This window comes from Schistocerca nitens, chromosome 1 (genome assembly GCF_023898315.1).
Source record: "Schistocerca nitens isolate TAMUIC-IGC-003100 chromosome 1, iqSchNite1.1, whole genome shotgun sequence".
Taxonomy (NCBI): Eukaryota; Metazoa; Arthropoda; class Insecta; order Orthoptera; family Acrididae; genus Schistocerca; species Schistocerca nitens.
In genome coordinates, this window is record NC_064614.1 from 978807015 (window position 1) to 978879103 (window position 72089).

Here is a 72089-nt window from a genome sequence, read left to right on the forward strand (position 1 = left end):
TTACCTGTACCAAACCACCACAGAAAGGCAACGTACAGGCGTTCATATGAAGAGTCAACTCTTTGACGACATAGCCGACATTCAAGTCAAAGGGAAGCGCCCGTTGAACAACATCCCAAAGAAGGAGTTTTTTGACGGTTTCATATGGCCTTATGAACATACTGTGCGTTGTGCTTAAGTGAGGGAAGACTACGTAGAATACCTGAAGCATTAAAACCATCATCTTAACGTTTCTCTATTTTTATTAACTTTTTAGACAGATGGGATTTGCTTTTAAACGCTATAGTTTTCTGAACTGCAGTTTCTTGGACGTTGTGCTAAAGCGATGTACTGTTCACTGGTGTAAACTAGTTATTATTACTGCTCTAAAATCAAATTCATTTCTGGAACGTTAAAAGTAGGGGTGACTGCAACTTATACTTGTGTGGTGGGTGTGGTGGAGAGGGGGGGGGGGAGGGCGGGGAGAGAACGAGACAGGGAAACAGTAACATACTCTGACGGCCCCACCCCTCTCCTCTCAGAATTCAACGCTGGATCCAGGCCTGGAGAGAAATATGAATGCGATAAGAATTCTAGTGCACTGTCTCTTCACTCAGCTCAGAAGAAGTGTATGTAGGACGTTATAAGAGAAAACGTTTTACAAGGAGCAGGGCAGCTCATTTAACAAGAGCTAAAACATAGTTTCAAAACCATATTTTACGCATTAAAAAGAATTGGGTGAAACCAGTTTGCATTTGGGTAACTGCTGATTAATATGGGGCACGCCATACTAAGTAGTGAACCGTAAGATCAGGTCACCATTTGTTCACTCATTGTTAGATGCTGTTAGACATGCATCAGTCGAGCAACTATTGCGATTACCATAGCCAGTTGACAACTAGAAGACGCCGGTTATCACGATACGTTGACGGAGCAACCAACTCAGTGTTACAAGAACGAGTTGGGCTGTTAATCCAGCTGATGATCAAGAGGTCACAGAGTGTTTAAGCTATTCAACACACACACAAATAATAAGGTTCAAATGGCTCTAAGCACTATGGGACTTAACATCTGAGGTCATCAGTCCACTAGACTTAGAACTACTTAAACCTAACTAATCTAAGGACAACACACACATCCATGCCCGAGGCAGGATTCGAACCTGCGACCGTAGTAGCAGCGCGGTTCCGGACTGATGGGCCTAGAACCGCTCGCCCACAGCGGCCGGCTTAAATAATAAGGCAGGAATTGCAAATGTTCTTCCCACTTCGCTGCTAACTAAGGACTAGCTACTGATTCCGCTTTAAGCTGGTTGCTTAATGAATACTTTGCCAAAGGAAAATTTCAAACTACTTGGAAAACTACTTTGTGAAGGATAGAGATTATATCCGGTTAAAATCTCATATGGCCATCTGCCTTCCAAGTGTTCTTCGAAAGATATTTGAAGATGGATTAAACAAGATGTTTCTTGTAAAGCAAAAGTGGAGCGAGTAACGCTCGATATGGCTTAAGAAAGGGAAATCTACATCTACGCGTATGTGATTACTCTGCAATTCACACTAACGTGTTTGGTGGACGGTACATAGAAATATTTTAAGACTATTTCTACTGTTCGACTCTGCAACAGCCCGTGGGAAAAATTAACTCTACAATATTTCCGTGCGAATCCTGATTTCTCTTATTTTATGACGATGATCAGTTCTTGCGATGCAGGCGGGACTGAAAAAAATATTTTCACATTCGGAAGAAAAAATTGGTAACTAAAATTTCGTGAAACTATTTCGTCGCAACGAAAAACTACTTTACTTTGTTGCAGTGTTTGCCACCACTAATCACTTCTCATATCCGTCACACTATTTCCTATTTCGCGATACACAAAGTGGCTGCCCTTCTTTGAACTTTTTTGATGCCCATCTCGTAAGCATCACATATTGCGCAACAGTACTCTAGAAGTGAACAGCCTTCAATGTCATTGGCTGGAGTAGAATTGTCTCCAGTTGTGAGTCCCGCTTCGAACTGAGCACCGATGACGAGTGAACATGTGTGTGGAGGCGCCCCGGACAGCAGTGATTTGCCAACCCGACCTTGCGCGCCATGCGGCCCGACAACTGGGGGTGATGGTCTGCGGTGCCATTTATTTTTATAGCGAGACCCATTTGTCTTCATCGGCGGCACTCTTACATCACAGCGGTACGTCGACGATATTCCAGGCTCCGTTTTGTAGTCCTACGCAGCAAGCGATCCTGGGCCTACACTACAGCAAGATGATGCCCCCGTGCGCACGCAGAAACTTTCTACTGGTTGTCTTCGTGCTTTTCAAACCCTACCCTGGTCAGCCAGGTCACCGGAACTCACTCCAATCGAGAACGTATGGAGCATTATGGGCAGCGTCCTCCACCCACCTCCCGATTTTGGCGACCTGACGCACCAGTTGGACAAACTTTTGCACGATACCCCTGAGGAGGACATCCAGACTCTGTCAATCAATGCCAAGCTCAATAACTGCTTATATAAGGGCCAAAGATGGACCAACGCATTATTGATTTGCTCGTTGTGAAGCTATTTCTCTTGAATAAATCACTCAATACTTCTGAAATTATAATCACTTGTTTTTCTGTACATGTATATCGAATCTACTGATTTCAGTCCCATTCGGATAGTTCCTTCGTGGTGCGTATAGGCTGGTACAAACGGCTCAGAGCACAATGGGACTCAACTACTTAGGTCATTAGTCCCCTAGAACTTAGAACTAGTTAAATCTAACTTACCTGAGTACATCACACACATCCATGCCCGAGGCAGGATTCGAACCTGCGACCGTAGCGGTCTCGCGGGTCCAGACTGCAGCGCCTAGAACCGCACGGCCACTTCGGCCGGCGTGGTGCGTAATTTTTTTTCCCCTTAAGAACGTAGCTGCATGTGCTGATAATCTACTACTAGCCAAACGTAATAGCAAACTGCACCTAGAAACGAACTCGGAAAGTTCCCATCGCCACAGTTAAGGAGCAGTGTAATCTAAATAGAATTTTCACTGCATATCAGGAGTCAACTTTTTCTTTTTGGGTCATGAGTCTTGTCATCAGTAGTTTGATGCGGCCAGCCACGATTTCCTCTCTTGAGCCAATCTGCTCATCTCTGATAAGATTTTTTCCACAATTCGTGATTCGCATTCATACAACACTATAATCGAGTCGCACATTCGCAAAACTTTCCTTTTCAAAGTGAAAGCATATTTTTGATTCCAGCACATTTGTTCTCGTGTGGCGCGATCATTTTCTTTTATTAGACTCCTTCGTATATCTTCTTTGTTGCCCGGAAATAGCAGAATTTCTTCTCTTTGCCTACAACATGATGCCCAGTTTTGATATTACGTTTGTCGACAATCTCTTCCTGCTGCGATTTAATAGTTTCCTCTTTCTTCGGTTTTTTCTCAATCCATATTTTGCGCCCAGTAAATGGTTCATCCCATTCAGCAAGCCCTGCAAATCGTCCTCTGTTTCTCAGAGGGCAGTGCTAGTAAACGCTACGTTTAAAACTTTTGAGTTATGTAAATTGGCCCTGTTAGTTTTACATAAATAAATGGTAGTCCCTCCAAAATGATGAACAGGGAATTACTTAGTTACAAAATTATACAAGCGTAATAATTAATTCAATTTATTGAATTAAAGTGAACATTAAATAATCTGACGAACGATGAGAAAATCAAACTCCCACCTTGACAAATCTGGGTGAAGGATGTGGGCTCTGAATCTTTGGTAATCGCATCTCCATATAAAACAATAATATTTGTGAAGTCATACCGTGCAATGCTAGTATTGAAATTCAGATAGTGCTGTAAACAGTTTGCTGTGGATCTGTAGCCAGAGTTGAGAGCGTATTGATCCTAAAAATCTGGAAGCAAATCTTTAGAGTGAAGTCTGAAAACTATTAAGCTCAGCAGAAATTACACTCCTGGAAATGGAAAAAAGAACACATTGACACCGGTGTGTCAGACCCACCATACTTGCTCCGGACACTGCGAGAGGGCTGTACAAGCAATGATCACACGCACGGCACAGCGGACACACCAGGAACCGCGGTGTTGGCCGTCGAATGGCGCTAGCTGCGCAGCATTTGTGCACCGCCGCCGTCAGTGTCAGCCAGTTTGCCGTGGCATACGGAGCTCCATCGCAGTCTTTAACACTGGTAGCATGCCGCGACAGCGTGGACGTGAACCGTATGTGCAGTTGACGGACTTTGAGCGAGGGCGTATAGTGGGCATGCGGGAGGCCGGGTGGACGTACCGCCGAATTGCTCAACACGTGGGGCGTGAGGTCTCCACAGTACATCGATGTTGTCGCCAGTGGTCGGCGGAAGGTGCACGTGCCCGTCGACCTGGGACCGGACCGCAGCGACGCACGGATGCACGCCAAGACCGTAGGATCCTACGCAGTGCCGTAGGGGACCGCACCGCCACTTCCCAGCAAATTAGGGACACTGTTGCTCCTGGGGTATCGGCGAGGACCATTCGCAACCGTCTCCATGAAGCTGGGCTACGGTCCCGCACACCGTTAGGCCGTCTTCCGCTCACGCCCCAACATCGTGCAGCCCGCCTCCAGTGGTGTCGCGACAGGCGTGAATGGAGGGACGAATGGAGACGTGTCGTCTTCAGCGATGAGAGTCGCTTCTGCCTTGGTGCCAATGATGGTCGTATGCGTGTTTGGCGCCGTGCAGGTGAGCGCCACAATCAGGACTGCATACGACCGAGGCACACAGGGCCAACACCCGGCATCATGGTGTGGGGAGCGATCTCCTACACTGGCCGTACACCACTGGTGATCGTCGAGGGGACACTGAATAGTGCACGGTACATCCAAACCGTCATCGAACCCATCGTTCTACCATTCCTAGACCGACAAGGGAACTTGCTGTTCCAACAGGACAATGCACGTCCGCATGTATCCCCTGCCACCCAACGTGCTCTAGAAGGTGTAAGTCAACTACCCTGGCCAGCAAGATCTCCGGATCTGTCCCCCATTGAGCATGTTTGGGACTGGATGAAGCGTCGTCTCACGCGGTCTGCACGTCCAGCACGAACGCTGGTCCAACTGAGGCGCCAGGTGGAAATGGCATGGCAAGCCGTTCCACAGGACTACATCCAGCATCTCTACGATCGTCTCCATGGGAGAATAGCAGCCTGCATTGCTGCGAAAGGTGGATATACACTGTACTAGTGCCGACATTGTGCATGCTCTGTTGCCTGTGTCTATGTGCCTGTGGTTCTGTCAGTGTGATCATGTGATGTATCTGACCCCAGGAATGTGTCAATAAAGTTTCCCCTTCCTGGGACAATGAATTCACGGTGTTATTATTTCAATTTCCAGGAGTGTATTTGACTGACCATACTGGCCGCCTACTGCCGTAGCTAGATCGCACCAAGTTAATGTACAGTTGGAGGCTGAAGTGGCTGTGAAAATCAGTCACTGTTTTTGCAGCAACAACTTGCATCAGAGGCTAGGTTCAACTAAGCTCATCTGCTCCAAGATCGGCTCCTAGCGGTGGTGAAGGCTGGCGATACAGAAATCTGGCAGAGAAGAAGTCTGGCGGAGGACAAGTGTGTGCAGCTTTTCGCATTTCGTTCCTTACATTATGTTGAGTGGCTGAGCTATGGATATTCTAAGTGCAGATTAGTAGAAAGATGCGTTAAAAGAAGCTGGTCCCCTCCCTGACTCTGATTTCAGGCGGTTAATCAGTAAAACGTTCCCTAACAATTGGTGCTGCAAAACAGTTTCCTGGTCTCTCTCTATCTTCTTTAATGGCTAATGAGGTGGATCATCAACAGCAGAATCGTGTTCCTCTTGCTAACTCCTAATTTATTTACGTTAGCCAGTCCTGGCAGCTCGTACATTGTGTTAAACATTCCTCCAAGAAACCTGACACAAGTTTTTCACTCCGCGTTTCGACCTTGCCTCCTGCGTGCAGTGCGTTTCGAAGTAAGCCATGTGATCTGCGTTTTGCTCACGAAAGCGTACTTGGGACCTCGCCAAAAACGATATTTCTGCTCTTTCCACCTTCAGTTGTAAAACAGACTCTGCTAGTGGCCCTACACTGCAGAAGACTGTATCCGTATTGTGACTTCAGTGATTGACACCCAGCGGTACCTCCTCGAAGAAAGGCCAGATGACCTGGTGACGATGACCTTAGCAGCTGCTGGCTAGCGTTTTCTGGAAGTCTCCCAGGAGGTGGGCCCCTCCTTGTCAGCATACGTGACCTGATGCTGGATCGCTTACTTGCAGCTCAACTTCGTATGTTTTCAAAGTGGCCCCTCATTTAGATGAACCATGCACTTCTGTATAAAAACGTTAACTACGTTCATTAGGTGCTGTCAGCCATACTAATATACATCTCGTTAGTCAGCTGGGATTAATTATTCCAATATGATTGGTCTTTTTAACTATGGTTTTGTTTTATGTTATTTACGGGATAGTTTTGTGAAAAATGGTCGCATAACAGTGCCAGGAACCAGTACCATCAGCGGATTTTATCATTGCCATTCTTTCACTCTGAATTTCAATCTCACTTCTGAATTTTCCGTTTTCATTTAACCTCAGCACTTCACTCCGGGGTTCCGTTCATCTTAGTTCTCGCACATAATGCATATTGCCCGCCTTACTCTATACTGTAAACCTGGTTTTCGAGGATTTCAAACGTTTTGCACCACACAGCAAGCCGCTTTCTCTTCGACAGATATTATAATAATGTCATGCTTCCATTACAAACTGTAATGTCATAACTCTCTCTGTTATCTTTATTCTTACTAAATCCCAACATATTGTCATTTAAGACATCCTTAGTTTCGTTTTCCATTCTTCTGTGTATTACTCTGGCGAGCAGTTCGTGTGCATGAGCTATCGAGCTCAGTGTGTAATAGTCGAATTTAACTGCCCTTTCTAACTTCAAGATAATGTGGATGATATTCTTTCGGAAGTCCGATAGATGCCTCCAGTCTCACATATTCTAAAAATTAACTTATATAATCTTAGAAATTACTATTATACGGTGTCAGTCCATTCTGTCTTGTTTGATAGCTTGTCTTCCAAAGATGTGTCAAACTCTAACATCGAATCCTCGGTGTCCTCCAAACTGACACCCATGTTACCACGTGGTACTTTCAGTTCGTAGGGGCCCAAATTGTGCTCTTTATTCATTTTATTTGTTTATGAGTTCCGTGGAATCAGGCAAGCCAAAACTACTTGATCGTGGAACGAGTCTGTACGTATTTTACAGAATACTGAGTAGAAAATTTATAAACAACGAATTAATAAAACACGAAAACACAGAGAACAAAAATAAATAACTCATTACAGAAATAAAGTCCTCGTGTACTACAAGGAATTGCAGTACAGAATAACAGGCATGAACCACAAGGAAACCTTTCAAATTGGATTTGATAACTTGGGGTTTATTACTCAATTTTTTTCAGCTCCACTGTAAACCTATGCAAAATGACGCCTGCTGTGTACTGCACACCTTTCTCTACTATGCCGGAGGAAGTGTTTTCCAAATATCACCTATCTGCTCTCTTCTCTGCGTTTAAGCTGAATTCCTTTTGCATACTTGTCGCCTTGACTGTTAAGTTCTCCCAAAGCTATATGACTTTTCTCTGTACTGGGTCTGTCCTTCCAATGACCATTTATTTTTACTTTATTATATTAAATTTCAGCCTCCAGTTGCATAAGCAAAGAAACTTTACCTAGGTTTCGGCTATAATAATGTAGAATGAATTGAGACTTAAGCAAATGGGTCGCTATCAACTGTGTCATGTACAATCATTTTACGAGACATTGAGCAGGGAGTCGCAGTGTATCCTCGGACATTGATAAATGTTGCGATGAATCGTGATAGGAACCGTTGACGGTTCTCCGTTCTAGTCCAGTTCGAACTTTTGCCCGGTCTCTAACAGTTTTGTCGTTGTGAAATCTAAAATGTCCTTCTTTAGGACGTTGAAAAAGTAATAACGGAGGTTAACTTACTACTTCTCCTACCGTTTCCTGCAATTTATGATGAACATTTCTCTTCCGCCATATTTCGAGCAGGCTACTTCTTGATGGAGAACATACAAGCATTAAAGACCTACGCTGCGGAGAAGGGTACAGGACACATATGGGCTATTTTTGAGTGACATTATCTACATAACGGCGCGTTGCTTTGTGCCCCTCGAAACAGATTTCTTTTGTCCGTGTCTTCTCGAACCATGTTACGGGTAGCGTATGCTACTGAAATATTCCATCCAGCAACTAATCATAGGAACGAGCAATTTAATGACATGTATTACAGTAGATACAGTTTTAGATAGCCGCATGAACATTAAAATGTCGTCACCACGTTTCCACGCAAAAATAAAGCCACTTACCGGGAAACTGTCATTAATTCAGCTGCAGGAAGGCAGCGAACAGGTCAGCAACAGCCTTAAAATCTGTTCGCTACAAAATGCAGCGGCCGAAAGCGCAGCTCACACTCAAGCTTCTTGTTCATAACACGATATAAGCGCTTCGCATTTTAACTCTTAAATGTTGTCATGAGGAATTAACCAGCAGTAAAAGTGTATTCTTATGTTTCTGAGCTAAAACAGTCTTTATGCCGCTAATGTTTTCAGAATCTGAAAATTCCCCATCAATGGCGAAGAGAAACACCGGCATATGTGCTCCTTTCTGTTGTGATGGTAATCGAAATGAGCGTTTGGCGTCATTGGCCGGGAGGCCCCTTACGGGTCAGATTGTGACGGTTTAGCTGCCATAATGATTCCGCTTCCGAGATTACTGCTAACATTTCGAGTGCTAAAAACAAAATAACGTACGTACATCACACCTTTAATTAAAATTTAGAACGTAAGAGCATTTCTCTAACTACAGTTCCAATAATACGCATAACGAACTTGAAACCTGAAGCCAGGTAAAATTTAATTATATTTTTCAATTAGCTTCGTTGCGTAATATCTCATCAACAAATTATGTCTTTGAGTGTTGTGTTTCTCCGATAAATACCAAGCCAAGATCTAGCTGTAACGTTAAAATTTCATCTAAAGCATCGTACTCAGTTAATTATTCCGTAAGTCATTTTCATTGCAAACGTTATTATGTCGATAAAATAATTTGAATAACGTGGATGCCGTTTACACATACTATAAGCCATTTTTTGTACATACAGAAAGCGTTATCAAGGAGGAGTTTCTCCTATCTTTACTTAACCACAGTTTTGCTGTTTAACAAATCTGATAAACATTTTATTTCCGTGGATAGTTTGTCAGACAGATAAATAACATATAATTTCATTCGGTTGTGCTGAACATATAAACTCCCATAAGAATAGTGTTGTTTATTTTGCTTTCTAGTGTAATGCTTCTTATGCCCAAATAGGAACAGATAGAAAACCAAAGATTTCATCGGGATACTAAACGTTTTATATCAAATGTCGATACCATTTTCAGCTGTGTAAATAAGTAACTACAGGATGCACTGGTCTGAAGCCCAAACGTAATTATAATTATTTCCTTTCACGGAAACATTAGTTTATGCCTAAGTGAAATATTTCACCGAAGCATAATCCCGTCGGTAGTGAAGAAATAAAATATGGATAATCCGTTAAGATATAGATTTTTATATCAATAATGGTTCAAATGGTTCTAAGTACTATGGGACTTAACATCTGAGGTCATCAGTCCCCTAGAACTTAGAACTACTTAAACCTAACTAACCTGAGGACATCACACACATCCATGTCCGAGGCAGGATGCGAACCTGCGACCGTTGCAGCAGCGCGGTTCCGGACTGAGACGCCTAGAACCGCTCGGCCACAGCGGCCGGCTATATCAATAACGATCTTATGCCAAAGGAAGAGGAGTAGCAGTTTTTCGAAATTCACAGTATGACTTCACTGGTTTACGTTTTCATTAACATTTTTACCCATAAAAGTTAGAACTGTCTCCCATGCTTTCTTTTGGACCACGCAGGCTCTTTCATACTAATTTTCGATTAATCTGTGTTTCCTGTTTACTCCATTTGCAATGCATTTCGTATGTTTTTGTAACTTCATTTACTGTCTTTACGATGACGCGTCTGGTTTCATTAAATTAATATGTAATTCTTCAGGCTTTCCCGGAGATCTGTTGACATCGCGAGATGTCGGATATTCTGCCGGATATCAGAGTCGTTCATGCACAATATTTCGATAACGTGATTCGTTATGTTCATCAGGTACTACCTGAGACAATCTCAGGCAGATGTCGTGCAGAATACCAGACACTTTAAGATGCATAATAATATCTTTGGTGTTCGTCATCTCACTGAAAAACTTCTAGAGGAAACAAGTCCATTCAACATTCTCTGTCTAGATTTGGAGAATGTCATTCATCACACTCCACAGGAATTAATCTGTTACTCTTTGCTTGACAACAACACTGTGCTCGAACATTTTGTCAATTAGGTCAGACTACGATATAGCAACATTAAAAGATGCAAGTGTTCTCCCAGTGTTATATACAACATTTTCCTGTGATCGGGTTCAACAGAACTCAATTTTCAATGTTGTCATCTTGCACTGGATATGAGCACATTAGACCTTGAGAGGTTGCTAGCCATTCCGGCGCCGGCCGAAGTGGCCGTGCGGTTCTAGGCGCTTCAGTCTGGAGCTGAGCGACCGCTACGGTCGCAGGTTCGAATCCTGCCTCGGGCATGGATGTGTGTGATGTCCTTAGGTTAGTTAGGTTTAAGTAGTTCTAAGTTCTAGGGGACTGATGACCTCAGAAGTTATGTCTCATAGTGCTCAGAGCCCAGCCATTCCGGCTAGCCACATGACATGCAAGTTAGCAGTGATAGATTGGATCAGTATGTTAGTAAGAATTAAACACTCCAGTTGCACTTGCAGTTTTAATTAGGAATAGAACGGTGATTGCAGTGGCGTTTCTGACTCTCTGTACTCTTTATGTTGTGCTGGGATTTCGTGCATGCTGAATAATCATGTGTTTAGGCAGACCAGGTGCCATCAGGGAGAGAGCGAGCGCTAGTAATACTGAGGACTACAACGGGGATCATCCCTTGGGACGTAGGAGACGGTGTCCCTACAAGCTGGACAGTGAACCCACAACTATGGGAGAGCAGAGGAAAGGAGCTTTATGCGGACAGCCGAGCAGTCGCCGGGTGGGCATTGGGTTGCAGCTAGCCACGGCCGAGGGCAATACGCAGGGATACAGCCATGGTGTTAAATGAGACTCCACTGTTCTCCAGTCCAACCTAAAGGCCGCACAATATGTCCTCAGGTTAAAGATAAAACCTTGCCCGGCGATGTGAGAGATTTCAGATAAATACTGTCAGCTTTTCTGGGACTGTAAAAGCTTAGGTTTCGAACGCAGATAAAATCCTTAGAAAGTGTACCAAAAGCACTACTTGCTGTGAATTTATTGCATTGCTGGTGGCCCGCCAAACTGATGCCGGGAGAGTGAAACGCGCTTAGAACTTTTTTTTCCTCCTTGTTTTCGCACAGTGGTGGAAACTTGCCAGCGGAAAAAGCAAGGTCTGTGATTTAAGACAAGTCATGGTTCTCACATTTTAGACTGAGACAGGCGGTAAAGAAGTGGATTAGGACTATAGTTTTATGAAGCTGCTGGAGGGACAATGAAAAACATTATAAAATTATACCACTAATCAGCGTTGGCAGTAAATCTGGTGATTGGCTTGAAAGCTCGGGTGCATGAAAGACAGCAACCTGGGCGGGAAGAGTGCATTTCGAGAATAATTCGGACACAGAGATTCAGGGACGGACAGTCGGATCAGGGATTCGGAGATGAGGACTCGAAGGAAGACTTTCGGAGATGGATGGTCTAGGGGAGATGGAAAGATTCAGAGAAGAATTCACTCGACTAATGGATATGGTATTACTGTTAGATGCCGACCGTCGCTGCTTACGTTAGGAGCACACTGCAGCAATAGCATCATAGGGTCAGAAAGGTGCAATAACTTGTTAACTCTTTTGGAAGTGGCAAACTATCCCTCGGTCCCTCTCCCGCGTTAATGTATGTGCTCGGCTTTAATTTCTGTCATCCTCACGCCTTGCGGCCACTGTATATGCATCACCTAACTTCGCTATATACGCACATCAAAAACAGTTTTGCATCACCCCTGTTCCCAGAACTCCTGAAGATAGACATTGACTGTGGATATTTATATCACAGACACAGTCCATTTGACTGTTCAGAGATGTCACTGAACCCGCCCAAAGATGTAAACAACCATTCATGAGCAGCGCCTGTTACACGGAAGGAGTCCGACAGCCGATCAGTTCCAGTCATTCCACCAGGAAGGAGGTACACGGCTCGTGCTGTCTGTAGTTCAATCAGGCCTAGACGATCAATACCGCGGCTCGATCGCGTCCGCACTGTTACTTTGTGTCAAGAAGAGCTCTTAACAAGGGAAGTGCCCAGGCGTCTCGGAGTGAACCAAAGCGATGTTGTTCGGACATGGAGGAGATACAGAGAGACAGGAACTGTCGATGACATGCTTCGCTCAAGCCGCCCAAGGGCTACTATTGCAGTGGATGACGGCTACATACGGATTATGCCTCAGAGGAACCCTCACAGCAACGCCACATTGTTGAATAATGCTTTTCGTGCAGTCTCAGGACATCGCGTTACGACTCAAACTGTGCGCAATAGGCTGCATGATGCGCAACTTCACTCCCGACGTCCATGGCGAGGTCCATCTTTGCAACCACGACACCATGCAGCGCGATACAGACGGGCTCGACAACATTCCGAATGGACCGCTCAGGACTGGCATCACGTTCTCTTCACCAAGGAGTGTCGCATATGTTTTCAACCAGACAATCGTCAGAGATGTCTTTGGGGATAATCCGATCAAGCTGAACACCTTAGACACACTGACCAGCGAGTGCAGGCTCCCTGCTGTTTTGGGGTGTCATTATGTGGGGCCGACATACGCCGCTGGTGGTCATGGAAGGCGCCGTAACGGCTGTACGATACGTGAATGCCAGCCTCCGATCGATAGTCAACCATATCGGCAGCATATACGCGAAGCATTCGTCTTCATGGACGACAGTTCGCGCCCGCATCGTGCACATCTTGTGAATTACTTCCTACACGATAACGACATCGCTCGACTAGAGTGGCCAGCATGTTCTCCAGGATAACGACATCGCTCGACTAGAGTGGCCAGCATGTTCTCCAGACACGAACCCTATCGACATGCCTGGGATAGATTGAAAAGGGTTGTTTATGGACGACGCGTCCCACCAACGAATCTGAGGGATCCACGCCGAATCTCCGATGAGGAGTGAGACAATCTGGACCAGGAGTGCTTTAAAGAACTTGTGGATAGTATGCCACGACGACTACAGGCATGCATCAATGCAAGAAGACGTGCTACTGGGTATTAGAGGTACCGGAGTGTACAGCAATCTGGACAACCACCTCTAAACATCTCGCTGTATGGTGGTACAACAGGCAATGTGTGGTTTTCATGAGCAGTAAAAAGGGAGGAAATGATGTTTATGTTAATCTCTATTCCAATTTTCTGTATGGGTCCGGAACTCTCGGAACCGACGTGATACAAAACGTTTTTTGATGTGAGTAATAACAATGATAATGAATCAGCATCACCAAACTGCTACATTCGCCCAACCATTAGTATCCGTCTTTAACGTGACGTCTGTGTACTGCGTGATTCGAAAATGTTTGTAGTGAATACTTAACCCCTTCAATTTTTTATGTGATAAATATGGAATAAATTACAAATGTATTTTACTCGTTGATTTTACTTCCGTAGTTAGTGAAGTTCTGTCCATAGGTAGGAGTAATAGAAAGTTAATTGAGACCCACTCAATATACAGTGCCAAGGGCCCGTTAACTGATCACACTTGATTAAATTCCGTTTGTAACTCTAACGTTCCTGCGGAATGGTGTGTTTCCGTAATTGTAACCGTCAGATCAGTCACGTGCAAAACCCAGGAGACTCGTGAGTTCTCGGATAGCGCAGCAGAACTCAAATTGGGGAATTATTCTATACTGATGATGATATGATTGCTGCTTCCACAAAGAACGAATTGCAGTCTCACTTCTATTCATATTACGACCGCCATATCAATGTGATCGGTATTCTTCAGCCTCCGAGCTGTCGTGAAATTAAAAGTGCAGTGAAAAGCCGATGAACCTTTGCATATATGTGTTGCGCATTGCCTCTAGTATGCCCGTCGACCTAGTCACGTCGCATTTTACAATTCTGAGCGCACAGTAAGCGTGTAAGGATGCTATGAACAATAGAGCCTCCCGCCAAGTGTGAAGTGCCTGCTGAGGACTTCCGCCTGTTGTCGTGCAGCCCACATAATGTAACTGTCATGCTTTTCCTTCTTCATTATAATACTTGGTCGCACGCTACAGGTGCAACAACGACGCTACTGTAGAGTTTTCTATGAAAAGTGTCTCATCAACCACCATACTGCCTGAACTTGGTTCCCTATGATTTTCATCTCCTCGCTCACAAGAGCCGCTGGCCGCTGGCTATGAAGACAACATTTTCGCGCAGACTGCGAGCTGCAGACCAGTGTAGCGAATTAGCGGAAAGCACAGGACGCTGCCTGCTATTGGAAAGTTGGTACCACGCTACGACAAAAGTCAAATCGTCGACTACGTAGAGAAGTAAATGTAGGGTGTAGCTAAATGTTCCGAATAAAATGTTTTTGATTGTAAATGTGATTTCCATTTCGCGACAGATCGAGGTTGAAAAATAATAGCCCTCGTATATTAATATTAGTTCTTTGACACGGCTCCTGTTTCTGGAACGAATGCTCCAAATCAACAGAAAACTGTTTGTTGTTTCAAAAATAATCACCGTAACTGTTAATACATTTATCCCATTGTGAGACAAGACAGTCATTGCCTTCATGGAAAAATGTTTGGGCTTGCCTACGGAACCATGGATATACCCAAATTTGCATCTCTTCGTCCGAAGCAAATCGACGGCCACGAATGTCTTTGTCTTTGTTCAGGGTTTCAAAAATATGGAAGTCGCATGAGAAGAGATCGCGACTGCGTGGACGATGTGTACCGGCTTCCCAGCGAATATCTGCACCGTTGTTGAAACAACATTGGCAACATGTGGGCGGGTTGGCGGGCCTACATGCTTATGTTTTTTTATGCACGTTTCACTGTCGCACTCTCCCGTGATCACAGTACAGGAGAGCTCGAAACAGGAGGGCTAAAACAGCGTAGACACTCTTTGGTGCTTCGGATCACGTTCAGATTTCGTCAAATGGTTTTCAATGCGCCCTGGTGTGTCCACGCTGTATAGCAGAGCAAAAACTGCTGTCGCCCCACAACCCAAAGGCGTCAGATCCCGTTAAATCTGGCTGCAGACCCTCAGTGGCCTTAGAGAAGGATTGAATTATCCGGTGGGTGGTTCAAAATGGTTCAAATGGCTCTGAGCACTATGGGACTTAACAGTTGTGGTCATTAGTCCCTTAGAACTTAGAACTACTTAAACCTAACTAACCTAAGGACATCACACACATCCATGCCCGAGGCAGGATTTGAACCTGCGACCGTAGCAGTCGCACGGTTCCGGACTGCGCGCCTAGAACCGCGAGACCACCGCGGCCGGCTATCCGGTGGGTGCAAACACTGTTAAGGACGTCGTTCTATTGCACATCGCATTGCAAACTTATATCATTTTCGACAGCGAATGTGTGTAAATGAACGTCCCAAGGGAGCGGTTGGTTTCATTGACGCCTTTTATCCAATCTCCTGAGGTCGTCTCGGATCGATAAAGAGCCGCGGTTTGTCTGAAACCTGTTTCCTCAGCCAACCATAAGAAAAACACGTGATTTTAATGCTGAGCGTCGCGGTTCTGCCCTCCATCGCAGAGGTGTCAAGAAAATGAATGAGATGTGGTTAGGGCGGGGGAGGGTGGGGGGGTGGGGGGGGAAGGACCTTGAGTGACGACCTTTCCATCGTGTGATGTGTTTACGGTGACGGCGGGCACAAGTATAGAGAAATTTGATGACAAATGATGTGATCTCATTACCCTACCTTACGCCCTATATCGACCTCTGATCGCCAGCCATTTTTTTTTTTTTTTTCAGATGTGCCGACACCTTGCAGTTCGGAGCATTGCCGAGCCCGACAGTGACGCCGCAGGGCCGCACGCTTTTGCACCATCACAGTTGTAGACACTTTTGTGCCAAATTTCCTACTTCTCCGTCGCAGTGGGAGGAACTGACGGCTTTTTAAAAAACTGATTCTTTAATTCTTTCGCTCACTGTGTATTCGAAGACATCGGAACAAAAATCTGTTCGATTAACAACTATCACCGCTAGCCATAGCTAATTCTTCACTCCATACATATTCAAAAATGGTTCAAATGGCTCTGAGCACTATGGGACTTAACATCTGTGGTCATAAGTCCCCTAGAATTTACAGCTACTTAAACCTATCTAACCTAAGGACATCACACACATCCATGCCCGAGGCAGGATTCGAACCTGCGACCGTAGCGGTCTCGCGGTTCCAGACTGAAGCCGAGAACCGCTCGGCCACATCGGCCGGCCGTTCATCTTCAGCCGAACACGCGCTGCTCCTTGTATGTATTTTATGACGATTTCTTTATTTTATACTGATATTGCCAGTTTCCCGTTTGTCCTTTAAGAAGCACGTAGAACCATTAATCTTAGTTTTTTTCTTCTTACTTTCTGGAAACTTCTTTATCCTTTCTCCTAGCGTTATCTTAATGCTTTTTCGTACTCTTTTCCCATGAGGTTTTTGGACATGAACTTGGGAGAGCCTATATCCTGATTGTACGTTTCCCCATGTAGTCTACATCCAAATCCACTTGATTACGCTACAATTCTCAATTAAGTGACTGGCAGAGGGTTCATCGTACCACATTCAAGCTATTTCTCTGCCGCCCTACTCTCATACGGCGCGCGGGAAAAGCGGGCGCTAAAATCTTTCTGCGCAAACTCTGATTTCTCTTATTCTATTATGATGACCGTTTCTCCCTTTGTAGATGGGCGCGAACAAAAATTTTCACAATCAGAGGAGAAAGTGATTCAAATTTCACAAGACGATCCTGCCGCAACTAGAAACGCCTTTGTTTTAAAGACTGCCACCCCAATTCGTGTATCATATCCGTGACATTCTCTCACCTATTTCTGGCGATACCGGCCATGACCTTCTTCTTCCGTGCGGATGCACACATATTCCCCGAACTCTTACGGGACTTGGAAGAATGTCTTCCACGAGTAATGAGTGTGTTGGGGTGGGACACTACGAATGTAGTGTGTTGACATACAAGGTGAGAATGTGAGTCTCGCGGGAGGCGTGCGCGAGATAGTCCGTGCGGTCGCACTCTCATCTGTGTCCTCGGTGGCTCAGATGAGGCCAATTTCCTAGTAACGGTTTTTGCGGACCCGCCATATACGTGGGGTATGCCGGGTGCGCAAAGATGAGCGGCGGTGCTGTCGTTGTGAAACCGACCAAGTAAAGTGATCAGCTAAGGACACTATGCGAGTATGCGACCTAGGAAATACTAAGGCTTGCACAGTTAGCAAATGGATGTAATTCAAATTTGGTTTTAATATCTATAAATACTTTTCTTTAGGGTGCCGGAGGTGGCCCCACATTAATTTTGTTGTTATTTCATGCTGCTTGGTAGGACGGCAGCGAAGTTCCTTCCAGGACAATTATCATGTGTCAGGACGTACTATGTTCATTTTGTGAATAATAAAGGTTTCTGTTTCTCCAAGGAAAAAAAAAAGATGGATAGAGCGTCTGCCATGTAAGCAGGAGATTCAGGGTTTGAGTCCCGGTCGGGGCACACATTTTCACCTGTCCCCGTTGATCTATATCAACGCCCGTGCGCAGCTGAGGGTATTAATATAATTCTAATTTCGTTCTAGACGGCTGCAGTTTTTCAATTAGTTTTGATCTTTGATTACTTTGCACGACACCAAAATGACAGCATCATCTGAAAACAATCTAAGAGGGCTGCTCAGATTATCTCCAACGACATTTATGTAGATCAGCAACGGCAGAGGGCCTATAACGTTTACTTGGGGAACGCCAGATGTTACTTCTGTTTTACACGATGACTTTCAGTCAGTTGCTGCGCAGTGTGACCTTTCTGAAAGGAACTCACGAATCCATTCGCACATCTGACGCGATACTGCACAGGCTCGTGAGGAAGGAGCGCTGCCAAACGCCGTCTGAGAATCTAAAAATGTGGAATTAGTTTGACATCCCCTGTAGATAGCATTAATTCCGGAGACTAAAGAGGTAGTTGTATTTGACATGATCGGTATTTTATAAATTCGTGCTGACGATTTGTCAGTAATTGTAGTTCATAATGTTCGAACATAACACATGTCCCAAAATCCTACTGCTGATCAACGTTAGTGATATGGGTTGTAATTCAGTGGATTACACCTGTTTCTTTCCGTGAGCAGTGTTGTGGCTTGTGCAACTTTCCAGTCTTTAGGTACGGCTCTTTCGACGAGAGAGCGTTGTATATGACTGTTAAGTATAGAGCTACTGTATAAGTATGCTTTGAAAGGAACCTAACAATCTGTACAATCTGTATTACAGGCCTTGCCGTTATTAAATGAATTAAGCTAGTTCGCTACCTCCGAGGATATCTACTTCTAAGTTACTCATGTTGGCAGTTGCTCTAGATGAGAATTCAGGAATGTTTACTTCGTCTTCTTTGGTGAAGTAATTTAGGAAAACCGTGTAGTAACTCTACTTTAGTGACACTGTCATCTGTGACATCATCATTGCTATCGTGCAGTTAAGATACTTATTTGCTTCTTGGCGCTTATGTTCGTCACATATGACCAGAATCTCTTTGGGTTTGTGCTAGATTTCGAGACAGAGTTTTGGTATGGAAACTATTAGAAGTGTTTAGCGTTAAATTTCTCCCAAAATTTCGAGCAACTGAAAAATGTAGCCAATCTTGGGGATTTTACGTTTTTAAATTTGGCATGCTTTTTTCGCTGCTTGTGAAACAGTGTTCTGACCCATTTTGTGTACCATGTTGGAACAATACCATCTCTCATTAACTTATTTGGTATATATTTCTCAACTGCCGTCGACTCTATTTCTTTGAATTCAAACAACATCTGGTCTGCGCTTACATAGTCTGACCGAAAGGACTGGCCACTGTCTCTTAGAAGGCCGTCAAGGGAATTTTTATCTGCCTTTTTTTAAATAGATGTACTTTGCGTTTAGTTTTGGTGGGTTTGGATGTTACGGGATTCAGTCTCGTTACAAGAACATTGTGGTCACTAATCCCTGTATCCGTCATGATGGTCCTTATTTGCTCAGGATTGTTTGTTGCTAAGAGGACGAGTATGTTTTCGCAATCATTTACACTTCGAGCGGGCTCCTGAACTAATTGTTCAAAATAATTTTCTGAGAAAACATTCAATATACTTTCGGACTACCTTTCACGCCTACTGCTCCCTTTAAACTTGTAGTATTGTGAGGACATCGAGGGTAGATTGACATCACCACCAACTATAATTGTATGAGTGGGGCACCTATCTGAAATCAGACTCAAGTTCTTATTTGAAATCAGACTCAAGTTCTCTTTGAACTGCTCAGCAACTGCATCATCTCTGTCAGTGGGTCGGTAAAAGGAACCAATTATTAATTTATTCCGGTTGTCAAGTATAACATCTGCCCATACAGTAATTATCTACTTTAATTTGACTAGAAGATAAGCTACTTCTGACAGCAATAAACACTCCAACACCAACTGTATTTAATCTATTCTATCTGATCTCGGTTAGCTCTTTGTAAAAATTTCTGTTGAACTTATTTCCGTCCTTAGCCAGCTTTCAATATCTATTATGATTTCAGCTTCAGTGCTTTCTATTAGTGCTTGAAGCTCTAGCTCTTTTCCAATACACCTACGACAACTTACAACTACAATACCGTTGTTGCTAGGTCTGCCTTCCTACGTTCGCCCTGCATCCTTTCGGACTGATGCCCTTTCTGTAGTTTCCCGATACCCTCAAACCTAAAAATCTGTCCAGTTCCGTCCACACATCCCATGATGACCGTGGCAGCCGTTTCCTGTGTGTAGTGGACCCCTGTCGCCATAGGATCAACGACGACTTCCGTGATAACCTTCAGCGTCGCGTCTGAACGTTTTACGTCGGGTTTACGGATTGTCTTGTAATATGTAATATTTTGCTGCTTCATCTTGAGGTTTCTTTTCTTGCTATGTGTCTGTAAAATTTCAGAAAGATTTTCCACACAATGAAACTAAATCGATCAATCGGAGAACACAGTACTCCTGAGATTCTTCGCATCGTGATGTCGCCTTTTATTCTGGGTCGGAATATTATCCGGAAAATCTAACTTCCATTTTCTCGATGGCATTGGTGTTTATGATTTGTAGTGATGTCTCAGCTGCGCAAAACAATTCTGGGAGAACGACAGTGTAGTTGTGGCGAAGTGTAGATTTGTTGTAAAGGGATTGCTTCTTATAAATATTGCAAATGATTGTGTGAGCTTTAAGCATTTTTTCTGCATGGGCTTTATTGCTAAAATGTTCAGGATAATTTCGTTTAAGTACTTGAAATATTAACCTTAGCGCTGTTTTCATGTCTCGTCGTGAGAGACCCCAGGTCTGCGTGCTTCGATTATTTGAGGTCATTTTTGATAGCGACCTCATAAACTATCTATGGCATGTGTCTTGCTTCAGTTGTTGTCATGTTAACTATTGATAGGTCATCGTCAAAGACAAGGCAATTGACACTGATTCCTATACTTTTTGTTCCCATATTTATTCAATTTATTTCTGTGTGCCATATGCCTATTTTTATGTCAAAAGGTTCAGGTTTTCGCCAATGTGTTTTACTGTAAAAGTTGCATTTGTTGAAACCTATCCATGTAGTACATTGCTCTGAGTGGTGTTGTTAATCGAATGATTGACTTTTTTTTTTAATCCAACGTAGTCACTTTGTAACTGGCAGTGCCGTAGAACCGTTTGGAGGTTCCACATATGCTCTGTTGTCGAATGCTCGTCTACTACTCATCTATCTTCCATCCCGTATGAAAAGGTAAGAAAGGCACATGAGAATATTTTCTAGTCCTCAGTAAAAGAGAAACGCTTACGTATTTTTTTCTACCTCCTTCTTGTGCAGTGCGTGTATCAAAGCAATTTCCTTCCTGCAAGCAAAACTGCACTTCGCCATACATTCACAATGGTGGCTTGTAGCTGGTCACTTATCAGTTTGCCTTCAGTTTTGACAATTTTCTTTTCTCATTTTTAAATTTTCGTTTGTGACTGCTCTACATTCTGATGAACTATTCGAGAGAACGTAAATTTATATTTCGGAATCTGGGATACAGTTGAAGAACATTGCACGTATTGTTGATTACCCAATTTCGGAATCAGGGATACAGTTGAACAACATTGTGCCTAGTGTTGTTTACCCAATTTCGTTCTCAGAAGAAAAGTTTAGTCTGAATATTGAAAAACGAGTCTGACGTATACTTTTGGTAATGAGGCGTTCAAGAAATTCTTATCAAATGCATTGCAACGAGAGAACAGGTAGCGTATCGTGCGAGACAAATATGATGTATGTCATTCAAACGCCTATGGATAACCGTACAATGTATACTGCAGTTTATCGTCTCATTGAAATGGATTTCCTTTAGGCCATTATCGAACTGAAATCGCCGTGTAGTCCGAAATTGAGAAGTAATGTACTAATATAGCGCAATACATTGGTTGAAATGCCTTTCTTGAACTCTGCTCTCTTCTGTCACAATCACAAAAATAAGCCCGCATGCATGAGAACGAAGAACGACGACTGTTAGTGTATCATTTTTTGTACTGTCAACTGGCGCCCCTTTTGATAACGTGAACATCAACAATAAGCTTCACAAATCAGAAAAGTAGCAACATACAAACTAACTCGATACTGCCTGCCAATTATAAATTTTAATAGAGTTTATTCATATTGTGTGACGTGAAGAGCCACCGAAAATTTGATAACAAGATTAGGAACCTGACATCTAAAGCATCTGTAAATTACCCACTTTCTTCTCAAGAGATCTCATTATGGTATAAAAATTCCGTGGCCGAGAAAATAATATGGCCAAACGAATTCTGAGATGTTCATGAATAATGGCGCTGCAAGAAGATAAGGGAACCTGGAAGCCAGGGCTATAATTTCGTTAAACGATGTTTCGTAAAAAGGCTAATCGGATGATTGTAGCTATATTCGTTTATCACTTTGTGAATTGTTGATATAATTGTTGTATATTTCTAGAACAGCTCACAAAAGATGTGAAAAAGATGAGGATTATGTACTAAGTAGACATTAAGGAGAAAAATTAATACATACATTTCTAACTTTAATAATGACTACTCTTCACGGAATTTTTCTTGCCTGTTTTTCTTAAGCTTCGAGAGCGGTATTTTTCTTATGCTGCCAGAGGCTTCAATGTCTAGCTCCTTAAATCACCTGCTATGATAGGAAAATCACTGCCGCTAGGTACAAAGCATATAGGCAGAAGAACTCTGCAACTGACCGACAGTACTAACGAGTTTGTAATTTTTTTGTTCTAGTTTCATGAATATCAGCTAACCTTTTCATTTTAGTTTTCATTTGACAAAGAGGAAAATCTTAGATTCTTAAAACTTTTTCATTTTGTGCCAATAGGTGTACTTTGATTAATAGGAAAACATGACTGTAGATATGAATGAATGTCTAGAGAGAGAAAGAAAAGAGAGAATGAGTGTTTGATGTAATAAAGAGAAATGGGGGTAGGAAAATAGTGTCTGCATGAGGCTTTGAGGTGGTTCGTATTCTTTCTCTGGCTGCCTCACCCAGAAGAACACTGCTACAAAAAACTATATACTGTTTCGAGAATCTTATCTACATACAGTTCGATCTTTGTGAAAAACTCGACAAAGACTAAGACATTTGATTTTTGTTCTATTTCTGTGAGTGATGCCCTCCTAAAAAGAGCTGGGTTTTAAATGTTTCAAAACTGGCAACTGAAGCAAACTTTACGAATCTAGACGTACTTTAAATAAAGCGACACAACGGTAAAGGTCACGCTGATCATAAAAAAAGTGCCAAGTAATGCGCAAATTGCTGTAAATAAAAGACACGAGAAAAAGCTAGTTTTACAGTGATTTCCAAGAACTACTTTCAGCCTAAAATGCAGCGCAGGATAGCTCTATAAACTCATATTTCGGAGATGACTCTAACCAAAAAATAATTTATGATTCTAACTCTAGTCTTTTCTTACAAAATTATTTCAGTTACTCAAACACAATTTCAGTAAGGTGTTACCATTTATTTTGTGAAGGAGTTCACGTTCATGACCACTGGTAGTTGCTCTAGTGAAAGGGCAGTCCAAAACAGAAATGAGGACGCGCGAGCAGTTGCTGTAAGAATTGCCACCCGCATGGACGTCAGAAGTGACGCAATCAGAGGCGTACACCAGCAATTGTCACATCCCACGCACTGAGAAAACAGCTGGACGCAGGTGAACGGCCGAATACATGAGCTTTGATGTGCACCATCGATGTTACATCCACCTTTTTTAGGGTCTCGTATTGAGAGAAACGGAATCCCTATAATATTATTTAGCTGTCCGTTTGTCTGCGGAGTGATCATACCCCTTTCTTTTTTCTTTCAGGAAAGAGTAGAGGTTTCTAGTTGAGATTTACGTCAAGTACTAAGGTCGACGGAACCTGGTGGTGTAAAACGTTTAAGCATCTAAGTCAACGTAATCAAAAGATATGTCTACTAAGACAGCATAATTCGATATTCGCAAACTCCATCGGCAAAACCTATATGGTACTTGCCGTTGACATAGAAGCATAAAATTTGGCAAGAAGCAACGTTCTATAGTATAAGTAAAGGAAAATTCCTAAAACTGTTCACATGTAACTCCATATATATATATATATATATATATATATATATATATATATATATATATATATATATAGAGAGAGAGAGAGAGAGAGAGAGAGAGAGAGAGAGAGTCATTTGTTTCCCGTCTGTCTGTCTGCTCGTCTTTTCGTCTTTTGCCGGCTGCTGTGACCGAGCGGTTCTAGGCGCTTCAGTCCAGAACCGCACTGCTGCTACGGTCGCAAGTTGGAATGCTGCCTCGGGCATGGATGTGTGTGATGTCTTTAGGTTAGTTAGTAGTTTTAAGTATAGGGCACTGATGACCTCAGATGTTCAGTCCCATAGTGCTTAGAGCCATTTTTTTTGCTCGTCTTTTAATATTCCTTATTCTTAGGAACGAGTAGAGCTATCACACCGAAATTTATTCCAGATATTAAGGTCTGCGGTCCCTTGGCGGTGTAAAGACTTTGAGCTTTTAGTATTACTCATTACGCATTAAAAAATATGCGACCGTTTATGTCACGTACACACTAAAGGGGAAAAAAAACATGAAGGAATTACCCGAATGCGACGGAAATCGTTGGATGTGATGTACTTGTACAGACAAACAAATGATTAGAATTTCAGAAAAATTGGATAATTTATTCAAAAGAAAGAGTGTCACAAACTGAGCAAGTCAATAACGCGTTAGTCCAGGTCTTCCACCTCTAGCCCTTATGAAGCAATTATTCGGGTTGTCATTGATTGACAGAGTTGATGGATGCCCTCGTAAGGAACATCGTGTCAGATTCTGTCCAGTTAGTGCCTTAGATCGTCAAAATGACGAGCTGGTTGGAGGACCCTGTACATAATGCTCCAAACATCCTCAACTGGGGATAGATCCGGCGACCTTAATGGAAATGGCAGGGTTTGGAAAGCACGAAGACGAGCAGTAGAAGCCGCTGCTGTGTGCAGGCGGACATTATCATGCTGAAATTTAAGCCCAGTATGGTTTGCCATGATGGCCAACAAAACGAGGCATAGAATATCGTAGAAATTCCGTTGCGCTATAAAGGTGCCATGGATGACAACCAAAGAGTTACTATTACGGTGAGGAATGAACCCCTGATCATCACTCCTGATTGTTGGGCCGAATGGCGGGCGACAGTCAGGTTCGTACACCACCGCTGCCGGCCATATACGGACACGACTTTGCTGGTCATCGGGGCTCAGATCGAAACGAAACTCATCACTGAACACAATTATACTCCAGTTACTGAGATGCCTGGAGTGTCTGGAGACGCCCCGGACAGTGGTTGGATGCCAACCTGACTGTCGCCCGTCATACAGAGTACAATCAAAAGTGATGGTCGGGAAGCCATTTCTTTCCATAGCAGGACCCCTTCGGTTGTCATCTGTGGCACCCTTACAGCATAACAGTACGTCGACGATATTCCTCGAACCGCTGTGTTGTCCTTGATGGCAGGCCATCCTGAGCTTACTTTTAACGTCCACCAGGCGAGAGTTTCTACTGATTCTCTTCGTGCTTGACAAACCCCGCCTTTGCCAGCAAGGACGCCGGATCTCTCCCCAACTGAGAACACCTGGAGCATTATGGGTAGCACAGCCCGACCAGCTCTGGATTTTGATGTTCTAACACACAAATTCGACATAATTTGGCTCGATATTCCTCAGATGGACATCCAACGGATAAACTGAAAGAACCAGAGGTTGCAGAGAGTTTCAGGGAGAGCATTAGGGATCAATTGACAAGATTGGGGGAAAGAAATACAGTAATAGAAGAATGGGTAGCTTTGAGAGATGAAATAGTGAAGGCAGCAGAAGATCACGTAGGGAAAAAGACGAGGGCTAATAGAAATCCTTCGTAACAGAAGAGATATTGAATTTAACTGATGAAAGGAGAAAATACAAAAATGCAGTAAATGAAGCAGGCGAAAAGGAATACAAACGTCTCAAAAATGAGATCGACAGGAAGTGCAAGATAGTTAAGCAGGGATGGCTAGAGGACAAATGTAAGGATGTAGAGGCGCATATCACTCGGGGTAAGATAGATACTGCCTACAAGAAAATTAAAGACACCTTTGGAGAAAAGAGAACCATTTGCATGAATATCAAGGGCTCAGATGGAAACCCAGTTCTAAGCAAAGAAGGGAAAGCAGAAAGGTGGAAGGAGTATATAGAGGGTCTACACAAGGGCGATGTTCTTGAGGACAATATTATGGAAACGGAAGAGAATGTAGATAACGATGAAATAGGAGATATGATGCTGTGTGAAGAGTTTGACCGAGCACTGAAAGAACTAAGTCGAAACAAGGCCCCGGGAGTAGACAACAAACCATTAGAACTACTGACAGCCTTGGGAGAGCCAGGCCTAACAAAACTGTACCATGTAGTGAGCAAGATGTGTGAGACAGGCGAAATAACCTCAGACTTCAAGAAGGATATAATAATTCCAATCCCAAAGAAAGCAGTTGTTGACAGATGTGAAAATTACCGAACTATCAGTTTAATAAGCCACGACTGCAAAATACTAACACGAATTCCTTACAGACGAATGGAAAAACTGGTAGACGCCGAACTCAGGGAAGATCAGTTTGGATTCCGTAGGAATGTTGTAACGCGTGAAGCAACACTGACTCTACGATTTATCTTAGAAGATAGATTAAGGAAAGGAAAACCTAGCATTTGTAGACTTAGAGAAATCTTTTGACAATGTTGATTGGAATACGCTCATTCTAATTCTGAGGGTGGCAGGGTTAAAATACAGGGAGCGAAAGGCTATTTACAACTTGTACCGAAACCAGATGGCAGTTATAAGAGTCGAGGGACATGAAAGGGGAGCAGTGGCTGGGAAGGGGGTGAGACTGGGTTGTAGCCTCTCCCCGATGTTATTCAATCTGTATATTGAGCAAGCAGTAAGGGAAACAAAAGAAAAATTGGGAATAGGTATTAAAATCCATGGAGAGGAAATAAAAACTTTGAGGTTCGCCGATGACATTGTAATTCTGTCAGAGACAGCAAAGGACCTGGAAGAGGAGCAGTTAAAGGGAATGCACAGGGTCTTGATAGATGAACATCAACAAAAGCAAAACGAGGATAATGGAATGTAGTCGAATTATGTCGGGTGATGCTGAGGGAATTAGATTAGGAAATGAGACACTTAAAGTGAGTTTTGCTATTTGGGGAGCAAAATAGCTGATGATGGTCCAAGTACAGAGGATATAAAATGTAGACTGGCAATGCCAAGGAAAGCGTTTCTGGAGAAGAGAAATTTGTTAACATCGAGTATAGATTTAAGTGTCAGGAAAGTATTTGTATGGAGTGTAGCCATGTATGGAAGTGAAACATGGACGATAATTAGTTTGGACAAGAAGAGAATAGAAGCTTTCGAAATGTGGTGCTACTGAAGAACGCTAAAGATTAGATGGGTAGATCACATAACTAATGGGAAGGTATTGAATAGAATTGGGGAGAAGAGAAGTTTGCGGCACAACTTGACTAGTAGAAGGGATCGGTTGGTAGGGCATATTCTGAGGCATCAAGGTATCGCCAATTTGGTTTTGGAGGGCAGCATGGAGGTTTAAAATCGTAGAGGGGGACCAAGAGATGTATACACTAACCAGATTCAGAAGGATGTAGGTTACAGTAGGTACTTGGAGATGAAGAAGCTTGCACAGGATAGAGTAGCATGGAGAGCTGCATCAAACCAGTCTCTGGGCTGAAGACCACAACAACACAACAACAACAATATGACCTGAACTGTAACTGATCTGAATGTAGCTTGATTTTGATTAAATGTGCAACGGAAGTAAAACAGTTATCTAGCCCTAATTATAATTTCCACTTACCTCGCGTCTTGACAACAGTGTTGCAGATATCTCGAAAACACAATAGGAAAAAGCAAGCAGGCAGCGGCCAAGCAAGATTTTTTTTTTCTAAATACATAATCTAACTGTTGCATGTTGGGAGGGGGGAGGGGGGGGGAGAGTAACTATAGCTATGAAATGATATGCCAAGATAACGATTTTAGAGTGAAACACACATTCAAAGCACAGAGTAGTACTTTACGTGATCTTCATAACATGGGTCTGAACAATACTACAGTTGATGTCAACAAAGTTAACAGAGAATTTCTATAAAAATGAAACAGATTAATCAATTAATATGCAAATCCATGACTCAGGGAAGTGGCGTGGTCTTTCTCTCAGCTCTGAGCAAGTTAACTAGCTGACAATAATTATTCCTAGCTGCGCAGCGCTGCAGTCTTACCTCAAACTTCTTTTCTTAAAAAATACTGACTTTATTCAAAATTTATATTTCTTTCATTTTTAATGTACCCATCATACTCACCCTAGCTGCCATTTATTCACCTATCAGATACAATCACAAATCCACAAAGCACTACTAAATACGTCCATTAGCTGCCACACGTGACATAAGAAAGTATCAGACAGCGCAGAGGCAAAGACTGTGTCACGACAAGACCAAAGATTGTTTAACAGTAACTTTGACGTGCACATCGATGACATACAAAAATCAAAACGACATGATCAACTTACAGTTTGTCTGTAAACCTACATCATATCTAACGGTTTCCGTCCCATTTAGATAATTCCTTTGCGCTACGTCGTTCTTTCTTTTTGTTACAGTGTATTTTGATAACCGCGACTCACTCATCAAAACCGATAACGTTGGCGCTAAACTGCACTCTTGAGATAAGTACACGGTTTTTGCCTAACTATTGTTGTATTTCTCATTCTTTCCTTCCTCCCTTTAGAACCCACACTCAGCTACAGAATACAACAATATTGGCACCGAGAGTGGTCCATTGTTTGCCTATGTTTTGGTGTTCTGTGACTGTATTCTAAATTTATGGAATACTTTCGGCTGCTTCAAAAACTTTTTCTGGTATTTAATTAGCATGAAGCGTTTCGGCAGCATGTTGCAATCATCTGGTGCATTACCGTTACATGTAAATTACAGTGAACTGACAAAAATCATGGGATACCCCCTACTATCGTGTCGGACTTGGTTTTGCCCGGCGTAGTGCAGCACCTCAACGTGGCGTGGACTCAACAGGTCGATGGAAGTCGCCTGCAGGATTTTGAGCATGTACTGGCCTCTCGATTATGTCCCATAAGTTCTCGGCGGGATTTATATCGAGCTATCTGGATGGTCCATCATTCGCTCGAACTGTCGAGAATGTTCTTCAAACCAGTTACGAAAAATTGCGGGCCCGTGGTATGGCACATCCACAACAATTCCATCGTTGTCTGGGGGAAGTGACGTGCATCAACGGCTAAAAATGGTCTCAGTTAGACCAGAGTACGTAGACCATTCCATGTAAACGCAGCCCACATCATTATGGAGCAAGCAGCAGCTTGCACAGTGCCTTGTTGACAACTTGCATCCATGGCTTCGAGGGCTCTGCGCCACATTCGAACCCAATCATCAGATTTTACCAGCTGAAATCAAGGCTCATCTGACCAGGCCACGATTTTCCAGTCGTATACTATCCGACCGGTATGGTCACAAGCCCAAGAAAGGTGCTGCAGGGGATACTGTACTCCTAGCAAAGGCACATGCGTCAGTCGTCTGCTGCCACAGCCCCTTAACGCCAAAATTCGCTGCACTGACCTTATGGATGCGTTCGTAGTACGTTACACACTGGTTTCTGCGGTAATTTCACGCAGTGTTGGTTGCCCGTTAGCCATGACAACTCCACGTAAACGCCGCTGCTTTCGGTCGTTAAGTGAAGACTGTCGGCTAATGCGTTGTTCGTGGTGAGAGGTAATGCCTGAAATTTGGCATTCTCGACACCCTCTTGACATTGTGAATCTCTGAATATTGAATTCCGTAATGATTCCCGAACTGAAATGTCCCATGCTTCTAACTCCAACCACAAATCCGCGTTTTAAGTCTGTTACTTCCCGTTGTGCGCCGCTGCTTTCGGTCGTTAAGTGAAGACTGTCGGCTAATGCGTTGTTCGTGGTGAGAGGTAATGCCTGAAATTTGGCATTCTCGACACCCTCTTGACATTGTGAAGCTCTGAATATTGAATTCCGTAATGATTCCCGAACTGAAATGTCCCATGCTTCTAACTCCAACCACAAATCCGCGTTTTAAGTCTGTTACTTCCCGTTGTGCGCCGCTGCTTTCGGTCGTTAAGTGAAGACTGTCGGCTAATGCGTTGTTCGTGGTGAGAGGTAATGCCTGAAATTTGGCATTCTCGACACCCTCTTGACATTGTGAATCTCTGAATATTGAATTCCGTAATGATTCCCGAACTGAAATGTCCCATGCTTCTAACTCCAACCACAAATCCGCGTTTTAAGTCTGTTACTTCCCGTTGTGCGGCCATAATCATGACGTAAATCTTTTCACGTGAATCACCTGAATACAAATGACAACTGAGCCAACGAACTGCTCTTTTATACCTTGTGGATCAATACTACCGCCACCTGTAAATGTGCATACCGCTGTCCCACAACTTTGTCACCTCAGTGTACATTAACGTGAAGATGGCGAAGTTCACTTGCTGGGTATGGTTCAAATGGTTCAAATGGCTCTGAGCACTATGCGACTTAACTTCTAAGGTCGGCAGTCGCCTAGAACTTAGAACTAATTAAACCTAACTAACCTAAGGACATCACACACATCTATGTCCGAGGCAGGATTCGAACCTGCGACCGTAGCGGTCGCTCGGCTCCAGACTGCAGCGCCTAGAACCGCACGGCCACTCCGGCCGGCTGCTGGGTATGACAGGGAGATTAAATGCTGAAATATAAATATTTTGCTGGTAATTTAGTAGTCTGACACACAGAAGACAGTAACGAACACGTCACAACACTTTCACATTCAGATTTTTACATTATTCTTCGGTAAGTGATAATTTGTAATGTATTCGTCACTGCGCTTTGTGTGTCAGACTACTAAGTCTTCACCAAAAATAGTTATATTTCGACAAGGAACCTCCAGACGCGTTTAGCAAATGAGCCTCACTATATGTCAGGTTAATGTAATGTACATGTGGCCCGCCCGGTTAGCCGTACGATCTAACGCACTGCTTTCCGGGCGGGAAGGTGTGCCGGTCCCCAGCACGAATCCATCCGGCGGATTATGTCGAAGGTCCGGTGTGCCGGCTAGACTGTGGATGGTTTTCAAGGCGGTTTTCCATCTGCCTCCACGAATGCGGACTGGTTTCCCTTGTTCCGCTTCAGTTACATTATGTCGGCGATTTCTGCACAAACACTTTCTCCACGTACGCGTACATCATAATTACTCTACAACGCAGACATAGGGGTTACACTCGTCTGGTGTGAGACGTTCCCGGGGGAGTCCACTGGTGTCTGAAACACACAATAACCCTGGGTTCCGTGTGGGGCAGCGGTGGCGTGAAAGGACTGCTGTAGCCTGTTGTGGGGTTGTGTGCCACTGTGGGCTACGGCGGGGACGAAGCCTCTCCGTCGTTTCTGGGTCCCCAGTTCAATACAATATATTACAATGTACATGTAACTCTAATTCACTTGTTGATGACAACATACAGCCAAACGAGTCGTGATAATAAAGATTAGTAAAAAGCGTCGAAGCAGCAGAAATTATTTCATAACTAAGACGCATTTATATTTTCACAGATATCAATTTCCAAATTTCAGAGCTAACTCTCTTGTAATATAGTAACATGAAAAAATAACATAATAAGCAACTCTAGAAATTATAAGCTACGTTCATTGTAGAATATATTTGCGATACTAGAGTGAGGATCTATCCATGGGAATGGACTTGGGGCCTCTACCATTCGGCCTGTTAGAGACTTATACACATAGCCTAACATACCTGCTGTGACAACAAATTTGACACAGTTGAAAGTTCTCTGTTAGATTCCTTTCATGCTATTTTCCTCGATTTATTGTAGTTTACGTCATACATTTTCACCTCTAAACTTACTGTGGTATTTCTAAATTTATGTGGGAGGAGGCTGAGCAGTGGAATATGTTATATTGACATATAAACACGAACAACTTGTCATACAACGTTTTCAAATGAAATTTTATATGTAATTCTTATCATACAGTTTCCTATGAAACCCACATTCGCCTCCTTTACGTAGTATATATGATATCTTAAGATATTGTCATCTACTTCCCCTCTGGTATGAAAGGATGAATGAGTGAGAGTGTTTGTAGTTGCATGCTCGGTGGTAGCAGAGAAGTTCTGTCTGCTAGAGAACAGTAGGACCAACGTCTGAGTAGGTAGATAAGATTTCTACGGCAAAGAGGGTTGTCTCCTTGGTGAGGGTCTATCCGTCCCTTGTCAGGTTGGTAAAGGAAGCTACCTCTCTGGTCACTTCCTATTGTATCTGTGGGACACCCTCGGACAGGGACGACGCTAGTGAGTCTGCGGACAGTTTCTTAAGTGGTAACATCTCCGGGTAAGCGCGTGTTTGGTGAGTCCGAAGGACAATGAAATTCTCAAGTTTTCTACCTAACTGAAATATTAGTTACTTTTCTTACAGATCTACATCGAAAATGTTTTACATATTATTTTAAATCTGGATGCAATGTGATTTGTGGCCGACCGGTGTGGCCGAGCGGTTCTAGGCGCTTCAGTCTGGAACCGCGCGACCGCTACGGTAGCAGGTTCGAATCCTGCCTAGGGCATGGATGTGTGTGATCTCCTTAGGTTAGTTAGGTTTAACTAGTTCTAAGTTCTAGGGGACTGATGACCTCAGCTGTGAAGTCCCATAGTGCTCAGAGCTATTTGAACCATTTTTTGTGATTTGTGTTGGTTTCGGAATGTATTGCGGTAGTTGATTTGTTTCCACTCCAATAAAGTAAAGTGGAAGCACGTTGTCATGGGGCGTAATTCTGATTAAAATCATCGCTTTTTAGTGTGAATGTGCGTATAAGTGTTTTCTCTCGTTGAAATTCTTCAAATTAATAATTTCTCTTTTTGTTCAACCCACATGATGTGTGCTTTGTAGTAGCAGTACCACGTGCTCGTAAAATTGTTTGAGCCATCAGGTCAATATTATGCCGTTATTAACGCAGTTCGGAAGTTTCTTTTGTAACTAATGTGTTTGGATTTGACTTTTTCATTAAAGTCGTTGTGGAATTACATATTTTCTGTAAATGTTCTTGTACACGTGAAACATGTGCTGTAGTAACGAAACTAGCCCTCAGCTACTCTTTTGCATAATATTTCGCGTATTCAAACTTAATTAATCGCTACCACGAGCAGTTTCTCCTACTTCACGATTTCTAGAAACATTTTCATAGAGCATTTTGGTAAGATTGTGCGTATATCGAAGCACTTGATCTTTGTCTACACTTCCATTACCAGCCTGTGGTTATCCATTGGGAACACGACTGCGCGAGGAGCGGAATTTCTTTGCCTAAATAGAATGGATTGGTGATGGTTCAATAAATGGTTAAAATGGGTCTAAGTACTATGGGACTTGACATATGAGGTCATCAGTCCCCTACTTAAACCGAACTAAACTAAGGACATCACACACATCCATGCCAGAGGCAGGATTCGAACCTGCGACCGTAGCAGCAGCGCGGTTCCGGACTGAAGCGCCTAGAACCGCTCGGCCACAGAGGCCGGCGGTGATGGTTCAGTTCCTTTTTTTGTGTACACTTGAACTATCTCTATGTGCTTGTTTGAATGCGGTATCTTCATTCTGTTGCCTATTTTTTGTTCCCTATTAGTAGGAAATCACGTTTTATGTTAATTGAACCCCTCTGAGTAACACTTTTCTTAATTAATTAAAATAGTAAATAAGGCACCAGCTTTGAGACAATTTATTGAACACTGATGAATTTTAAAACAAACATAAAAGTTCAAACTTAGTTTACTTTCCTTGAATCTAAGTTTCCCAATCATCTGTTTACTTAAAATAATAATAAAATGATAAAAAATGAGCTGATGGTGTGGGTGACTACTGAATAGATTTAAAAATTTATAACAGTAATAAGAACTTGTATATCAGTCCCCACGCGTACTTTCCACAATAAGTTCGGAAGGTTTTAAAAACACTAGGCTCATTATATAGTTCATGAATTCAGAGGTAGAACCACAAAACCACAGAAAGCTTATAAAGGGAAAACAGAAAGGGAAAGGGTCTCTTCTAAGAAAAAATGACGGAAAGAGTGATTTCCTGGGTGTAGGCGGAAATGACAGAAAGAAACAAAATTCCGATCTTTTACACGCTCGTCTACTCGGTCTGCGCAGAGCAGTGTTTACAATCATAGTGCTAAGTAAATCTAAGTGAAATATTTATAATCATGAGTGCACACATCAGTTTCACATTGTGCTAGAGAACCCGGCAATGCTTCGCAATCGCTAAATACACTGAGGTGACAAAAGTCGTGGGATAGCGATATGCACATATACAGATGGCGGTAGCGTCGCGTACAGTGCATCGGCAGAGCTGTCATTTATACCAGGGTGAATCACGTGAATTGTTTCCGAACTCATTATGGCCACACTACGCGAATTAACAGACTTTGAACGTGGCTTGGCAGCTGGATCTCGACACTAGGGATATTCCATTTCGGAAATCGTTAGGGAATTCAATATTCCGAGATCGACAAAGAGTCTATCGAGAACACAAAATTTCAGGCATTACGTCTCACCGCGTACAACTCGCCCATGGGCTTCACTTAATGAGGGAGATAATTGGCGTTTGCGTAGAGCTAAAATTACAAGCAAACCTGTTTGAAATGATTAAACAAAGCAATGTGGGACGTACGACGAACGTATTCGTTTGGACAGTGCGAGAAATGTGTGATTAATGGGCTATGACAGCAGACGACGGACGCGAGTGCCTTTGCTAACAGCACGACGACGTCTGCAGCGCCTCTACTGGGCTCGTGGCTATACCGTTCGGACCCTAGACGTCTGAAAAACCGTATCGTGCTCAGGTGAGTCTCGATTTCAGTTGGTAAGGATTCGAGTGTGGCGCAGATCCCACGAAGCCATGGGCCCTAGGTGTCAACAAGGTTCTGTGCAAGCTGATAATGGTTCCATAATAGTGTGGGTTGTACTTACATGAAACGGAGGTGGTCCTAAGGTCCAAATGAACCAATCATTGACTAGAAAGGGTAATGTTCGGCTACTTGTTCCCAAAAAAGGATGGAATTTTTACGGACGACAATGTGACATGTCACCAGGCCACAACTGTTCACAATTGATTTGAAGATCATTCTGGGTAGTTCGAGCTAAGGATCCGGCCACCCAGATCACCCGACACGAATCCCATCGAACATTTATGAGATATAATCGAGGGATCAGTTCTTGCCCAAAAATCAAATACCGGCAACACTTTCACTATTATGGGCTGCTGTAGAGATAACAAGGGTCAATATTTCTGCAGGGGCTTCTAAGACTTGTTGAGTCCATGCTACGTCGAATTGCTCCTCTACGCCGGGTGAAGGAAGGCTCTAGACTGACGGAAATCGGTAGATGTGATGCACATGTACCCAATTAGAATTTCATAAAAAATTCAGTGATTTATTCAAGAGCAAGAGCTTCACAAATTGAGCAAGTCAATAACACGTTGGTCCACTTTTGGCCCTTGTTCAAGCAGTTTTTCGGCTTGTAATTCATTGATAGATCAAAAATGGTTCAAATGGCTCTGAGCACTATGGGACTCAACTGCTGTGGTCATTAGTCCCCTAGAACTTAGAACTACTTAAACCTAACTAACCTAAGGACATCACAAACATCCATGCCCGAGGCAGGATTCGAACCTGCGACCGTAGCAGTCGCACGGTTCCGGACTGCGCGCCTAGAACCGCGAGACCACCGCGGCCGGCTTCATTGATAGAGTTATTGGATGTCCTCCTGAGGGATTCTGTAACATATTCTGTCCAACTGGTGCGTTATATCTTTACAATTCCGAGCTTGTTAGAGGCTACTACCCATAATGCTCCAAACGTTCTCAATTGGGGGAAAGATCCGACCTCCTTGCTGGCCAAGGTAGGGCTTGGTAAGGTGGAATACTAGCAGGACAAACACTCGCCGTGTGCGGGCGGACATTGTGTTGCCGAAATGTACGTTCAGGATGACTTGCTATGAGGGGCAACAAAACGGGGCATAGAATAACGTCGATGTACCGCTGTGTTGTAAAAGTGCCGCAGAAGACAATCGAAGGAGTCCTGCTGCAAAATGTAATGCCACGTCAGACTGTCACCCCTGGTTATCGGATCGTATAGATTTCGACGCTCAAGTTGGTATCGCACCGCTGTGTAGGGTGTCTCCAGACAAGTCTTCACTGATCATCGGGGCTCACTTCGAAGCGGAACTCATCATTGAAAGCAAAGGTACTCCACTGAATGAGATTCCAGGCCGAATGGGCCCGGCACCGCTGCAAACGGGCTTGTTGATGCATGGATGTCAGTGGTAGTCGGTACAAGGGACGCCGTGAGCTCAATCCCGTTTCTGTGAGCCGCCTACTAACGGTCTGTGTGGTCACTGAAGCAGCAGTTCCTCGTCGAATCGTCAATAATGATTAATCCGGGGTTCTGGGTGCTTTCTTGCTACTCACGTGCTGCCGTTTCTTTACGTCGACCGCTTCCTTCTTGACGCTGTGTTCAGCTAAAGCTCACCCATTCCTGACAACATGGTTGAATAGTGGCATCACTCTTGTTCAAATTTCGAGTGATTTGCTGATTACTCCAGCCAAATTCTTTGAGTTCAACTACACGTCCTCTTTCAAACGCTGAAGTTTGCGTATACGATGAGGTGACAGTAGTCATGGCAGACCTGCTAATGTTGTATTGGACCTCCTGCTGCCCTATCAAGTGCAGTAGCTCGACATGGCACGGTCTCAACAAGTCGCTGGACGTCCCTAGCAGAAATATTGACGTACGATCTCTCTATATTCGTCCACAATTGCCAAAGTGTTGTCCGTACAGAATGTTGTGCCCGATCTTACCTCTCGACTACATCCCATAAATGTTCCATGGGATTCATGTCGTGTGATGAGTGCCCACTTCATTCGCTCGAACTGATCAGAATGTTCTTCAGACCAGTCGCGAACAATTGTGACGTAATTGTTTGAAAACATGAAGTCCATGAATGTCTACGAATGATCTCCGGACAGTAGAATATAACAATTTCCCTTTAATGATCGGTTCGGCAGCCCTTACCATTATGGAGCCGCCAGCAGCTGGCACAGTGCCTTGTTGAAAACTTGGGTCCATGGCTTCGTGGGGTCTGCACCACATTCGAAACCCACCATCAGCTCTGACCAACTGAAATCGAGGTTCGTATGACCAGGGCACGGTTTTTCACTCGTCAAGGGTCCAATTGATACGGTCACGGGCCCAGGAGAGCCGCTGTAGGCGATGTCGTGCTGTTAGCAAAGGCACTCGCGTCGGTCGTCTGCTGCCGTAGACCATCAACGTCGAATTTCACTGCACTGACCTAACGGATACGTTCCTAGTACGTCCCAAATTGATTTCTGCGGTTATTCAAACGCTATTTTCCTTGTCCGTTAGCAATGACAACTGAAATTTGGCATTCTCGACACACTATTTGAATTCCCTAACAATTTCCGAAATGGAATGTTCCACGAGTCTAACTACCATTCCGAGCTCGAAGTCTGTTAATTCTCATCGTTCGGTCACAATCACATCGAAAACCATTCCACATGAATCACCTGAGTACAAATGATAGCTCCGCCAAAGCACTACCCTTTTATACCTCGTGAATCGATACTACCGCCATCTGTATGTGCGCTTAGCGTTATCCCACGATTTTTGTCACCTCAGTGTATCGTACACGCGCCTGTCAGCGAGGCATAGTTACTGACCAAATGAGTACACAGAATGAAATTTGGAAAGATTTTATGCCCTGGTATCATCTCGATTGTTTGATATCCTTACCAGCCGCTTGGTGAAATTGCGCTGCAGCATAACACATTCATCCATCGATTGCCAAAGTGTACAACATGGCGTTCTCCGTCGATACCTGTATGACCAATTTGCATAACTCCTTCATGGTGCGATTTTTTTTTCCTTAGAGTGTATGTGTGGGAATTGTACATACCTCCGAAACTGGGTACTCCTGGGAATTGCGTTAGGAAGCAAATTTTGGCTCACCTTTGCGACTTCGTCAAGTCTGGTGTACTGGTACTTGGAATCATAATAAATCACATATAATGTGAATGAAAAAGACTCCTTTGTTTAAGTCTATTGGTTACAATAAATTTTTAAAATTTGTGTGGGCAATACAGCTACAAAACTTCAGAATATGCAACTGTTTTCGTTTGTGGCTACTGCTTATTAAGAACAGGAACTGGTTTTCTGAACTACCTGTTCATGATAGGGCACCATGCAATTGACAGTGTGAAAAACGTGTCTAATTGTTTACGTGCCGTACTGTTGTAGTTACAACTGTGTGCAAGGAAAGATAAAGAACAACACGTTTTCAGAGCCCATCTATACTATCGTATATATATATCGTTGAGTACACAAATATTGTTTAAAAATGTATAGCATATATCCGTCATAATATTTATACGAGTAGCGGGCAAATATGTCAGCACTTTTCGAGAATTCTGCCAATAAATTTTCCCCTTTATATATTGTATATTTACATTAAATAATGGAAAATCCAGCATGGAAACGACAACACTATGAAAAGCATAGATTGCTACTCAACATATAGAGGAGATATTGAGTGAAGACAGGAAGAACAAAAAAGACTGCTATAAATGTGATCTTTCGGTCAAAACTCCTTCCTCTAACACAGAAAACACACACACATATTCTTGCAAGCACAGCCCACAGAGACAGTCATGAGTGTGTGAGTTGAGCTTGCAAGAATGCTCAAATGGCTCTGAGCACTATGGGACTTAACATCTATGGTCATCAGTCCCCTAGAACTTAGAACTACTGAAACCTAACTAACCTAAGGACATCACACAACACCCAGTCATCACGAGGTGCAAGAATGCGTGTGTGTCTTTTATGTTAGAAGAAGGTCTTCTGGTCGAAAGCTCAAATTTGTAGTAGTCTTTCTGTTGGGCCTGTCCGCGAGTCAACATCTCCAATACATGATGAGTAGCAATCCATCCTTATTATAAACTGGCTGTACCCGGCCACGTTTTGTTGCGGCTCAGTCTGCTTAAAAGAAACAGAAAGAAAAGAGAAAGCACACGTCTCTAATATGTACGGGAAATGGATACAATCTCCTTCTCTCGCCTGTCTCCGTCCTTCTCTCCCTTTCTTTGACCATCTCCCCTCCTTTCCCTCTCTCTGTCCATCACGTCCCACGTCCTCCTCCTCACTCTCCATCTCCTGACGCACCCTCTCTTTGACTTTGAGCCTTGTTTATTGTCTTGCAAATACAAATTCTGTAGTGATATTATAACCATAAACCAGTATGCCATGAATACAACTTCCCTGTTTGTTAACAACGATTATATACACATATAGTTCATATGTATCTAAACGTTTATTGCAGTACCGTGTAAAAATTTGAAGTAAATCGGAAAGGTACATTTTAGGATTTTTGGTAACAATGTTACGTACATATTAAAGAATTAGGTACCGAAAAACACGCCCGCGTTTGAATTCAACGTTGGGGCAAAATTTCAAAGCAGTCTGTCAAGAACTTTCGGAGGTTATCTACTTTGAACAAACCAACATTTACATTTTTATTACGTTTGCCCTTTCTTTATATATATATATATATATATATATATATATATATATATATATATACAGCCAGATGCCGTTCCATAAAACACGTGAGTATTCGAAGGCAACGTTGTGTCAAAATTTCAAAGTAATCTGTGAAGAACTTTCATACTGAAACTGTAACTGTTTCTAAACGCAAATCTCCGAAAGTTTTTGATCGAATATTTTGAAATTTTGACACAGCGTTACACTTAAATACACATGTGATTTTAACATACCGATCTTTAAATATATATAATATATAATTTTTTATGAATTCAGTGTTACAAAAGAGTCTCTCTCTCTCTCTCTCTCTCTATATATATATATATATATATATATATATATATATATATATATATATATATCAAGCCTGTGTTAGAATGCAACATGGTGTCAAAATTTCAAAGCAAACTGTCAAGAACTTTAGGTTAAACACGATTTTGAACAAAAGAACATTTACATTTCTTATATAGATTTATATATTACATGTATACAAAAATATGTAGCCTACGTTCGTCCCAAATATTTATTAGAGTATCGTGTAAGAATCTGAAGTATATCGGACAAAACTTTTCGCGATTTTTTGAATCAGTGTTTCTTCCCCTTTATATTAGATACGAGTGTATATTGCTATTATACTTCTGTTGCATATATTATGACGTTATCAAAGTTTTGACGGTATGTTGTTATTGTAGGCTTTAAATTATCTGAGTGACACAAGAACTTCTTATATTTTAGTACATAGGGTTTTCAAAGCCTACATTTTTCCGACTTGTAGTCCCTTGGATGTTATGCACTGATGTAAGCAATTTATTATTATTATTAAATCCAGACATTTCGTATGTTTTACAATAATCAAACAATATATTATTATTACATTAAAATAATTTAAATATTCCATTAGTGCCGTGATTGAAATAGTACAAATCAGTGGCAAGTTCAAAGTGGGTGTGACATTAGTGTATACTGAGGGGGAGTGAGACGGAGACAAAAATAATAAAAAAAATCCATCCCTCTCCCCTTCTCCACAGAACCGTATCCTTGGCTCACAACTGTCTTTAAATGTTCTCAGTACACATAAATCACTTATCAGACACGTTCAGCAGCAGTATCAGGTTGTTCCCTGACAATGCTTTTGTTAGCTGCACCCTTCGTCATGGATTGTATAGTGGCGAGGTATGCATGCAGTGGGTAACTGGAACACAGCAGAAGTGTCACAGCTTACAATAATTAAGTGCGTAGTTACTGAATTTCCCGGGACATTTGGCAGTCAGTGTAAGAGGCCACTCATGTAGCCACAGTGGCTGAACACGTAGGCTGCACACTAAGGAGGCACTGAGTCTGATGATTGTGGGAACTCGAATCGTGGTATCTACTGTGACGGGGTCGGTGTGCAGTCCATCCACCGACCACAAAAGGCAGGAGGTCAAGTTTCAGTGCAAGTAAACAGCCGAAGAAGATCCAGGAAAACCGCATCCTTTGCTGTCGAGTGAAAGCAGAACTGGCTGTACGGCGCTGTGTGCGGGGAGAAGTGGCAGTGACCGCCGCCGGTAGATAGCCGGCCGCCCACGGCCGCCGTAAGGTCGCGGGCGTAGTGGGACAATGGGGCGGCCGGGGTCGGCGCGCTGCTACACTTTCTCCCGGCCGCGAGGGAGCGCCGCGCCGGCGAGCCGTGAGTCACGCAGAAAGCCGCGCAGGGGTCGCCCACGTCACCGCGGCTTTCGACCTGTCCTCTGTACCAGTTGGCGGTCTGTCACCTCAGCCAGCTGCTCGCGTCACTACTGTACCCACCTGCCTTGCCATGACCAGCTAACAGAGGGGCGCATTATACAGGGTGTTTCAAAATAGAGAGCATAATTTCAGGCATGCGTTCCGTGTATCCACGCAAATTATAAAAGCTGATGTACATGTATATGTATGTATGTATGTTCTACATCTCCTCCTATACCACCGATTTCAATGAAACTTCATACAAGTATCACTTACTAAGCGCCGCGATGGTAAGAACCACCCATCTATGAAAGGAGTGGGGTTGGGGGTGAAAAAGCAGTGTAGCCCATGATACACGACTAGCCTTACTTTAGTCATCCAGCATCTGTGAGTGAGAGCACTTGGAGTCTTTAAACAAACTCTATGCATAATTTCAAACCCGTACGAAACTTTTTCTTGCTGTCAACTCCCACAAAATGATGAAAGGAAAAAAAAATTGTTGCCTCTTACATTTTCACTGTTCACGCAGAAAAACTGCCACATGAAGCAAGACGCTTTAATTCATTATTTCTTTACTACCAAATGTACTCCCATTTTGCAGATATTTGCAGATAGTATTCACGTATACCAATGAATGTACGAGAATAATTTCATCATTGTACAACACTTCGTTCAGGTCATATGACGTCATAAACACTGAGATGCGTGAAGAACTGCTGCATCATGCGACACGTTTAAATTTATGTCTTCATTGCGACTAACTCTATTTGCAACGCTTTCTGCTGACTGTATCCACATTTGTCACTGAATGAATCTACAAAGATATATCACTGTGCGACACACAGTCCAGGAGATACCACATCAAACACTGAGATGAGTGAAAAACCACTGCATCATGAAAGACGTTTTAATTTATTACGTCTTTACTACTTACTCTATCCGCAACACATTTCGCAGACAATATCCACATACGCACCTGCATTTAGCTACAAAAATATATCACTGCACAGCACACAGTTCAGGTGATATGACATCAAATGCTGACATGCATGAGACACTGAAGCATCGTACATGACATTTTAGTTTGTTTTATTTTCGCTACTAAATCTATTCACAAAACATTTCTCAGCCAGTACTAACACATAACACTGGATGTATCTGCAAAATTATATCATTGTACAGACTATAGTTCAGGAGATACTATGTCATAAACATTGTACTGCGTAAAAATGAAAGTGCAGGGTGAAATTCGCTAGATGGCTGGTTCAAATGGCTCTGAGCACTATGGGACTTAACTTCTAATGTCATCAGCCTCTAGAACTTAGAACTACTTAAACCTAACTAACCTAAGGACATCACACACATCCATGCCCGAGGCAGGATTCGAACCTGCGACCGTAGCGATCACGCGGTTCCAGACTGAAGCGCCTAGAACCGCTCGGACGTGGAAAGGAAGGGGAGGAGTGGGAGGAAGAGATGGACAGAGACAGGGGGAGAAGGAGATGGACAAAGAGAAGGTGAAGGACGAGATGGACAAAGAGAGGGGAAAGGACGAGATGGACTTATAGATTACTGAAATAAATCCAAGTCCAGGCAACGCCAGGTAATCAGCTAATGTAGACAGTAAAAATATTCATTACAACATACATCCGGTAATGCTTTGTTTTCGAGTTAAGACTTTCAAAACATTAGTATCGACTGTAACTGCTTGCTTCCCGACGGTATTTGCCGGGACAGAAGATATTAACGGGGTAGTTAATTCCACAGCCAAGGGTTCATTGAGAGTTCTGTTTGGCGTTCAGTCAATAGTTGACAGAAGTGCTGTTACGTACGATGACGTTGACGGAAATTCTGCGGTAGCTCGTCGTGTTTGTCAGGAGAGGTACCCACGGCGAATATGTGCAGGTTGTAAGACACTGGAAATTTAGTAATTTGTGGTACGTTCTTATGGGACCAAACTGCTGAGGTCATCGGTCCCTAGGCTTACACGTAACTTAATCTAAATTAAACTACCTTACGCTAAAGCCAACACACACGCCCATGCCCGAGGGAGGACTCGAACCTGCGATGGGGGCAGCCGCGCGAAGCGTGGCAACGTGCCTAAGACCGCGCGGCTGCCGGCTGCCCCGCGCGGCTGGAAGACATTCAAATGTGTCCGTCGCCGTCTCTGTGCTCATGAGAATTTTGCTTCTCCTGAGCTGGAGAGGGGACGACCAAGATCTACAATTCCTGGTGTACAGGCAGACATTCTGGTTTTCTTTGCACATGCCTTCTACCAGCACAAGAATGCGTTGCAGATGACTTTTCCTCATTCGACTGTCTGTGTACTGTTGCAAGAGCAACGATTGTATCCTAATCATTTGCAATGTGTACAGGCCCTGTCACCAACAGATTGTACTGACCGAATTATGTTCTGTCTCTGCTTCTTGCAGCAGTGTGCAACAAATATGAACTCTCCTACGATAGTATTACACACATTTGAAACGCAGTTCACACGAGATGACATTAAAAACTACCACAATTGGCAAGTGTGGGCATATGCAAACCCACAATACAACTGCCTCATCGAGCGGTTCTCCGTCGACATGTGGGCTGGTACCGTTGGCGGTTGTTTAATTCCACCCCATGTACTCGTGAACAGACTTACGGGGCAAGAGTGCACGAACTTTGTGGAAACACCATACTTCGTGTTTTTGAATGCATTTCACTCAACAAGCTCGCTTCTTGAATGATGACGCTCCTGCACACTTCGGCCCTATGGCTCCCTAGTACTTAAATGGTTCAAATGACTCTGAGCACTATGGGACTTAACATCTATGGTCATCAGTCCCCTAGAACGTAGAACTACTTAAACCTAACTAACCTAAGGACATCACACAACACCCAGTCATCACGCCTAGTACTTAGATGGAATGTTTCCTGATCGGTGGATACGTAGCTGTCGCTCAATTACTTAGTCTACGATCACCTAGTTGGAACCCTATTGATTTCTAGATATTGACCTTGCAAAATCACTAGGGTATTAGGCTCTGGTGCCTGATATGGAATCCTATCGGTATCGAATTACGGTAGGTTGTGATGAAATACGCAATACTCATTGAATTTGGGGTCCTTCTTGCAGGGCCGTGAGACGTTCATATGAGGACTACATTCAAGCAGGAGGTGGACATTTTGAACATCTTTTGTCACTGCAGTTACCTGCTGGAAGGAAAAGATTGCGCCGAATATCACTATTTTCAAGGCTCTAACTCGGAAGTCAATCATTTCCGAACAGAAATTGTGGTGAACTTTTTTATTGTTACGTATAGGGAATACATATCAGAAATAATGCCCTCTGTTTTTGGAACACACTGTATTTTAGTCTAAGAACCTGATGAATGTTGCAGAATTTGATACCACACTGTGCGGGAAGGCAAAGTTTCACGAGTCTGTCCTCGACTGCTGAAGTGTATGTGGTTGCCTCTGCCTCCATACTGTCCTGGTAGAAATCCATTCCCAACTCCCAACATACAAATCAGCGGCATGGCTCACAGCAGACCTCCGACCTCCCAGTAAGTATTATCCTGGTTTATCTCCCTCCGTAGACTAAATTACAGGAAATGTTTGTAATTTTCATCAAGTGATTTACTAGCAAATCTCTAAGTATTTTATTTGCGCATTTACGATTTGAACACGAATATTTTATTTATTTATCTCTTATTTAGCCTTAAGGCTCTCTCTTACATCTGACCGGGAAGAACACGTACCAAATATATTTCAAAATCATCCCAATAATAATAACAATAATAACTGACACTAATAGTAGTGATAGTAATAGTAGTAGTAGTGTAGCAGTAGTAGTATTAGTAATAGTAAATGGCATTTAGAATGATATAGATTAGCTTAGCTCATCTGAAGCCATGTTTGGTATTATCAAATGGAATAAAGGAAGAGGAGAAGATTGAGAAGACAGTGACAGCGACTGCTAGGAAAGAACAGAGTATAAATAGAAAACTCTTCCGACAAGTAGTAGGGTCAAGTTGTGGGGGAACGGAACTGAGGAGATTGAGCTGCACAGAATATGGTACAGATGGTCACTGTGATAGAAGGTGGACCGTTAATCGTCTCTTGAAGTTCGGAAGGAATTATTTATCTGATATTTTCAGGAAGATTGTTTCAAAAATCGGATTCCTGATATAGAAAATGATTTAGAAAATTTGGCATTGCTATGTGATAGTACAGAGAGTTTTACTTCGTTGGTGGCGAGTATATCTGCTGTGCTGTTCAGATAATAGGGTAAGAGTTGAAAATAAATAAGAGGGTGTGCAATGAATGGGAAGACGGTAGAGGAAACAAACGGCTTGACAGTCTCTACGCTTGTCGGCAATGAAAACTGTTCGTAGGCTGGTATGATACGGTCGAAAAAGCATACGTCACAAATGTATCGTATACAAGGATTCATCGCCAGTCACAGCATACGTGAGCTTTCGTACGATTCACCCCATTTCAAGTATGGGAAATATTAATGTCTGTACGAGATTATTTTTAATATATCTTCAGTGAATGAAGCGATTGTGACACCTTCTTACAGACAGCAGTTGTGTGTTCAGTCCAGTCTAAATGTTGGTCCGGAAATATACACAGGTTCTTTGCAGAAGAAAAAAAGGTTATTTCTGTGCCGATTAGGGTTAATGGTGGAAGAGATTCTCTGAACTGAGGGGTAATAAGCCTTTTGATAGCGACTGAGATTGCTTGCATTTTACACGGGTTAAGTTTCAGACTTACTCTCTGCGCCCACATTGACAGGGCAAGCTAATCGGCATATACGTACAGTATGGCTTTACACAGGTTTGTTGCACTTGCCCTTAGATGTAGCTGAATGTCGTCAGCGTATAGGTGATATCTGCAGTAGAAGAGAATGGGTGACTCATCCTTGTGGAACCTCTGATATTACTTCCCTCCATTGCGACCTTTTCATTAGAATCATTACACCCTATTGGCGAGATGTAAGGTACGAATGGAACGACTGTACAACACCTGGAGAAAAATTGGACGCAAGAGTTTAACAAGTAGAATGTCAAAGTCGACAGTGTCGAAAACTTTGCTGAAATCCAAAAAGGACATAATATTCGCCTGTTGTTTATCCGTAACTTGTTTCATTTCGTCAGTCACTTTTAGAAGAGCAGTCGTCTATAGCGACTGCAACCAACAAGGAAAACACAAAGTGACTAAAGAAGTCGGTTTAGTTACGTCACGTTTTAATTATAACATACACTGATGCGCCTGTGACCACTGGCCAACGCGAGTTTAAATGACGCCTGGTGGCGTTGCTGAGACGAGACGTGATAAGAAAAGTAAATAAGAGGAGGATAGACAGTTGGATAATTATTCAAGCTACGATACGGGCCGTAAATGAGCAGATCCACTGACATAAGTGACTTGGACAAAGCGTACATTGTTACAACCTACCGCCGGGGAGCGACCACCTCTGAAGAAAAGACGAAGTTGGTCTGTTGTTCGAGTGCAGTAGTCGTGAGCATATAAGCGGTTGAAGGACGGTGAAACCACGAGTGGGCGACGAGTAGCTGTACGGCGGTCAGAGGCTTGCCCGCTCTTTAATGCGGGACAGGCGGCGACCTGTAGCAGATCTGACGAGAGAGTGCAATGCTGGTGGAGACACAAGTGTTTCGGAACACATCGTTCAGCGCACACTTTTGGTCATCGGACTGGACACCATGTTCCCATGTTGACCCAACGACATCGTCATTTAAGTCTGCGGTGGTCACGAGATCGTCGAGACTGGACCTTGGTTCAATGGAATCATGCCGTTTGGTCAGATGAATCACATTTCTTGTTACACCAGGTGACGCTTGTGACCGGATATGTCGTTATCCATGAGACTGGCTGCTCGAAACATGCACCGCGTCACGGATGCAGGCCTGCATCACTTCGTGTTTGGTGTCTTTTCGACAGCGACTGCATCTGCCAGAATGATAACTGCCCATGTCAGATGGGCAGAATCGTGCTATAGTGATTTGAGGAGTACGGTAGTAAATTCACGTTCTTGTCTTGGTCATAAAATTCACCCAGTCTGGGTCAGTATTGGGCACCAGCTCTGACATCATAAATCACTGGACCCGTAACTTACGAAAATTGTGTGACATGTGCGTCAACGTCTGGAGAAACATACCTGGAAACCAGTGAATGAGTTGTCGAATCTATGGCAGGCGGAATCACTGCCGTATTGCGTTCCAGAGGTGGACCAATGGGCTACTAAGAAGTTGGTCATAATGTTTTGGCTCCTAGCTGTGTGTGTGTGTGTGTGTGTGTGTGTGTGTGTGTGTGTGTGTGTGTGTGTGTGTGTGTGTGCGTGTGTGTCTGTGTGTGCAGATCCGTTACAGCCATGCGGATAAGACGCCTGTCATCTCGACTGCTAGTGATACGAGGCCGTTGGGACTCAGCACGGCGTTCCGTATTACTCTCCTGAACCCACCGATTCCATATTCTGCCAACAGTCATTGGATCTCGACCAACGCGAGCAGCAATGTCGCGATACGATAAACCACAATCGCGATAGGCTACAATCCGACCTTTATCAAAGTCGGAAACGTGATGGTACACATTTCTCCTCCTTACACGAGGCATCACAACAACGTCTCACCAGGCAACGCCGGTCAACTGCTGTTTGTGTATGAGAAATTGGTTGGAAACTTTCCTCATGTCAGCACGTTGTAGGTGTCGCCACCGGCGCCAACCTTGTGTGAATGCTCTGAAAAGCTAATCATTTGCATATCACAGCATCTTCTTCCTGTCGGTTAAATTTCGCGTCTGTAGCACGTCATCTTCGTGGTGCAGCAATTTTAATGGCCAGTAGTGTAATTTTAGAAATTCAAAATTTCCTAAAGGTGACTTTGTTAATGTGTAATTCGTAATAATAATTACTGAATGCTTTAGCATTAAAACTAATTAAAACGTTAAACATTTAAAACCCATAAAAACATTAAAGCGTTAAGATTACAAACAAATACTTTTTTTTTAATTTCAAAAAGACAACTGTCTGAACAGCTTAACAATATACAGTTAATTAATGAAACAATCGAGCGCGCTATCATCTTCCTATTAAGCACCATGAAAGTCCAGATCACACGTCTGACAACTTCCGTCCTCTGGTAGAAGCTTAAATGCTGTTGCTTAAAAGAGACTTAATTTAACTGCCTTTAACTTTATTATAAAAATGAAATTATCATAGACTTTGCCCCATTTCCAAGGCGACATATTCAATCCAAAAGTGACCAGATAATGATTACAAAATGATTAGAACGGCAGCTCTTAAAAACCAGATAATTAATACCAAATAATTCAAAAAACATCTTTCGCCTGCGAAGAATACACCAAGAGCTCAGGCGCACGCCGTCCTTTTAATCAAAGTTCGAACACGCAACCCACTGCAACCTACATCACGATCTGTTCTGTACATTTGATTTCAAACAACTGTCGCTATGTGGACGAAGATAAATTAACTCAGTTACAAGCCAAAACTTGTATAAAACGTTTTTTGTCGTTTCGAAATAAGCTGTAACTGCATAGAAACTTCGTGTCAAGGGCTCGGCTAATCCCGCGCGGCATACACAAACACCAGTTGACCTGCGTTGCCTGGTGAAAACTTGTTGTGATGCCTCGTGTCAGGCATCTTATCCACATGGCTGTAACGGATCGTGCAGCCACGTCTCGATCCCTGAGTCAACAGATGGGGACGTTTGCAAGACAACAACCATCTGCACGAACAGTTCGACAACGTTTGCGGCAGCATGGACTATCGGCTCGGAGACCATGGCTGCAGTTACCCTTGACGCTGCATCACAGACAGGAGCGCCTGCGATGGTGTACTCAACGACGAACCTTGGTGCACGAACGACAAAACGCATTTTTTCGGATGAATCCAAGTTCTGTTTACAGCATCATGATGGTCGCATCCGTTTTTGGCGACATCGCGGTAAAGCGTGTATTCGTCATCGCCATAGCACTCGGCGTGATGGTATGGGGTGCCATTGGTTACACGTCGCGTTTTGTTCGCATTGACGGCACTTTGAACAGTGAACGTTACATTTCAGATGTGTTACGACCCGTGGCTCTAGCCTTCATTCGATACCTGCGAAACCCTACATTTCAGAAGGATAATGCACGACCGAATGTTGCAGGTCCTGTACGGTCCTTTCAGGATACAAAAAATATTCGACTGCTGCCCTGGCCAGCACATTCTCCAGATCTCACCAATTGAAAACGTCTGATCAATGGTGGCCGAGAAACTGGCTCGTCACAATACAGCAGTCACTACTCTTGATGAACTGTGGTATCGTGTTGAAGCTGCATGGGCAGCTGTACCTGTACACGCCATCCAAGCTCTGTTTGACGCAATGCCCAGGCGTATCAAGGCCGTTATTACGGCCAGAGGTGGTTGTTCTGTGTACTGATTTCTCAGGATCTATGCACCGGAATTGCGTGAAAATGTAATCACATGTCAGTTCTAGTATAATATATTTGTCCAATGAATACCCGTTTTATCATCTGCATTTCATTTTGGTGTAGCAATTTTAATGGCCACTAGTGTATTTATTGTCCATGTTTCACTTCCATACAGGGCTACACTCCATACGAATACGTTCAGAAGAGACTTCCTGACACTTAAATCTATTCTCGATGTTAACAAATTTCTCTTCTTCAGAAACGCATTTCTTACTTGCCAGTCTACACTTTACATCCTCTCTACTTCGACCATCATCAGTTATTTTGCTCCCCAAATAGCAAAACTCCTTTACTACTTTAAGTGCTTCATTTTCTAATCTAATTTCCACAGCATCACCTGATTTAATTCGACTACATTCCATTATCCTCGGTTTGTTTTTGTTGATTTTCATCTTATATCCTCCTTTCAAGACTGTCCATTCCATTCAACTGCTCTTCCATGTCCTTTGCTGTCTCTGACAGATTTACAATGTAATCGGCAAGCCCCAAAGTTTTAATTTCTTCTCCGTGGATTTTAATTCCTACTCCAAATTTAGCTTTTGTTTCCTTTACTGCTTGTTCAGTATACAGATTGAATAACATTGGGGAGAGGCTACAACCCTGTCTCACTCCCTTCCCAACCACTGCTTCCCTTTCATGCCCCTCGACTGTTGTAACTGCCATCTGGTTTCTGTACAAGTTGTAAATAGCCTTTCGCACCCTGTGTTTACCCCTGCCACCTTCAGAATTTGAAAGAGAGTATTCCAGTCAACATTGTCAAAAGCTTTCTCTAAGTCTACAAATGCTAGAAACGTAGGTTTGCCTTTCCTTAATCTAATTTCTAAGATAAGTATTAGGGTCAGCATTGCCTCACGTGTTCCAGTATTTCTACGGAATCCAAACTGATCCTCCCCGAGGTCGGCTTCTACCCGTTTTTCCATTCGTCTTTAAGGAATTCGTGTTAGTATTTTGCAGCCGTGACTTATTCAGTAATTTTCACATCTATCAGCACCTGCTTTCTTTCGCAATTATGGTGCACTGTGGTGATATTGTTGATTAAAAAATGTCCTGGAGACGACATGTGGATGACTTCAGGCGGTGAAAAATCATCATCGGGAAACTGGAAGAAGGATGAAGTGTGACGAGTGTAGCACTGGAATTTGGTAGCGCTCGCAGCTGTTTTACGTGCAAGGAGTGCGTTGATAACCACAGGCACTGCTGCACAAAGGAGAGTAGATTATCGACAACCGTCAACTACGGAAGCAGATGCCCACTACATTGTGCAACCTAGAAGAACAGACCCACGTTTAATAGCGGATGCAATTGCAATCACATTTAACAGGACTGCGAGGCAAACGGTCCGCGCTCCACAGCGGGACGACTACTGCGTGGGAGTGCTCTCTTTGCCCCACGACCAGTACGTTGTGTCCCTTAGACGCAGGCACATCGGTGGCATTGTTTGCCATGGTAACAAGTGCGTAGGGACTAGACCAGCGAGAAGTGGAGTCGTGTGTACTTCTCGGATGGCAGGAGATTCAGTCTCAGTGGTGATCCTGGACGCACACTTATATGACGAGAGGTGGGAACACATTCTACGCCCGGAGTAAAGTCCCACTTGATCGTTTTGCTGAACCAAGTGTTATGGTCTGGAAAGGCATAGCGCATTGGATTGGCGTACTAGAAAGGTACATTAAATGGTCATCGTTATAGCAACACTGTATTCCTTCCCCATATGCGTTTTTTTCAGGAGTACGTTCGGCCCTGACTTCACTTTTATGGATGGCACTGTGCGATCGCGTCGAGCATCGGACGTGGGGGACTGTTGGAACGAGAGAATATTCGCCTGTGAGCTGGCGTGCCCGTTTGCCTGACTTGAATCCCATCGAATATGTATGGGATACGTAAGGGAGACGTATTGCGTCTCTTCTACGTGCTCCAACGACCATCTAGCAGTTGGCAAAAGCATTGGTGCAAGAATCGAAAGCTCTACCACAAAACCTCCTGACCAACCTTGTGGACAGCATGTGAGCTCACTGCAGAGCATACATTGCTGTCCGTGGTTATCACACACCCTGCTAAGGACCAAGTCCCACATTTTGTAATGTCCAGGGGCCATCATAAACAGCAGTGACGCCAGTGTAGTAACTGCCTTTGAATAAAAGTGTGCCGGCCTCTGTGGCCGAGCGGTTCTAGGCGTATCAGTCCGGAACCGCGCTGCTGTTACGGTCGCAGGTTCGAATCCTGCCTCGGGCATGGATGTGTGTGGTGTCCTTAGGTTAGTTAGGTTTAAGTAGTTCTAAGTCTAGGGGACTGATGACATCAGATGTTAAGTCCCAAAGTGCTCAGAGCCATTTGAACCATTTTTTGAATAAAAGTGTCCTACCTGTTCGTCTCACTGCATACTTCTTTCAGTTACGTTCTGTTCATGCTGTAGCACTTCTTTCCATGTATGGTCAAGGTTTCATCAAGTTATTTTCTTGGCAATAACAACGCGTCATCTGAAGTTTATCGCACTTTCGTCCATTACTTCTACCCAGCAGTGTATATGTACCTGAGACTAAACGCTTGTCGACGGCGAACTAAGCACTCCAGTATGAGAGGAAAAGCATGTCTGAAGCCAGATACCACAGTAGTGTTCTGCTACTCGCTTCTCGCAATAATTTTCCATTTATTTCATTGTTACTAATAATTTTTAATGACCTTATGAATTAGTTTATTACGGCCAATGTTATGAAGAATAAATCATCGTCATAACTCACTTTAGTCGGCGGTATAGAGACAAAGAAGTTTTTTTTTAAGAACGAGCACAGAGTAAATAATTCACTTCAAGAATTTTAAGGGCCAGAAGTTTCTGAATCAGTCTCTAGAAACAATAAAAATGAAGTTCGTAAAAAATTTAGAAACAATATTAATACGCGGAATTTAGCTCAATATGTGTTTTATTAATAAATTAATAGCTGGGAAATAAATCAGCCATGTATCCACAAAGTTAAGCAAAGTTACTTTTTCCTGATCAGTAACGTTGCTTGTTCCAACTTCTAAAGTCGTCTGCCAGTCTGCCTCACAGAAACGTATTTCTCATAACCACATTTCTTTCGCTTATGTACCCGGCTCAATGGCGACTGCGGGTTTTCCTCGCAAACCAGAAAGCCTGGTGAATTTTAATAAGCTAATATTTGATCAAGACACTGATTTCTACAACTGAATCTCCTATAAAGGTCACGGGTTTCTTTTGCAGGTAGAAACAAAATTATGTCATTGGTAGCCATCGCGAGATCGTTACAGATCTTTGAAGTGTGATACACTTGCAGATACACGACGCGCTAAATGGAAGGGGCTGCTCACTAAATTCCGAAATCCGATCTTCGCCGAGGATGTAGAGCATATATTATTACCACCAACTTTAAAATCGCTTAATGGTCACCATTTAAAGATAAGGGAAATTACAGCTCGTACCCCCATGAACCATGGACCTTGCCGTTGGTGGGGAGGCTTGCGTGCCTCAGCGATACAGATGGTCGTACCGTAGGTGCAACGACAGCGGAGGGGAATCTGTTGAGAGGCCAGACAAACATGTGGTTCCTGAAGAGGGGCAGCAGCCTTTTCAGTAGTTGCAGCGGCAACAGTCTAGATGATTGACTGATCTGGCCTTGTAACATTAACCAAAACGGCCTTGCTGTGCTGGTACTGCGAACGGCTGAAAGCAAGGGGAAACTACAGCCGCAATTTTTCCCGAGGACATGCAGCTTTACTGTATGACTAAATGATGATGGCGTCCTCTTGGGTAAAATATTCCGGAGGTAAAATAGTCCCCCATTCGGATCTCCGGGCGGGGACTACTCAAGAGGACGTCGTTATCAGGAGAAAGAAAACTGGCGTTCTACGGATCGGAGCGTGGAATGTCAGATCCCTTAATCAGGCAGGTAGGTTAGAAAATTTGAAAAGGGAAATGGATAGGTTAAAGTTAGATATAGTGGGAATTAGTGAAGTTCGGTGGCAGGAGGAACAAGACTTTTGGTCAGGTGATTACAGGGTTATAAATACAAAATCAAATAGGGGTAATGCAGGAGTAGGTTTAATAATGAATTAAAAAATAGGAGTGCGGGTTAGCTACTACAAACAGCATAGTGAACGCATTATTGTGGCCAAGATAGACACAAAGCCCATGCCTAATACAGTAGTACAAGTTTATATACCAACTAGCTCTGCAGATGATGAAGAAATTGATGAAATGTATGACGAGATAAAAGAAATTATTCAGGTAGTGAAGGGAGACGAAAATTTAATAGTCATGGGTGACTGGAATTCGTCAGTAGGAAAAGGGAGAGAAGGAAACATAGTAGGTGAATATGGATTGGGGGGAAGAAATGAAAGAGGAAGCCGCCTTGTAGAATTTTGCACAGAGCATAACTTAATCATAGCTAACACTTGGTTCAAGAATCATAAAAGAAGGTTGTATACCTGGAAGAATCCTGGAGATACTAAAAGGTATCAGATAGATTATATAATGGTAAGACAGAGATTTAGGAACTACGTTTTAAATTGTAGGACATTTCCAGGGGCAGATGTGGATTCTGACCACAATCTATTGGTTATGAACTGCAGGCTGAAACTGAAGAAACTGCAAAAGGGTGGTAATTTAAGGAGATGGGACCTGGATAAACTTAAAGAACCAGAGGTTGTAGAGAGTTTCAGGGAGAGAATAAGGGAACAATTGACAGGAATGGGGGAAAGAAATACAGTAGAAGAAGAATGGGTAGCTCTGAGGGATGAAGTAGTGAAGGCAGCAGAGGATCAAGTAGGTAAAAAGACGAGGGCTAATAGAAATCCTTGGGTAACAGAAGAAATATTGAATTTAATTGATGAAAGGAGAAAATATAAAAATGCAGTAAATGAAGCAGGCAAAAAGGAATACAAACGTCTCAAAAATGAGATCGACAGGAAGTGCAAAATGGCTAAGCAGGGATGGCTAGAGGACAAATGTAAGGATGTAGAGGCTTGTCTCACTAGGGGTAAGATAGATACTGCCTACAGGAAAATTAAAGAGACCTTTGGAGAGAAGAGAACCACTTGTATGAATATCAAGAGCTCAGATGGCAACCCAGTTCTAAGCAAAGAAGGGAAGGCAGAAAGGTGGAAGGAGTATATAGAGGGTTTGTACAAGGGCGATGTTCTTGAGGATAGTATTATGGAAATGGAAGAGGATGTAGATGAAGATGAAATGGGAGGTAAGATACTGCGTGAAGAGTTTGACAGAGCACTGAAAGACCTGAGTCGAAACAAGGCCCCGGGAGTAGACAACATTCCATTAGAAATACTGATGGCCTTGGGAGAGCCAGTCATGACAAAACTCTACCATCTGGTGAGCAAGATGTATGAGACAGGCGAAATACCTACAGACTTCAAGAAGAATATAATAATTCCAATACCAAAGAAAGCAGGTGTTGACAGATGTGAAAATTACCGAACTATCAGTTTAATAAGTCACAGCTGCAAAATACTAACGCCAATTCTTTACAGACGAATGGAAAAACTGGTAGAAGCGGACCTCGGTGAAGATCAGTTTGGATTCCGTAGAAATGTTGGAACACGTGAGGCAATACTAACCTTACGACTTATCTTAGAAGAAAGATTAAGAAAAGGCAAACCTACGTTTCTAGCATTTGTAGACTTAGAGAAAGCTTTTGACAACGTTAACTGGAATACTCTCTTTCAAATTCTGAAAGTGGCAGGGGTAAAATACAGGGAGCGAAAGGCTAATTACAGTTTGTACAGAAACCAGATGGCAGTTATAAGAGTCGAGGGGTATGAAAGGGAAGCAGTGGTTGGGAAAGGAGTGAGACAGGGTTGTAGCCTCTCCCCGATGTTATTCAATCTGTATATTGAGCAAGCAGTAAAGGAAACAAAAGAAAAATTCGGAGTAGGTATTAAAATTCACGGAGAAGAAAACTTTGAGGTTCGCCGATGACATTTTAATTCTGTCTGAGACAGCAAAGGACGTGGAAGAGCAGCTGAACGGAATGGACAGTGTCTTGAAAGGAGGATATAAGATGAACATCAACAAAAGCAAAACGAGGATAATGGAATGTAGTCAAATTAAATCGGGTGATGCTGAGGGAATTAGATTAGGAAATGAGATACTTAAAGTAGTAAAGGAGTTTTGCTATTTAGGGAGTAATATAACTGATGATGGTCGAAGTAGAGAGGATATAAAATGTAGACTGGCAATGTCAAGGAAATCGTTTCTGAAGAAGAGAAATTTGTTAACGTCGAGTATAGATTTAAGTGTCAGGAAGTCGTTTCTGAAAGTATTTGTATGGAGTGTGGCCATGTATATAAGTGAAACGTGGACGATAATCAGTTTGGACAAGAAGAGAATAGAAGCTTTCGAAATGTGGTGCTACAGAAGAATGCTGAAGTTAAGGTGGGTAGATCACGTAACTAATGAGGAGGTACTGAATAGGATTGGGGAGAAGAGAAGTTTGTGGCACAACTTGACTAGAAGAAGGGATCGGTTGGTAGGACATGTTTTGAGGCATCAAGGGATCACAAATGTAGCATTGGAGGGCAGCGGGGAGGGTAAAAATCGTAGAGGGAGACCAAGAGATGAATACACTAAGCAGATTCAGAAGGATGTAGGTTGCAGTAGGTCCTGGGAGATGAAGAAGCTTGCACAGGATAGAGTAGCATGGAGAGCTGCATCAAACCATTCTCAGGACTGAAGACCACAACAAGGACAACAACTGAGGCGTTCAGACATTCGTTTTTCCCTCGTGCGATCCGCGAGATGAACAGACGGGTGGGGGAGTGTGGGGAGGGGAGGGGCGACTGGGGGGGGGGCTTTGGCACAAATTGTGCCCTCCGCCACACGCCACTTGCTGGCTAGCGGAGTATATATGTTCACTACTGGCCATTAAAATTGCTACACCAGGAAGATGACGTGCTACAGACGCGAAATTTAACCGACAGGAAGAAGAAGCTGTGATATGCAAATGATTAGCTTTTCAGAGCATTCACACAAGGTTACCCTCGACGCAGCATCACAGACAGGAGCGCCTGCGACGGTGTACTCAACGACGAACCTGGGTGCACTAATGGCAAAACATCATTTTTTCGGATGAATCCTGGTTCTGTTTACGGCATCATGATGGTCGCATCTGTGTTTGGCGTCATCGCGGTGAATGCACACTGGAAGCGTGTATTCGTCATCGCCATACTGGCGTATGACACCGCGTGATGGTTCAAAAAATGGTTCAAATGGCTCTGAGCATTATGGGACTTTATTCTGAGATCATCGGTCCCATAGAACTTAGAACTACTTAAACCTAACTAACCTAAGGTGATCACACACATCCATGCCCGAGGCAGGATTCGAACCTGCGACAGTAGCGGTCGCGTGGTTCCACACTGTAGGGTCTTGAACCGCTCGGCTACGTCGGCCGGCGGAGTGATGGTATGGGGTGCCATTGGCTACACGTCTCGATCACCTCTTGTTCGCATTGACGGCACTGTGAACAGTGGACGTTACATTTCAGATGTACGACCCGTGGCTCTACCCTTCATTCGATCCCTGCGAAACCCTACATTTCAGAAGGATAATGCACAACCGCATGTTGCAGGTCCTGTATGGGCCTTCCTGGATACAGAAAATGTTCGACTGCTGCCCTGGCCAGCACATTCTCCAGATCTCACCAATTGAAAACGTCTGGTCAACGGTGGCCGAGCAACTGGCTCGTCACAATACGTCAGTCACTACTCTTGATGAACTGTGGTATCGTGTTGAAGCCGCATGGACAGCTGTACCTGAACACGCCATCCAAGCTCTGTTTGACTCAATGCCCAGGCGTATCAAGGCCGTTATTACGGCCAGAGGTGGTTGTTGTGGGTACTGATTTCTCAGGATCTATGCACCCAAATTGTGTGAAAATGTAACCACATGTCAGTTCTAGTATAATATATTTGTCCAATGAGTACCCATTTATCATCTGCATTTCTTCTTGGTGTAGCAATTTTAATGGCCAGTACTGTAGATGTAGATTTCGCATGTCCTGAATATTGAGTAGGTTGCCGAGGTTTTAAAATATGCCACTCGGGCACTCTTGTGTTCGCCCCAGTAAAACAATTGATAGTTGACTTGGTAGGGTCTGAAGTCCATTTCAAAATCTTTTAACGCCTGGTGCGTGGATGGGTTACCGTTGCACTGGACCCATTACTGCAGGGTCTAGACAGAAGAACATGAAGTTAATTGTCATCTACTGGTGCTTTTCTTGGGCGTGGGCAGTACCCTTTCAAAATGGTCGGCTTCCGCGAGAGCCTGTGCGCTCAGTCAGTATGCAGGAGGCGTGCAGGGGGCACGCAGCCGCCATTCATAAGCGTGTTGCCGCCTGTCACCGTGCTGTGGCGACCAGCTGTCAAACAAGAGGACACGTATGCAGGCGCGCGTGGCCCGACTGCCTAAACGCTACGAAAGTGGGCTGCGCCAAGTACACTACGCGTCTAGTGCTTTCACTGTAAGTATCGGATCTTTTGAGAGAAATACGTAACTGGGGGGGTGGAGTAGAGAAAGTTCCCTCTGAGTTGTTGTGGTCCTTGGGAGAGAAAGCCATGATAAACCTATTCCACCTGGAGTGCAAGGTACATGAGATAGGGGAAACGCCCACAGACTTAAAGAAGAATTTAATAATTAGAATTCAAAAAGCGACAGGTGCTGACAGGTCTGAATATTACTGAACTATCAGTTTAAAAAGTAATAGTTGCAAAATTTGATACAGTTACCTACAGAAGAATGGAAAGACTGGTTGAGACCGACATCGGGGAAAACCAGTTTAGGCGCTGGAGAATGGTAGGAACACCTTCAAATAGCTCTAAGCACTACGGGACTTCACATCTGAGGCCATCAGTCCCCTAGACTTAGAACTACTTAAGCCTAACTAACCTAAGGACATCACGCACATCTATGACCGAGGCAGTATTCGAACCTGCTACCGTAGCAGCAGCGCGGTTCCGGACTGAAGCGCCTAGAACCGCTCGGTCATAGCAGCCGTCTAGGAACACCTGAAGCAATCCCAGCAAACGATTTATCTTACAAGATGGATTAAAGAAAGACAAATCTACGTTTATAGAATTTGTGCATTTGAAGGAAGAATTGACAGTGTGACAATGTTGACTGGAATACACTCTTTGAATGTATGAAGGTAGCAGGGATAAAATACAGAGAAGGGAAGGTGATCCGCAACTTGTACAAAACCCAGACTGTTGTTACAGGAGGTGAAGAACTTCAAAAGTAAGCAGTAGTTGAGAAAACTGAGAGACGGAGTCGTATACTATTCCCGACATAATTCAAATATGAATTGAGGAAGAAAACCAATGGGAAATTTGGAACGGAAACTAAAGTTCAGAAAGTACAAATAAGGACTAGGAGGTTTGCCAGTGTTATTGCTATTCTGTCGGAGACAGCGCGAAGGACCTGGAAGAGCAGTTGAGCGGTATGGATAGCGGATAGTCAAGGACGTAGCCAAAGGTTTGAGCGCCGGGGAGAGGGGGCGGGGCGGAGTTTCAGGAATGGGCCCCTTTCCCCTTTCCCTCACCCACGTTCATTCTGAAATTATACACAACATATTTGCCGTGTAGTGAATTGAAAGATATTTTGTTTATCAAGTATACGGCGAAAAACTTTACGCGCTAGCTATAGTCAACAAGGCCATCGATAGATTTAAACTATCGATATAGCGATAGCACTATCGCTGTCCCCATTCTTACTATAGCAAAGACTAACTATTGTACATTGTCATTCTTACTTGAACTCTGTTGTTTTGTTAACCAGTTCAGTTCCTATTGGCAGTTGAATTTTGTGTAAGTGTTGCCGTTTATTGTTTTTGTGCTGCGTGCTGTTGTAATACTTTCTAACTATGGATAAGATAGCAAAAAGAATGAAGAGGAAAACCAATTCTGATTCGTCCACTAGTGTTACGGTTAGTTAAAATATGTATGCGCTACTATAATAGTCTAATTAAAATATAAAAACGCAGTAAATGAAGCAGACAAAACGGAATACAAACGCCTCAAAAATGAGATGACAGGAAGTGCAAAATGGCTAAGCAGGGATGGCTAGAGGACAAATGTAAGGATGTAGAGGCGTATCTCACTAGGGGTAAGATAGATACTGCCTACAGGAAAATTAAAGAGACCTTTGGAGGAAAGAGAACCACTTGCATGAATATCAAGAGTTCAGATGGAAACCCAGTTCTAAGCAAAGAAGGGAAAGCAGAAAGGCGGAAGGAGTATATAGAGGGTCTATACAAGGGCGATGTTCTTGAGTACAATATTATAGAAATGGAAGATGAGGTAGATGAAGTTGAAATGAGAGATATGATACTGCGTCAAGAGTTTGACAGAGCACTGAAAGACCTAAACCGAAACAAAGCCTCGGGAGTAGACAACATTTCGTTAGAACTACTGATAGCCTTGGGAGAGCCAGTCTTGATAAAACTCTACCATCTGGTGGGAAAGACGTATTAGACCGGCGAAATACCCTCAGACTTCAAGAAGAATATAATAATTCCAATCCCAAAGAAAGCAGGTGTTGACATATGTGAAAATGACCGAGCTATCAGTTTAATGAGTCACAGTTGCAAAATACTAACACGAATTCTTTACATACCAATGGAAAAACTGGTAGAAGCTGCCCTCGGGGAAGATCAGTTTGGATTCCGTAGAATGATGGAACACGTGAGGTAATACAGAGCCTACGACTTATCTTAGAAAATAGATTAAGGAAAGGCAAACCTACGCTTCCAGCATTTGTAGATTTAGAGAAAGCTTTTGACAATGTTGACTGCAATACTCTGTTTCTAATTTTGAAGGTGGCAGGGGTCAAATACAGGGAGCGAAAGGCTATTTAGAATTTGTACAGAAACCATATGGCAGTTATAAGAGTCTAGGGGCATGAAAGGGAAGGGAGTGAGACAGGGTTGTAGCCTGTCCCCGATGTTATTTAATCTGTATATTGAGCAAGCAGTAAAGGAAACGAAAGAAAAATTCGGAGTAGGTATTAAAATCCATGGAGAAGAAATAAAGACGTTGAGGTTCGCCGATGACATTGTAATTCTGTCAGAGACAGCAAAGGACGTGGAAGAGCAGCTGAACGGAATGGACAGTGTCTTGAAAGGAGGATGTAAGATGAAGATCAACAAAAGCAAAACGAGAATAATGGAATGTAGTCGAATTAAAACGGGTGATACTGAAGTAATTAGATTAGGAAACGAGACGCCTAAAGTGGTAAATTAGTTTTGATATTTGGGGAGCAAAATAACTGATGATGGTCGAATTAGAGAGGATATAAAATGTAGACTGGCAATGGCAAGGAATGTGTTTCTGAAGAAGAGAAATTTGTTAACATCGAGTATAGATTTAAGTGTCAGGAAGTCGTTTCTGAAAGTATTTGTATGGAGTGTGGCCATGTATGGAAGTGAAACGTGGACGATAATCAGTTTGGACAAGAAGAGAATAGAAGCTTTCGAAATGTGGTGCTACAGACGAATGCTGAAGATTAGATGGGAAGATCACATAACTAATGGAGAGGTATTGAATAGAATTAGGGAGAAGGGAAATTTGTGGCACACCTTGACTAGAAGAAGGGATCGGTTGGTAGGATATGTTCTGAGGCATCAAGGGATCACCAATATAGTATTGGAGTACAGCGTGGAGGGTAAAAATCGTAGAGGGAGACCAAGAGATGAATACACTAAGCAGATTCAGAAGCATGTAGGTTGCAGTAGGTACTCGGAGATGAAGAAGCTTGCACAGGATAGAGTAGTATGGAGAACTGCATCAAACCAGTCTCAGGACTGAAGACAACAACAACAACAATAGTCTAATTGCCTACCTACAGCAGTGAAGTTTTAGCACTGATAGAACTCTAGGATTGCAATTTTTCAGCATTCCAAGGGCAGCGGAGCGGTAAATATCTTCACGAAAACACTAAATTATAATCAGTGCATAAAAATACATTTGTATGTACCTGTGTCTTCCAAAAATCGCGTTGATCAATAAAAATATGGCCAAAACGGAGGTGGTTGCATTTCTCTAAAAATTTGCTCAAAATTCTATCATCGGTAGCCCATATTGCAACATAGCGCCCAATTTGGTCACCCGGGCGGTACTGAACTATGAAAACAATTTCGGATTCGGAACGATGGGTAAGATTTGTGATGTGATGACGGCACATTCTGCACTTCGTTCATTTCTAAAAGATGTCACATCCAATGCTTACATTCTGTAAATACGTGTAAACTCAAGTGCAGCTAAATACCGTATATATTTGTGAATATTACCTGATAATGGACATAATGGGAAGGGATTAGCTATGTATAAAACGATGCAGTGCACTCACCATCACCATTGCGTCTAACGACACTTGGTCCATGGTGTAATGTTCCTGTAATAACTCCATGTGATGATGGGCCTGCAGGTGCTCGAAAACTAGTTAATGGTACAATAAAACGTATGCAAATTCCAAAAAATGCGTGTGTTTTCATACTTATATCGAAATAAATCGCCAACTTAAGTCAAAGTTGCAGTTCTTCATTCATAAAGTGGAAGGGTGCAAATTCGAAGAGCATTTTAAAAACTGCTACCATATTTCTGCTGTAGTTTGGCTGATAATTATCTGAAAGTAGTTTCATGTAAACCAGAAAACATTGACAATTGCTTGGATAACAAAGGGAGTAAAGAACAAGAACAAATTAGGGGTGCTGTATCGCCTATCAAAGAACCGTTTATGTTTTGTGGAAGGGATGAACTACGCCTCTGAGGAGATAACGATGGGGGCGCCATTACCCCTTGAATTCCCAATAAGAAATATGGAAAATTTCGAGCCTTAGTAAGATATCGTGCTAAACATGATGAATCATTAAAAATCATCTATTAACAGCTAAATAAATGCCACTTATGTAAGTCCTAACATCCAAAACGATATTATAAATATATGTGTCAATCTACAAGTAATGATTTTGTTGAACTTCTTCCTGCAAAGTTTTCAAGAATTTTCTGTTCTGGGTAGAACTTGCTCAAGTACTTCCTCGACACTTTTACCTGTTGCGGAAAAGAAAGCTTTACAGTGGCTTTGCTAGTTATTGAATATATTTTCAGCTTTATATTAAAATTTTCAATGTATCTTGAAAAACCTAAGCGCACTTTGTCCTCAGTTCTTCAGTTTAGGGATGAACTACCTCAGAAAATTAAAGACATTCGTTCTGATGATAAATTTGAGACTGAATATCACAAGATATTTGAAAAATCATCAACCTTTCCTAAAGAAGTGTCCGAGTACATTATCAAGGTGCCTTGACAGCTATAGAAACCAACTGAAACAGATAACCATCCACACAACTCCTTGAAGTATATTATACAAGGACAGTATTTTTGCCAGCAACAGAGAGACAGATTGAAAATCTGGAGAAGAGATTTCATTGAAACAAGGATATCTCATCTTCAATCAAAATAATGTTACTCATAAACTGCCATCACCAGAATTTAGATAATATATCATGAACAGAAAGTTTACTTTGAGAATAGGATAACTCAGACTGAACTTGAAGCAGAGTACACATTATGATGTAAGAAATGATGTTGTGAAGAAATGTCTCACTACCCTACACAACTCATGTTGGCTATTGATGCTTGTGACAAGAACTTCTATCCAGACATGTGATATCTTTAGTGTGTAGTTGTATCTCTATCAGTGTCAACATGCGAAGCTGAGAGATCGTTTTCAATAATGAAATTAGGGAATACTTAAATCAAACATATTTTTTAAAAAATTAATTATCCAAGATGTCCATCTTTCTCTAAAACAAGTGATTGTTTAGTTAATAGAACTACTTAATCTCCTACATTCATAATGTAAGGACATAATCTTTCATTTCACTGTACTGTGTTAAATTATTTTTAGTTGAATTGGTTAACTCAGTTTATAATTTGCCTCTTGATATTGTATAAAGATAATTGACTTATAATATATTCACATAACAATTTGTAAGACTGAATTATAGATCAAATATTGTTTTAATCTATCTACAATTATTCAAATTAATTATTTTTATTCATATTCTTTTTTAGCAGTTTTCATTGCTTTTCAGATGTTCTATTATTATGTTCAAAATGCAGTGCTTTTAAGTTACTTTTGTAACATTACTTATCTTGATTTGGTGAATGGCTATTTATTTCTTAGACAGATAACATTTAATTTTAATGTTGATTTGAGTAATATTTCTGCAATATGCATAGTTCAGTAACATTTACATTTGAAGGCAGCTAGTGTTTGTAATTTTGTGCTTTGAATCTATGCATAAAAAGTGTGCATTGTGGAATGATGATGTCTTTAGCTTTTACTGGTTGGTTGATTTGGTGGAAGAGACCAAACAGCGAGGTCATTGTCTCATGGGATTATGGAAGGTAGTCAGTCATGCCCTTTCAAAGGAACCATCCCAGCATTTGCCTGAAGCGATTTAGGGAAACGACAGAAAACCTAAATCAGGATGGTCGGATGTGGGATGTAACCATCATCCTCCCAAATTCAAGTCTAGTGTGCTAACCACTGTGCCACCTCGCTCGGCAAAGTTTTAATACAAGAATTATGTTCTACTGTGAAATGTCTTATTTGAAACATCTTTGGAAGAGTGTGTTTATAACCACTATAGCTCTAACATATTTTTAAATAAATGAGTTATATATGATGGCAGATGTGGCAGATCATAGAGGAATTTATTAGCACCAAAGACTTTTTAGCCATATCCCCATTGATAAATACAAATTCATTTATGAGGTCACAGACATTAGAAGTCTAGATGAAATCAATACATGAGTCAAAGTTAAGATCACAAAACTTCAGCTTAAAGCATTTATGTATTCAGATTTATCTTATAAATAAATTTTGTACCTAGAGTTTCAACATGACTGTTGAAACAATAGTTTTTTGAAAAAAGTTCTTGATCTCTTAATGAAATGGGCGAATTTTAATGAAATGAAAGATACTTTAATAAAATTCGACACTGAATTGAGGAACTTGGGTGCATTGATATGCTGAAGGAATTATTACTTGTTTTCACATAAGACACAAATTTAAATACAACATTATAGTAGGAGAAAGACAGCTGATTTCAAAAGAGATTTGAATGCATTTGATTTTATAGGTTAGTTAACCCAGTGTTAACTTTCCTCTGCAATACGGTACCGAAACTTATATTAGAAGACTGCACTGTGTTTTATTAGCAAAACATTACATTATATCAAATTTTCAATTCATTTGACAATAGAGTGAAGTTATCGTATTTCCAAATTAGAAATAATTAATTGTGCATGTGGGGATACCTCATATATGCTGTTGAAATTACAAAGTTTTTCTTGCTTAGTACGACAGACCACGTACTAGTTGTATGAAGGCCTTCCAATAGCGAATTATATCAATAAAATTGGAAAATAAATAGTTTTCAGATTGTGATTCTTGAGTTTCTCCCGGCGTATTTGATAATCAAAATATCCAAGGGTGTACTGCCGGTCTACAGTGTCCAACGGGCACAATATTTCGGCGATCATACATGTCGCCATCATCAGGTGAACTGACGGACTGAGCTCCTGTGAACGTGCCGGCACGGAGATCCGTACACTATGACTGCTCAGGGGGAACTGGGTTCGGTCGCGGCGGCGGCCGATTTAAATACCCTCCGCCCGCGTCGCGCTCACTCCGCCGTCCGCGCCCCGCGCCACGGTCGCGCGGTGGAACAGTTTGCGACGGCGTCTGAGATGACGTCGGTGTGATGGCTCTGTCCGCCGTGGTCGTCACAACTATACATTTGCTCGATTTACTCTTTATTAACCCAATGGCTGGTTCCCAAGCCTTGCTAAGATTATAGCCACAGTCACGGTTTATGAGGTCGTCATTGGTGCGAATTTTGATGGCCTCTCTAACAACGCTGTCCCAGTATCTCGCCGTCTGTACCAGAATCCTCGTGCGTTCATACTCCATAGCGTGATTTTCCGACAAACAATGTTCAGCGACCGCCGACTTGCTCGGATACATCAGTCGAGTGTGCCTCTGGTGTTCACGGCATCGATCCTCGACGGTACGCATCGTCTGACCAATATACGACTTCCCACATTGACACGGAATCTGGTACACGCCGGCCTTCCTCAAACCGAGGTCATCTTTGGCGCTCCCCACCAGTTCAAATGGTTCAAATGGCTCTGAGCACTATGGGACTTAACAGCTGTGGTCATCAGTCCCCTAGAACTTAGAACTACTTAAACCTAACTAACCTAAGGACATCACACACATCCATGCCCGAGGCAGGATTCGAACCTGCGACCGTAGCAGTCGCGCGGTTCCGGACTGCGCGCCTAGAACCGCGAGACTACCGCGGCCGGCGCTCCCCACCAGTGCACGAGTTTTATTCGTAGGACAAAACACAGTTCCGACCCGGTGTTTCTTCAAAATGCGGGCGATTTTCCCCGAGAGTGCGCCTGTATATGGGATAAACGCAGTGCCTACCTCCTCCCTTGTGATTTCATCCATCTCCACAGGTTGTGCTGTAGTGGTTGGGCGGAGAGCACGTTGAATCTGCCACTCTGAGTACCCATTTTTTCGAAATACAGTTCTCAGATGTTCCAATTCCTGGGGTAGACTCTCTGCGTCAGAGATAGTGCGCGTCCTATGTACTAGAGTTTTAAGTACCCCATTCCTCTGTGAAGGGTGGTGGCAGCTGTCTGCGTGCAAATACAGATCAGTGTGCGTTGTCTTCCGATGCACCCCATGACCTAGGGTGCCGTCAGGCCTTCTCTTGACCAAGACGTCAAGGAAAGGTAATTTACCCTCCGTTTCAGTCTCCATAGTGAATTTGATGTTGGGGTGTATGGAGTTTAGATGTGTAAGGAAGTCAAGGAGTTTATCCATACCACGTGGCCAGATGACGAACGTGTCGTCCACGTAACGGAAAAAGCAAGTAGGTTTCCATTCGGATGACGACAGGGCTTCCTCCTCGAAGTTCTCCATGTACAAATTCGCTACCACCGGTGAGAGCGGGCTACCCATGGCGACTCCCTCCGTTTGTTCGTAGAATTCTCCATTAAAAAGAAAATACGTGGAAGTCAAGACCTGCCTAAAAAGTTCAGTGGTCTTCTCGTCAAACTTCTGACTAATCAATTCTAGTGACTCTCGCAGGGGTACCCTCGTGAACAAGGAAACGACGTCAAAACTCACAATGATATCTGACTTACCCAACGTGAAGCTATCACTGATAAGATGCATCACTGATATGAACTGACATGCATCACTGATAAGATGCAGAGCCTGCTAAATGACGATTCCTACCGGAAGATCTGCGTTGACCCTACAAAGAAGGTGGACAACAAGACGAGGTCGCTTCTCAAGGACGCTGATTTACCGGAGGGTGACGCTAAGAAATTGTTACCCCAAGGTCCGGTACCGCCTGGACTATATGGACTCCCGAAGGTTCACAAAGAGGGGTTACCATTACGCCCCATTGTCAGCAACATCAGGGCACCTACATATTTGTTGGCCAAATACCTGACGGGAATATTAAGTCCTTATGTCGGTAAATGCCCTCATCACATCCGTAATTCCGTGGATTTTGTTAAACGCCTTGATAGCTTCACGTTGGGTGAGTCAGATATCATGTTCACGAGGGTACCCCTGCGAGAGTCACTAGAATTGATTAGTCAGAAGTTTGACGAGAAGACCACTGAACTTTTTAGGCAGGTCTTGACTTCCACGTATTTTCTTTTTAATGGAGAATTCTACGAACAGACGGAGGGAGTCGCCATGGGTAGCCCACTCTCACCGGTGGTAGCGAATTTGTACATGGAGAACTTCGAGGAGGAAGCCCTGTCGTCATCCGAATGGAAACCTACTTGCTTTTTCCGTGACGTGCACGACACGTTCGTCATCTGGCCACATGGTATGGGTAAACTTCTTGACTTCCTTACACACCTAAACTCCATACACCCCAACATCAAATTCACTATGGAGACTGAAACGGAGGGTAAACTACCTTTCCTTGACGTCTTGGTCAAGAGAAGGCCTGACGGCACCCTAGGTCATGGGTTAATCAAGAGTAAATCGAGCAAATGTATAGTTGTGACGACCGCGGCGGAGGGAGTGCGCCGCGGGCGGAGGGTATTTAAATCGGCCGCCGCCGCGACCGAACCCAGTTCCCCCTGAGTAGCCATAGTGTACGGATCTCCGTGCCGGCACGTTCACAGGAGCTCAGTCCGTCAGTTCACCTGATGATGGCGACATGTATGATCGCCGAAATGTTGTGCCCGTTGGACACTGTAGACCGGCAGTACACCCGTGGATATTTTGATGAGTTTTCAGATTGTGTGAAAACCATAAGCCTTTTTAAGGTCCTCTTTAACAAACTGGACCCTTCCCTTTGACAATATTCTGGCGACATCCTTAGATAGCGTGTTGAAAAGAAGGTATAAAATGAATATCGACAAAGTAAAACAAAGATAATGGAGTGTTGTTTAATTAAACCAGATGGTGCTGAGGAAATTAAATTAGAAAATCAGACACTTACAGAAAAATACTTCATGATGGCTGAAGTAGGGAGGATTTAAACTGCAGGACTGGTGTTAGCAAGAAAAGCATTTATGAGGAAAAGAAATTTAGAAACATCGAATGTAAATCGAAGTAATAATATTGAGTAGGAAGCACTTCTTAATCTTCTTCAAAAGAATGTAGAACAATTCTACAGATTAGGTAGATAAATTGAATAACTAATGAGGAGGAACTTAGATCGATATGGGGGGTCTTGTACTGACTTCCAGCACTGCCTGATGTGGGTTTCACCATGAACTACTGGTGTAATAAAGGGATTATACAGATTCTGAGCGGCTGAATGGAAGGAGGATCAGTTGACAGCACGCATCCTGTGGCATCATGGACTCTTCCTTTTGGTAACAGGGGATGGGAGGAGGGCGTTTAGGGCAGGCATGGGAGGGAGTGAGGAGTGGAAGCTGTAAAAAGTTTAGAGGGAAGCCAAGGCTCAAATATAATTTTTAGGTTCAAATGGATGTAAGTTGCAGTAGGCATGCAAAGATGACGATAATTGCACAGGATAAGCTAGGGTAGAGAGCTGCATCAAATCAGGCTGCAGACTGTGAACCACAACACAAAACGCATCAGACTGGTGAAATGCTATTATCATCTACGATGTCGCAGATGGTGAGCTCAGACAAGACGGTACTAACGTCCAACAACTAAAGTCATTGCTGGGAACGGGCAACTAATGTGTGCAATTAGAACTGGGTGATGCATTACAGTGTTAAATTCTAATTGTATCGTAGGTAACAAACACTAAAGCAGATTACTTTTAATTAATCATTAATTTTATTCTACAAAATGGTCATTGATTAAATAGAACTTCCAAAAGTTTCTCCAGTTTATGATGAAAATGGCCACGGTTTTCAAATTGTAATCTACCACTTACTGCACGTCTTTGGCCTTGAAACATTAGCTCCACATGCAGTACATAGTTTTCCTGAAATTGATATCAGCATACTATTCTACCAGAATGTATCTAGTGCCGTTTGAAGTACTTATGGTTCTGTTGTTGGTGACATCGTTTCAAAATTAAGTATCTTTAATGACATAAGGGTTGGCAGATGGTCTCGATGCCATAAAGCGGGCCACTTATGGAAATAGACTGGCGCCACGGTGCTCGCTGCGCATTGCTGTCCACCTGCTGATCTTTGTCCGGACGGAAACCCCAACTTTGGATACTTTGGCATACAGCATACCTGACTACTGCAGCCGCAACATGACAAAAATCAGCCTGCTAATAAATACTGACTGACTGGCCAGACTGGTCATGTTCTAAAGCAGCGAATCACTGATTCATTAACCGTCACAGTGACGGCCTCCTCCATGTTCCTGCAGCCGCTCTGCCGTCATGATGAGAGGACTGTCTGCCTAAGGGGTCCAGCCACCGCCTAATGGGGAGAGGGTGGAACTGAGGCCCTCCTAGCTATCAGTCCACTGTGGAGCTTACCAGCGTCACTGGCTGCCAGCAAGCCGCCAGCCTGGGATTTACTCCCTTGGCTTCTGCGTCCATCACTTGCCATTTCCCCACAACCAGCAGACACTGTCAACCTGCTACGCCAGCCCTCATGTTGCTCGACCACTGCTGGAACTGTCGACTATGCAAGAACGTGTCAATCCTAGACCGCGCTAGGCATAGCGGTGGCTGGAGTCCTACTATTACGCTTCGCTACTGTGGTCCGTGGGTCTTCTCCCGACATCCAGTATTGCCAGATTTTGGAATGTGTTTCACTATGAACTACTGGGTGTAATAAAAGTATTATACAGCTTCTGATCGGCTTCTGAGTTACTGCAATCCACCATTCTCCAGCAGAGAATGCCCATGCTCTCTGCATATGCGAAATATATATATGACCAACACAGAAGAAGCATCGACCATATAGAAGGAATACACATGTGAAAACGTTTGACCGATTTACACACGGAATCTGTCTGGATTGCGTAATGTTAACTGTTCCTCTTGACAAGTTTTAGCTATAGGCCTAATCAGAGGAATATAGAACTTCAAACATAAACTCAGTTATCACATAATCAACTATACTGTACTTTAAAGTTATAAGTTTTACTTATCACTGTGAAATACAGTACAGTTGTGAACGTAATACATTATAGTTATGTTTTTTTTATATCTTGTGATTGATAAGGGCAAACTGCAGACAAGAAATAGTAAGCACAATGCAATCGAGGAAAAATGTGTGTATGGGTGCTAAGAAAGATCTCCGACCTATACAGAGTGATTCACGAAGATATGCAAATATCCTCGTGATGATTTTATTCTACAAGTGAAACTAAAGAAAAAAGTTCAGATAAACATAGGTCCGCAAGTTCTTAGTTACGGAGTAACGGCTAATAAAATATTTTGTATGTAATTTAGCAACTTCGCTAATATGAAGCCATCGCAAAACCGTATGAGGTTAAAGTAAAGCACAATTTCTATTTACTTTGTTGTTATTCGTCTGGTGAATCTAATAAAACATGTCCCAGACGTGTGTATGCAATAGTTTTCCAGAACATCCAGAGAAGCAAAGATTATTATACAAGTAATTTTTTTTACTTTTCATTGAGAATGTAAAAACGTTTATGTCATTGTTGGCAAGCGTTAGTGAGTTGTTTCATTCGTTTCCTAATCTTGAAACGAGTTAGTCGTCTGTGTTGTTCAGCGAAAGAACATAAAAACAGTGTATTTAAGTGAAGCCACATTGTAAGTGTTGTAGTTTGTAGATTATTTATGAAATAGGGATGCCTTTAAAACTTACGACAGAGGAATACGTCGATATGGCGTTTATTTATGGCAAATGTGATGGTAATGACACGGCTGCAGTTAACAGATATCGCTTATGTTATCCAACTCGGAGGATTCCGAATGCACGAACAATTAGTGGAGTATTTCGAATGTTACAGGAGACAGGTTCTCTACCTATCGTTCATAATCAGTACGAGCACTCTGTACCTGAAGACGATGGTGAGGATATTATGGATGTTATGCAACGTAGCCTGGTTAACAGTACACGACGTATCTCTTAACGATTAGGCATTTCACAGTGTAAGGTATGGCGTACACTGAAGTACAATAATCTGTATCGTAACCATGAACAAAAAGTGCATCATTTACGTCTGGAAGATCCTGCCCTTCGCCGGCCGAAGTGGCCGTGCGGTTAAAGGCGCTGCAGTCTGGAACCGCAAGACCGCTACGGTCGCAGGTTCGAATCCTGCCTCGGGCATGGATGTTTGTGATGTCCTTAGGTTAGTTAGGTTTAACTAGTTCTAAGTTCTAGGGGACTAATGACCTCAGCAGTTGAGTCCCATAGTGCTCAGAGCCATTTGAACCATTTTTGATCCTGCCCTTCGCTTGGAATTGTGCAACTGATTAAATACTAATCGGCAGTTACACAAATACATTTTATTTACTGATGAGGCACAGTTTACTCGAGATGGCATAAACAATTTACATAACGAGTACGTATGGTCTGAAGTAAACCCACATGCAACAGTGCAACGCAATTTCCAGCAGCGATTTAGCATAAATGTGTGGTGTGGTATAATCAACACACACTCTAGTGGACCACTCATTTTCCCAGGACGTCTAACTGGCGAGTACAATTCCTTCAAGAAGAAATGCCCCGCTTGCTCGAAGATGTTCCACTTGCCACGCGATTGCAAATGTATTTTTAACATGACTG